The sequence below is a fragment of the Ostrinia furnacalis genome, unplaced genomic scaffold (assembly GCF_004193835.3).
Source record: "Ostrinia furnacalis isolate ACB-3 unplaced genomic scaffold, ASM419383v2 OfSCF3056, whole genome shotgun sequence".
In the NCBI taxonomy this organism is placed as follows: Eukaryota; Metazoa; Arthropoda; class Insecta; order Lepidoptera; family Crambidae; genus Ostrinia; species Ostrinia furnacalis.
The window spans coordinates 920,270-981,217 of record NW_021133295.1 but is presented as its reverse complement, the minus strand read 5'-3'; the positions used below and the strand labels follow the sequence as shown (position 1 = coordinate 981,217).

At 35.2% G+C, this 60,948-nt stretch overlaps 2 protein-coding genes across 13 annotated transcripts; both read left to right on the top strand.

Moving 5' to 3' along the window:
• Positions 1-4,533: 4,533 nt before the first annotated feature.
• LOC114357142 (proton channel OtopLc) lies at positions 4,534-40,036 on the top strand. 12 transcript variants are annotated; one of them, XM_028310629.1, is made up of 16 exons: positions 4,534-4,739; positions 24,750-24,968; positions 26,127-26,290; positions 32,716-32,900; positions 33,043-33,284; positions 33,591-33,674; positions 34,123-34,237; positions 34,325-34,485; positions 34,574-34,739; positions 34,869-35,045; positions 35,156-35,524; positions 35,791-36,007; positions 36,265-36,495; positions 36,874-37,111; positions 37,631-37,798; positions 37,891-40,036. In XM_028310629.1, exons 2-16 carry the CDS (start codon positions 24,777-24,779, stop codon positions 38,029-38,031), a joined length of 2,850 nt encoding a protein of 949 aa, XP_028166430.1. In that variant the 5' UTR covers positions 4,534-4,739; positions 24,750-24,776; the 3' UTR covers positions 38,032-40,036. The 12 variants fall into 12 exon arrangements, with proteins under 12 accessions (XP_028166430.1, XP_028166431.1, XP_028166428.1 ...); XM_028310630.1 differs by having other exon boundaries at positions 36,211-36,495; positions 36,931-37,111; XM_028310627.1 differs by having other exon boundaries at positions 36,211-36,495.
• A 2,693-nt stretch (positions 40,037-42,729) lies between these two features.
• On the top strand, positions 42,730-50,196 carry LOC114357144 (uncharacterized). Its single transcript, XM_028310639.1, has 5 exons — positions 42,730-43,315; positions 44,059-44,230; positions 44,439-45,880; positions 47,191-47,255; positions 47,523-50,196. Exons 1-3 carry the CDS (start codon positions 42,898-42,900, stop codon positions 44,791-44,793), a joined length of 945 nt encoding a protein of 314 aa, XP_028166440.1. The 5' UTR covers positions 42,730-42,897; the 3' UTR covers positions 44,794-45,880; positions 47,191-47,255; positions 47,523-50,196.
• Positions 50,197-60,948: the final 10,752 nt, after the last annotated feature.

Genomic DNA, 60,948 nt, shown 5'->3' with positions numbered 1-60,948 from the left:
TCAAATGACGATTTCATAGAGAGGTTGACATGAAAAAACGGTCTTCCCTCTGCGATGTGCACCGGCGCTGTTCAGAACTTGGTCTCGGGATAAAGCCACTACTCTCCCGAAAGCGTCTTGAAACTTTCGAAACCCAGGACTGGCTTATGTGGCGCTGACGTGCGACAGCCCGCTGGCTGAGCCTTTCTTGCAATAGTGCAACGATTTGTGCTGCTTCTGAAGGTGTAGAATCCCAGGTAAAGTGTCAAAAGAAGCGGAGATGTGTATGAATCAACGTGTGAAAGCAAAAATCTAAAAACGCGTGCTTTTACAGGGGCTAAATAGGCCGCAACTCGCGACGTATCAAACAGTTCATACATGTCTTTTTCGTTACTTCTTCACATCAGCCGGGATATCTTTTTAAATACTGGTGTGATTTAAATGAATTTGGTATCAATTTAAAGATAAAAGTTTAATCTTTAAAATGGTGCCACTTTTTTTGTTACTAACAAATTCGTTAGTACACAAGTTCGCGTGGAAACAACTTCATGTAAGTGATTCCATAGTTTTGCTCGCGAGTGTATTTATATATTTGTGCAAAAGCGATTACTAACGTGTTTGTATACAAGGGCATGGCTTGCACTAATCTGCACTATAATATACATAGAGCTGGGTGTATGTAACATAATTATTTTCCTTCATAAAAGAAGGTCAGGAATATTAAAAAGAACCTCAGTTTTTCCCTTGGCCTGCTAGTTTTGTTGTAAAACTCAATTTTCAATATTTTCATTAGCTTTGAACAGAGACGTCATAGGTTTCTTTACTATACCAAATCTATGGGGTATTTTGCCTTGACAAAGTTTAAGTTCATATTAATTGACAAAAAAAGACTGCCAAGTTGGTAATGGGATAGCATATCGATGTTATTTGAAGTAATGGAAGAAAAAAACTTTTTGTACCTCTATATAAGTGGGTACAGCGATGTCCTACCTACCAGGACCGGCAATGAAAAAGGAATGTAAGAAACATGTAATTTTTCAATGGGGAATATACTGCTTATATGAAGATATACATTTCTCGCTAGAGCCTCGAAAGTAGAAACGGTAGCAATGCAATGTAGAGATAGCGTGTAAATAAAAGGTCACTATGAAAAGGCGTCAAACCACTAGTGGACTGGGAATGAGAACCCGTTAGCATAACTCATATAAATCTCATATCGTTTGTAAGTGTACAACTACAACATCAGCGCTCACGACTCCACAAAGTGTTACATTACTTAAAGTGGAGCACAACATTCTAGTAGATTATTTAAACTCTTTCTTTACCATAACTAAGATTTTGAAAAGATTAGTTATATTTCAGGATAACATATATGAATAACTTTGAAAATTGAAATTAAGTTCTTGTTAACGTCATTACTGACCATGACCAAAACTGTGTAACCCTAATCTCATTTCTCATGGCCTTAGGTCTACTAGCTTAAGTGGCACTAAACTCAAGTAAATAATTACTTACTTAGTCTAAAGCTACTTCCAAAAAACGTACGTGCACTATCCTTAGATTATTATAGGTAACATACTTAGTTCTTCATTGCGATGGCTCCTACGTATACTGGCGTAAGTGAAAAAAATAGATTTTACAGGAGAGCCATTTAAGTGGCCAGAACCATATTTTTGGGTCATATCTTCTGACCTACTGAAACGAATTTAATGAAATTTCACATTTAGCCTTAACATGTAATGCTTTTGCTACTGCTGTTATCAATTTTTATATTTTTCTTATATATTTTGAGATTTTACGCATTGCCCTTTTACGTCGTCAGATTTCTATAATTTCATGTATATTGTTCAACGTAAAGAGACTTAAATGACAACGTAAATATAATATTTTAAGCGATTACTCTCTTTATTTATGCATGTATTTATTTTAATTGTTATCATGTGCTATATCAATAATAAATCAGTTAGAAAAAGTTGTTTAATGTATCGTTATTACGTTTAACGCAAATACGCCCATATACTGTGCTCGAGATTTAGTTAGGCCTTTTCACATAATGTGTCATATTTTTAAAAATTATAAATAACTTGAAAAAATCGAACTGCCTAAGGCGGGAATTGAACCCACGATGCCTTAGGCAGTTCGATTTTTTCAAGTTATTTATAATTTTCAAAGTAGTTTGAGATGCGACTCTTAACGCTAAAAAATAAATAACTATATAATGTGTCATAATTTATAAATAAAACAATTTGCTAAATATTTTCATGGCTTTATTTAAGATTTGGATTATAAAAAATATATATTTATGTAAGCAACTACTCGTATAGATTGACGAATCGTATGATTGGGCTTTATACGTGGCGTAGTTTTGCACATACGCCTATTTGCCTAAAACTTTATTTTGTATCTAATGGAAAAAAAATTTTTTTTTCTTACTGAAGTTATAGATTAGAGCAAAATGAAACCATTGCTTAAATAATTGGAAAAAGGCGTAAGCGGCAGTTTCGCCTTTATACGTAGGAGCCATCGAATTGGGTTTTTTTTTTAAGAATTTGGTATTAGTTATTGTGCAATACAAATTAGTAATAGACTCTTTAACCCTTTGATGTACATACCAAGCCAAATAAACATGTTTGTGTCACGAGTGGATTCCTAACATTAGTTTAGCGGGTTCGAACCGGCAATCCTCGGCTAGTCCGACATCGACATGTCGCTTTTAAACGAAACCTTGAAGCGACAGGATTGAAGTGACCGACTCACACGTAGCTCCTGTTATTAACTTATTATGACAGCTGTCGGTCACGTAAACAGCGTGCCAAGAGAGCACGCGCATGATAGTGTTTGTTTGGATCTACCGACGCTCAATGGGTTTAGCATGGTGTAATGTAATATTCTTAGAAGCTTTCAAAACTTATACAGGGAACAATTTAAACAACGGCTATTAATTTTGGCTTATGGCTTCTTATGAAAATATTTTTCTCGTTAATCTTTAGGGTTGGAATGTTCTAGTTGTTGAACCCTGCTGCCGTCCACCTAAAACAGTTTGTTTTAGTTCAGCTTTATAACTTGTTTAAAATAATAGTATTTTGTACGTAAGAAACTCAAATTACATTTGTCTCCCTTGATTTGACATTTGACCATTATTTTTGTTTGCTGCAAAATTTTAAATGCGTAAACCACGGTGCCGTCGTTCATATGAATGTGTCTTAAATTCTTGCTAAGATATTTTTTTAAACATATGACACACATCAATGACTAGTGTTTATTTATAAAGATCTTTAGCTCTAAAACATGAAAATAAAAACTACATGTGGTATCTGAAAAAATTACGAGTCTACTTTTATTACAGTTCAAAGCGACTGTGAGTCACATCAAAAATAAAATATCCAGATTGAATAAGGAACGATTTCCGGGACAATGACGTAGCGTGTGAGTCGACTCTTATGATGGTGGAATAATAGGAAAGCATGGGACATTCGAGACACTACCCATAGTACTATTCCGTACGCCCCCATCTGCTGTCCATTCAACGTCTGCGATCGATGGCGAGAGGTCATTATGGACATGACGCAGTCAAATGCCATAAATGGTAGATATTTTCTTAGATTGATTGATTTTCTATAGTCTGCAGCCTACTGTACAACTATAAATGTATTATTAAATATTACTAATTCACAATACCTAACTCTGATATTTAGAGATAAGTAAAACAAAAAGTTCATTTGTATTGCTGTACAATGGAACTAAATTATATTTTCAGCCTGAGTTTAAATCGACTTTCCCCCTTATCCAATACAGTAGAAACCGCAAAGTATAATATCTCTCTTTTAAAGTGGTAAAATACCTACTTATTTCGATAAAATTCATTTAATATCTTCCCAGAGTCTCAGAACTGTCATAACAGTGACTTCCCCTTATATGGTTTGTACATTACTGTTTTACAAAACTCATCTCTCGCGAACCTAAGAATAAGAGCCACTTTTCCTCTAAACAAGTTAACCCTTTATAACCCCTATCGGAATGTGCAATCAGGATAACAATGGGGCATTATTAGCGGGGGCGTTTAGAAATGACGTGACAAGGTTAAATATTGTCATCGTAGGTATACATGATACATATTTATTATTATTATAAAATGTTTATTACAAAGACATTATTTTATGTACAGCATTTATTAACATTTGTTTTTTGAAACATCATTTTTGATGGGGCTTTAAAGTGTTATTTATTCTAAAATACCTATCAGTAACATAATTCAATAGTTTTTGTTTGAAACTAAAAGTTTCTATACGTGTGTGGTTTATATTCGTAGTAGAAATAGATATTATAAAAATCTTGATTAAGTGTTTTTTAAAGCCTTAAAGAATATAGGTAGGTATTTCTCAAAAAAATATCGTCCATTCCATACTATCCCAACCTCTGAACTCGACCGCCGATGGCGATGCACGGAGCGAGCCGAACTTCCACGAAAGCTTATGTTGTTTTTCGTCCCGTCTCGCTCTTGCACCGAACAAAAACACCGTGCATCTCAAAACACACAGCTTTTGGATTTATGCTTCCATGGTGCGCGAGTAGTTAAGCTAAGCGAACGTGTTCAAACCTCGCTCGAATATTGTTTATTATTTATTGCACATTGTTGCAATTTGTGTAAGTGAACATAGTAAACAAGCAGGAATTTACGGAACGTTGCTAGTGCCGTGTGAAGTTTAGTTTTAGTGAAGAAAATAGTTCTCCGTTTCGTGCCGGTATTCGAACAGCAAAATGTAAGTTTAATCGGTCGAAAGATCTATAATATTATGCAGCGAGTGAAAAGCATTGTGGCATATCGCACCCTTAATAATGAATCCCACCAAAAACATTCTGTAAAAAACTAGCCAAGTCTCGATGGAGCTGCTTGTTTATCTCTAAAAAGTAATGAAATCTAGACAAAGTTGTGCCAAGTCTATGGTTCCTTACTGCGATTTCTTTATTATTATAGTTAATGTTGTGTGACTTGGCCGTTGAATAAGGTTTTCTGTTATGGATTTGTTCAGGATAATCACTTATTAAAGTCCAACAGCCAGTACCTTGGTATCTTTTTTCCACTATCCTGCTGTCCTGGTGGAAGGAACCGTTCTCCTTGTCCCTTACTATAATCACCCACATTATGTGGGAATCAGTTCAAATGGCTATTGTAAAAAATACAATTTAATACTCAAATTGGGGGAGGCCTTTGTCCAGCAGTGGACGTCATTTGGCTGAAACGAACGAACTCAAATTGGCGTGTGTAATTTTTGAAGGATTTTAGCAACCAATTTTGAACACAAGAATATCTATTCTGGTGTTGTAACATTCCCCAAAAAATATTTTACTACTAAAGCACCTTAGCCATGCTTCAGATTCAATTTGTGTTATATGGTTTACAAATACAGTATTTTATAAGAGCACGGATTTGCAGTCCATCGAAGATAGCTGCTTTTAATTTTTCCGTACTCATCATCATTTTGCTTTTGATCATTTTAGTGATTAGAAAGCTCAATACATATCTTTGGCCCTCCAAATAGAAGCCCTTTACGTCCTGCTTGACTTCAGTATTGCAAAGAGTCTAGGTACACAAGGTTTACGACGATATTGGACACCCAATATTTATTATTTTGTACAATTTTTATCCCAGAGTATGCTTGGTTTGTTATCACAAACTCCGTGATCTTTTTTCTTTGCTTTTGTGTACAATATTTGCCACATATTAATAAAAACTGGTGTTAACACAAGATTACATTACGAACTCACATTTTTAAGACAAAAAGCACTTTAGAACTTAAATTTAGACAAACTGAAAATTTCAAGGTCTAATAGCTGATCAGTAAAATTGTAGTAACTTAATACGTGAAAAGATAATTTTAAAATAAATTCGATGTATCCTCAGTCCTCAGAATCTGAGTGATTAATTAGCATCAATTTATGTGACCGTAATAAATTAAAGAATATAAATATAAATTATAACACTAACATATTAAAGTAATTCACCTTTTGGCTGACTAGTGCGTTTATTCATGAAATAAACAAAGAAAAAAGCCAACCCGAGCCCCGAGCGAACGTTAATAGCCTTAACACGTAGGTATGTCTCTTATTTTATAAATCATTAGTTTATTTGTCGGGAAGTATTTCATAACCACCGCTTTATTTCTTAGCATCGCGATAAAACATTCTATAGGCTCCTAATCAACCAATAGGTATGAAAATTAATACCAAGAAGCAAATTACTTTTATAGGAGAGTTATAAATTTAACTACAAACACCCATCCATGGTCCGCCTAACTAAAGTTAAAGTTATATTTTATAATTTTCTATGATTAACGGGACTTTATCAATGTAATAAAAATGAAAATGTAACATATTATTAGAAATATATGGAATTAATTAGACTTAGCTCACTAACACTTACTTAAAAGTTTGTCACACAAAGGCACAACTACAAATTGGACCACAGTCGCGGGGGCCGGATTCGACAAATATCGGCATGTCTCTGATTCAGCCCTTCTAGCGGGAAGATAGTTGAAATTATGGAAGGGGCACAAAATGTAGAACTCTTTAATCTGATCATTGTTTTCGATTTCTGTAAAAGCCATCTTGTAGAACTGACGAAAATATGCCTCTCTAGTACAAAAAGTAAAAAACCAAAAATTTTGAGTTGTGCCCCTATATTATTAAGGGTGCGATATTGTGTTTGGATTTTATGTGGGACGTCTATAGTTTGAATTTAATTAACATAAAATACAAGTTAGAGAAATGAGGTCAAACTTAGGTACCTATACCTGAATCACATAAACGAAATAAAAAGGAAACAAATAAGTACTTAAATTGAATATCTATTATTTTTTCATTGCATATTTTAATGTTTTTGCTTTTATCTAGGTACCTTATCTAAGTTTGTGCTCGTAGCAACCAGGTTAAATTTTATTACAGGTTTAATAGAGTTTACTTTGAAGATTCTAATTCAATTATTTGATCTTCTTTATTCACTGTTAACTATTTTAGTCACGAATTTAATGGCTGGATAACTATCATTTTATTGACGGTTCGGTTAAATTGACCTACAAAAGAGACCATGAGAAAATACTTGGCGCCAACAAATGGAGCTATTTGGGCCGTAACGACCAGATACGTGACAAGTGGGATTCCGATTGTTGACGTTCGATCAATTGTTATAGAAGGAATTTAGGCTGGGTTGCACCATCTTACTTTAACTTTAACAAACGTCAAAAATCTGTCAAACTACTGTGTACAACTCAACCTAAGGCTGAGATACACCAACTTATTTTATTTTAATTATAACTTTAACAATAACCAGTGCATTTTGTATGGGTTTGACTCAGTTTTGACGTTTGTTAAAGTAAGCTGGTGCAACTCAGCCTAAATATTTGCCATTTAGTACGCGTTTAAAAAGGGAAATTAATTGATTTGTACCTGCCTTATAAACATCAATCACAAGTATTCAATTGGATGTTAATTATATCGATCAATAGTAGGAAGTATAAAAATCAATAAGTCATTAGTACCATTTTATTTTATATGCACGGTGTTTAGTTTGATAAAACTACCGGATGATTTTTTCGTAAGAAAGCAAATTGATATGGCTATAAGTAAGTGAAGTAGCATATTAGTTTTCTAAATTTTAATATATTTACTACCTACATAACATCAATTTGACGTAACCGAATGAAAATTCCCGATCATAATAACATGTCTTGTTAAACTGTAAGTATAATATTAAACTTTTTAAATACTTACATAAATTAATTTTAGTAGAGATTGATCAAAAATAATTATTTTTTACATCCGTTAATGTCCAGCTAAAGGATATTTTAGCCTACTTGATTGAAATAACTGACAAAATTAGTATTTTAGGTAAGCTCTTATACAAACAATGCTTGACATTGCAGTGAAGCAGCAAATTGAACGCACAGCGTTGAATAAAGCTCTGTGATTGGTTCGCGTGTCACCTTGTGTGTCCACGAGCAGTATGAGACCTCATAGTAATGTTTGTGAATACGGGCGTTAGACTTTTAGTAGAAGAACACGTCGTGATGTTAAATTCCTTCCTCAGCACTAAGGCTGGGTTGTACCATCTAATTTTAACTTTGACAAACGTCAAAAATCATCAAACTCCATACAAAAACACCGGTTATTTAAAGTTACCGTCAAAGTTAGGTGGTGCAACCCAGCCTAAGCAGTGCACTTTGTTGCAGGTAGATTTAAGTGACTTTAGAGCACTTAAAATAGACACTAGTGCTAGCTAAAACTTCTATAAGTTCAAAGTTTCTCGAAGCTCCTAGTCAATTTATGCATTTTCTATTCTCTTATAATGTTTAAGAGATTATGAGACATTTATACAAAAGTTTTGGCGCTTCTTTCTGAAGTTTTATAACACTGGCGCTTAATTAAGCATTTAATATGAAAACTGCTATTAGAATGAGAATAATATAATGTCATTTTCTATACTTGTGCTTGTAGCCATGGGTGTAGCAGTGTAGCATTTGTAATACACACCAGTCAAGTATTATCAACTCTCCTGGGTGCCGTAGGCAAACCCTATACCATAAAGCATAAAGAGATCAGACAGCTCAATTTAACCTCCTGGGGCCCGGGAATTATTTTTATCGTGAATTCATATGAAAACTATCCAAATAGTATTAATAATTGATATAATTATCATAAAAAATAAAATAAAAAAAAATATCTGGAAATCGGCAATTTTCTCAATGTCATATATTTACGACATCGGTTCCCAATGTCAACGACTTTTTTATTTCATGTACAGGATGTCCCGTAATAAATTGCACAAAAGTAATTCCTAGTTAAGTTTCTTGACTATCTACAACGAATTTGAATCGATTTTTGAAATATATTGAGATGCCAAAAATTTTTTTGCTATATTTTTAATTTTTTTTCTGCCTGTACTTACTTTTTTCTATGCAGTGGATGCAAATATTGATATTTTTTAAGTACCTTTTCGTTAAAATGTAGCTAGATATATTCTTTATCAAGTTTTATGTCATTTTTGGGCAATAACATTGCATCTCTATTTTTTTTTAAATAGTAGTATTTCAAAATATTGCATTTCATTAGGATGACTCAAATTAAAAAATCCTCGTGATAAAAAAATGCATCACACCAATGTGTAATTAACATTAAATGATGTAGATAAGGTCAATAGCAATAAAAAAAATAAAAAAACAATTTGATTAAGTGCCTTATGAAATTATTTTAATTTCATAAAAAAAAATCAAAGTGACTTGAGGTGTTGATAATACTTCTGGGCCGACTTTACCAGTAAAATCGATTTTTGAGTGTTCTAATATGTTATATTCGCATATATCTACCTAAACAAATAAGAAAATTATATCAGATTGTATGCTATTTAATAGAAAATGTATAATGTCATACAGGTATTACACTGGGCTCTGTCAGTTTACACTAGTAATTGGGACCTCATGTAATACCTGTATGACATTCAGATTTCACCATGGTTTTCGTAGTTTTCATACGTATTTCCACAATCAGTGATACTCAGATAATAAAACAGTTCAAATCCCAAAACGAATAATAACAAAGGCTTATAGAAATCGTTCATATTTTAGTAAAAATTTCATTATTACTAACCACTTGTTCCCGGTCGCGGCGCCGTCGCTAGTTCAATTAAAGATAAAAAAATATAAATGTCACTTCACTAGCCAATCACAGCTAAGAATGATGGACTAATGCACCATCTAACTAACTAACGTAAAAGTTCTGGTAAATTTCAACAGATAGCGTTGATTTATATTTTTTTGTTTTATGTAATAAATATATGACGCCAGGCCCCAGGAGGATAAAGGGAAAATAGACGTCCATTTTTTTAAAAAGATTATTAGCAATTTGTATTGCACAAATTAGCTAAGTAAGTTTGTGTTACGAGTGGGCTCATCACAATATAGTCGAGCGGTGGGATTCGAACCCGCGTTGCTCGGATCTCGAGTCGTTTCTATCGAGAGTGAGCATTTAGGTGTTGACTAAGAATAAAGTGTGTGCACATTATTCAAAATAGACCCTTTGTGAAACGATGCAATTATAAAAATCGTATATTGCAATTTGAAAAGTATGATAGAGATAATGTTTAGAGGGATACATTACAGTATTAATTGCCCTATTAAAAAATATTACCCCAAGATCGTACAAAACATATTTTATAACGCCCGGTATCAGTAATTCCAACATTAAAGTTAGAATTTTAAGCGTCTCAATAATGGGATCGAGTGATGGGATAACTGTTTAGTCTGTCACATGGCTCTACTAAATGCATTACACGGTATCGGGGGCGGCCATTACTGGGAACCCGATTGTTTGCGGGCTGCTTCATGTTGACATTAGCTCGTCAGTTGTTTTACAAATGGAAACATCTTTCACAGACACATTCTGAACGAAACAGATGTTATAAATAATAATAAAAATATATAGAAAGTACATGCACATTGCACATTCTCGTTTGGTTCCGAACGGTACATACGTAATTAGAAACAAGCTGCAAGCGGTCAGGAAACTTCTTAGTTTTAGGTAGGTAAGTACGTCCCTATTCTAATAAATTAACGACCAGCCCCGACCTCTCCACACGAGTGCAATTTAAGTAATAAGCTTAAATTACTTCTATTGATGAAGTGCGTTGAGTATTTTAGAAGTTCTAAATTACAGATAGAAGGAACGATTTTGTTTATATTATGTAGAGATCTAAAATGAATACCGATGCTTCTGAAACTTTTGCAAAACAAATGAAAAGTGCACAATAGTATTGTACTCGCAGCAATGTCAAAGTTAAACTGTGAGCAATCGCCAAAAGTTATCAAAAGCGGTCTGTGCAAACATCACCGTGCAATATTCGGTGCACCGCGCAACGGGAGATTGTGCAACCGCTGTAAACTGTTTTTTGTGCGCACGAACGCACTCATCTCAGTGTAGTGCGAGCAACAGTCCGCTGAAAGGCGCGCGCTCATCTCGCTTGAATAGCGGCCCAGCCCTCGCTCGCTATTTGCAGCACAAAGCAGGCTTGATGTGCGCACGCCGGCGGGAAAGCGCGGGAGGGAAAAAGACGGTGTTGCCAGTTTATGAACTGATTTTTTGCTTGGGAAAACTGATCGGTTTTGGGGAAAGCTGTGGACGGTGATAGTCGAAGGAAAAACGATTCGAAATCAGAGAATTTGTGAAGTGTATGACTTGCAGGTCATAGGACAGTGACGTGGTCATTGACATTTCTGCGAAGTGTGTGTGAGTGTAAAAAGTTAATTAATAAAGTAAAAAATTCAGCTTGAAATACGTGAAACAGTACATGGAACAGTTAACTTTTGCCAAAAGCTTCGCTGCAAAAACCTAGGAACATATTATTTTGCGAAGAATCTCAACAAACTGGGGAAATTTGGGAAAGCTCATCTGGCAACCCTGGAAAACGCGCGAATCGCTCAGTCTCGGGCCGCGAGCGCGACCGGCCGCGCGCGATCCCCCGCGACGCCTGCGCACTGGCGCACGCCGGCACGCGCCGCGCTCGCCGCGGCGTTACGTTTTCCGAATCGACCGCGGACAGCGATTCTACCACCGTGACTGAAATTCAGTGTCAAAAGGTTGGTGAACCCACACAGTGCATTTAAAACACCACCCAAATGCAACGAGCCCATAGTTCTTTTTACTTCCACGGGAGATCCGACTTCTGTCACGTTTCCCCTCGGCCCTTCCTCGTGTGTCGTAATGTCAAACGTACTACAAGGGGTAGTATCCCGTGGTATCTTTCGGATTATTTTGACCTAACTGTAGCTGTTATCTGATGGTATTGTACTTCGAATAAGATTTTCTGAGTACGTTAGCCTTTTATTAAAATAATCGTGTTTTTAAATTAAAATAATTAACACAACAATAAGGTCATTAGTAATTGGTAATACATACTTTATTCTCAGTCCCATCTGCTTATAACAATAGAGATCGTAAAAATAGAGCTTTCAGTACCCACTGAAAATATTTTCCCCATTGAAAACCATGACTCAACACAGTTCCGAACAGGTGCTTATCGTAAGAATCATAAGCTTACCCCTTCAAAGATAACAATAGTGTCTGACGAAATTTTTCCCGTGCCCTATTTTCAGAAACAAAGAAACTACAGTTTTCCATTTAATTGGATTTATTGCTCAACCCCACATCCCACTAAACAGTAGTTTGCAATCTGGCGCTGACATAAAGTGAAATTGTGACCTACATTACGGTCTTAAACTGAATTAGATTGTGGGTTTGTTCACTAGAACTTTAGTAGTAGTACGAAATTACGCCAAGGAAAATGTCATCATACCCCAGAAATAATCGGGTTGAACGCCACAAATGCGTATTGATGAGATCATCGAATGCAAATGACATAAGTCTTGACCCCTTTAGTTTGACGTTTATAGACGATGGGATAGGAATCGTAAAGTAAATAAATTTTAATAGTAGCACAATTTCATTGCCTGTTGCCTAAACATTTATCGGTTGCCTCATTTATCCAAATAGTACGAGTAGGTACTTCTTTCTTATACCAATACACTATTTTCCATTTTCATTGTGTACACAAATATCATAGTTACTTCTGCCATCATGTCATTAAAAATATCTTAATACTTGGCTACATAATCATCGATGCGCTTACGAGTAGGTATATTATTGTGATGTTCATTTGACCGTTATTGTATAATAACTAAAATTAATGTATAGTATACGTTGACGACTTCCTACTTAACAAAACGGTTTTAACATACACTTTCATCTAGTACATAATTGCGAACCGCAAAGAGCGGCCAGTAATTTTCTCATTCCGAAATGATTGCACTTACTTTAATTGATGTAAAACGGTGGCTAGAGTTGACCGATTTGTTTTAATCAAAGCACATCCTGTGTTGAGTTCTCAGGCGTATGTGAAAAATGGCACTTAAGGCTTATGTCACATGGGTGTACAACAGGGATCTTTGTACAGCCCTTTTACGATGTAGTTACAGAGATTAATTATTACGATACAATGAGTGGTGCTTCGTGCCTTATAATAAAATAATCTTTACTCAAGTAGCGTGCTGTGATGTGATTTGATAGCTCTATAATGTAATCGAAGTAACCAGACAACATGTAGAGTTTTGCTATGTATAGACTCGTTGAGTAGCCTTACTGACACTTAAATGGTTTTTAAAACTCTTTGCCTAACTTAAAATAAAAAGTTACTTGTTGAGTTTGTTATGCAGTCGAGCGGTCAAGATTTATCCGTAAAGTGTATAACTTTAAATTCAACCTAATCTTTATTTACTTCCAGCTGATTAGTGGTTTGTAATACGGTATGTAGGTACAACTACAAAATGTATCCAGTTTTTACCAAATATCACCACTAAAGTATAACAACATTATTTCAGCCAAATGGTAGTCCAATTCTAGATCTAATTCTCCCCAAGGAGTGTTAAAAATCACAATCACATTTCCATCTTCCATAAGTTGTTTAGTAGTAATCTTGTAATATCACTGTATTACAAAACTTATGTAATCTATACGCCGAATATGACTGGCTTTAACGTCAATAACCCGATGGTGTTCAGGTGTAAATTGCTCAGTCAGCCTATCTAGACAGGGTGGGAAATTAGCACCAAGCGATTAGCTGACGGCAGGTACAGATGCGATTAGGAGAGGGCGGCGGGAAACTAACAAACTGTATTTACGTGATTTTAGATCAATTTAACATTGGATTTTCTTACCAATAACAATGGTAAGAAAATCCATTGGGCGTGAAAAAAACGCCCTTATATGAACTTGCGAAAAATATGTTTACGTCAATCATTTTAGCTACTTAACCCCCAGTTTCTGATTGACATTTTAAGCTTGGTAATGCTCATTCTATAAGAACTTACGCCTATTTTCGTTTTAAAATTGTTTCGAACTAAACTCTTCACGAAGTAAAACACTACGGAACCCTAAAGAGCACTCTCAGGCTAAGAATCTCAATTCAGAAACAGGGTATAAGTCATATTTTTCAAATTCAAATACTTTTTTGCTATTCCACACGTTTATCGCCATGAGAGTCATCGTAAAATATTTGCAGAAGCTTTAGGAAATATTAACTTTTGATCGTACCCAGCCTATAGAAATGACATTCTCACATCACATTATATTCACCTTATCATGTATGAAAAGGGTAGTGATTACGAGCCGGAAAATTAGGTCTCGAGCGAAACCTCATTTGCGGCGCCTAACGAGTACCTAACGAGCGAGCGGCCAGCTGAGGGCTAGCCATCCTTGATGCTTGTGGTATTTTTAGTCTGGACCAATCTGATATCACCTCTATGTATAGGTAGAAGTCAGCCGTTGTCCCTATTTCCAGTAGTTTTGTCTAATTGTGTTACTAGAACGACTGGATTTTTTACCCTAACTCGTGGAACCCTAACTGGTCCAATTAGACCGTGATTGATTTCTATTGTGACTCGATTCGCTATAGTCCATTCAGCGTAAGATGGTGATTATGACTGTTCTATTTAGTGAGGCGCTTCTTATAAACCTAATCGATATTTTTTAGAATCGAGAATATTTTCTATAGAAATCTAATCGCCTTATTTCTTTGATTTTTAATCCTGATCAAAATTATATCTAAGAATTTGAACTATCTGGAAATGGAATAAACGTGAATATTCTTAGTGGTACAAAATAAATCACAAAGAATTAAATATATGCATTTTTTCAATAAAACATCAAAATAACAATAACAATCAATACGTGGAGAAATCGCATAAAACAAAACCGTCATCAAAGGCAAACGCTCACGTACTGACTTAGCTTTGACCTGCCTGAGATAATAATCGTGATTCGATGGAAAGATGACCACCATACCGATTACTGATTTATTTCGATTGTTTATGTCCCATCCCTATGAGCAAAAGTTCCGACTAACGCAGAAGCATATCTTTTAATATTTTTTCTCAATTTTTTCTAAATAATAATCATCAACAGCCCTTTACAGTCCACTGCTGGACTATGAGCCTCCTCCACTATAGTGGAGGGTTTTGCCATAATCTCCACGCTAGGCAGGCGGGTTGGAGATCGCAGTTTAAAAGATTGATGTTTTTCAGAGAGCGCTGCTGCCCATTCTCTGTTTGATGTGTAGTCCCTAAGTCGCCTCTTAGTCTAAATAATAAACTAATAAATAATTAGAAATTCTTGTTTAGGTCAATTAAGAAAGATTAGTGATTGATATTTTGGAAGGATGAAAACACACAAAAGTAATTGTTTTTTACAACTCAATATTTTTATTCGTAGAAAATTATAAATCATAAAACAAAACGTTTTATCTGTCAAAATCACCATCATAAGTTGAATGAACTATAGTAAGTACTAATAGGTATTTTTAACCACTAACATAGTCAATGAAACTGAAATAAATATTAAATACAACTTAAATACATACTTGTATTAAATACTTAAAAAAAGTACAAAATGTGAAAATAGAAAAAAACCAATTGAACATCGAATAAGTAAACATATCGAGCGCTCATTTGTTTATCCAAGCTGTTTAACTTGCGTTTCCGTGTTTGTAATGTCAAATTTGATTTCTGACGTTTATCGTATGTTATCTCTGGTATAAAAACATTACGTCACAATATAATAGTGATGTGAACTAGGCTGCCTATCTCCGTTCAGTCAGGAGCGATTAGCGCGATGGTTATTGGGCGGAAAATTAAGCTCGAAGCTATAAACCACTCACGCTTCGCTCGTAACATAACGCGAATATGCGGTTGAATGGAATTAGTGCGTAGCTAATGTTTAGGTTTATTGTCTGTTTAATGCCTAGAGCTGTTTGCAACACATTTGGAAAACTACGAGTTTATAACCAATCAAGATTAGGCTACTAGTTCTGATTCTTGAAATTAACATGCATAATAAATATAATGTAACCAAAGAAAAGTGACAAGTTAGTCTGTTTTATTGGTGCTGATTTTACATTACATTTTCTGTCAAATTGATATATGGCGAAAAATTTGCCCTATGCTTATGATTTACTTAATTTTTAATTGTTACTTTTTATTTTTGTGCGGATTTACTTAAAGGATAGAGATTTTACTCTTAATGATTTTGACGTAATATTAGTATCAAAGCGGTAATAAGATGTCATTTGAAAGTGCATAATGCAGCTCTCATCGTATTCAAATGACATCAGAGTCTGTAAATAAATATCTAATCATCATTGTTGACAGTAATCTCTATAAATATTTTGTGTCTCATTCAGTAGGTAAATGTTGTCCGTGATGAAACCATACCTATCTAAAAGTCATTTTTATAGATTGTTGTATTTAAAATGTGGCATTTTTACTAGTTTGTGTCCATATATTTATTAATATGAGCATACACCAGAAACAGAATTAATTACCTTAAAAACTTATATTAAAATAGTAAGACACGGGTCTTAACGCGACGTTTATTAATGAGTTACATTATGTACTCACGGCTTGACGTTTCGGCTGCGATGCTCTACTATCGTTCACCACAACTTGCCTCTCTGTAAAAATATATTTTACAATCTGCATACTAACAGAATAAACACGTATAAAGCAACGTGTATAAGCGTATAATCGTGTATACACGAAGCTATCCGTATATAGCTGAATGACCCCTTTGATGTAATGCGTTTACGGCACACCGTAGCAGGGGTATCTTTTAACCGTCTATTTTTACTGCCCGATAAAAAAGGTTAGTAGAAGGTATTTTAAAATTTCCTTACAGTGAAAGCAAGCTACATGAAATTTTCATTAAAAACAAAACGGCTCTAAGTATCGAAAAAAATCGTAACATGTTGATAAAAAAGCTCTCGTAAAAGCTTATATTAAATTCAATTTTATACGAGCCTTATTACTAGTTTTTTGCCGCAATTGAAAAGCTCAATCAAACACATTTTGCTTGTTTCTTGTGGATATTTTTTTGAATTTATAGTTTTAATATTATCTATGGGTTTGAATAATCGTTTATAATCACGCGAACCGTATATTGAACAAATCATATTATGTAATTAGGCTTATTATGTACTTGTTTTTAAATACGTGTAGTATCATTGGATTGTAATTACGATTACCTATAAGCCCATGCATGTTATTTTTAATTAATTTAAAACTTGGCTGTTTACAGTGACTTTCCACTTTATTTTTCTATCGCTCATCAATGAATACCAAGATGGCGGCACCAAAAATAAATGAAAACAGGTGGCCAATGTTACAAAAGCCTCTATAAAAGTCGTAACTGTGATTTTTGTACAGCCATCAGATTATACGAGCGTGAAGTAGGTAATAGAATGGAGGTTAACTATTATGGGCCAGAAAATAATATCCTACTCATAAACAAATAACTTTTGATAGGCATGTTTGCATGGTTAGTAAATTCTTCGTCGGTAGTGAGTGATGTTAGTTATGCCTCATTGTATGAAAAGTCCTACTATTCACTATATCAACTTTGTTTTCATGTACTTCTTACCATTTTATGACGGCTGAAGTACCTTCTGTGCCCTCCACTCTGCCCGGTGAAGCTGGAAAAGCTCCTAAAGTGACCAGCGCGCGTCTCTGCAAGGAAATAAAATCATCAATATGGGATTTGCTTAATTTAAAATATTGAGTAACACTCAAACTTCACCATTTCAATTGAATTACGACCAACAAAACCATAGAATAATAAATCAAAAGGACTGTAAAGTATATTCTAGTACTCGTAAACTCTGAATGACCAATCTTAACTGTTAGCTGCAATTTATTCTTCTTGGTATTACCATTTCTCATTTCTAACGAGCCTGAACTTTATGGGATTCATAATCGATACTAATAAATCGATTATATCATTATCTGATTCCAGTTACGACGAAATAAAGTCCGTAATAATCGACCACGTGAATATAATATTTTTTCTAAACAAGGCTTTTTACATTGGGTTTATCATGACAATGATAGCGAATTTTCTTTGCATGGCCTGCGATTCCTGCTAACAATTAATGTGGCTTTTAGTAGTTAGATTTGTAGAATGCAGTGATAAAACTAATGTCTTACCTACACTCATAGTAATACCAAACAGGCTCATGCACTCTATGCGCCCAACTTTGGTTACCATTCAAATCTTTTGAAATTACTACTCCGCGCTTTTCTTTACCTACCTAAGAACATAAATACCAAACCTACTTGCAGAACTTGTGTTCAAGATTCCCTGTCAAAGTGAATACCTTACATCAAACTCCGTATTAATTTCCTAGCATGGCGTCGGAAACTTCGTATGTGCCTTTGTTGCGTCAGGCAACATCTGAACAGACCTAGTTCAGTTTCCTTTAGCTTTGTTCTATTTGCGGTCTGATTGGAGTATTAACGGGTAAACAGAAAATATAGGGCGGGTTTCAGATGCGCGGATACGATAAAACATGTGGGAGGGACGCCATCTTTGAAATGAGTTTTGAATCGGATGAAAACTGTCTACGTTGTTAGAAAATATTGAGGAATGGTTTTCTGTTTATTTACACATGTCTTTGTGAAATTGGAGCAATTTAAATAGGTCGTTGTCAACTTGTTAATTAGTTGATTGCATTAGCAACCCTCGCATGCGATTGGGGTGGAGTTCGTTTTTAATTTGAATACAATTTTTAGTAGAGGAATTAGTAGGCCGAACGTTTTAAAAATATTCAAAAAAAGTGTAAAGTAATTTTGTAAACAAAACACGCACAGATAAGAATATTACCTACCTATAATAGAAGACCTTATTGAAAGCTTAAAACAATGAAAATATGTCTGCGATACAAGCTTTCTTGCTTAGTGCAGAGACCGCCAGAATAAATTGTACAATGTGACATCTTTTAGAAATAAATACATTTTTACTTTTTACTTTTACTTTTACTTAGGCTAAATAAATGTGATATAGGAATAAGGTTAACCTGCTTATTGAAAATACATTTATTTGTTTTCTACACCAGAGTAGGACAATCGACATTACCACACCTCGGCCATTAGCAGGGACGTGTGTTTATGTTATGGTGAACCGTATGGTTTTACTGAAATACATTCAACATCTTTCCTTCACGGTTGACCTACTTTTTCTTATTGTTTTCTCATAACACAAACTCTTTAATGATCCGGCATTCTTAAAGAATTTGCCATAAAATGACTGAGAAACTGGTAGCGTCATAACTACGTATAGTGTTAGTCGTTAAAATAACTATGACATACGTCGCCGTTGTTCATATTATAGTCAGACAACAAAAAATACGCTCTATTAAGACACTTTTTTATCTACTTTCTAGTTAGACTTAATAATTACGCGTGGACCCTGTTTTACCTCCTTATTGATGGAGTTTCATAAAATCCGTTCTTAACGAATGTCTTCACCCTTTATGGAACCTATCTGCCAAATTTCAAGATTGTAGGTGTTATAGTTTCCGAGATTTCACGATTAATAAGTGTTTTTCGCTTTTAAAAATATATGTAAGATAATACTCGTAGTTTTGAAATTCATTTATTGTAATTTCTAGTTCTCTTTACTTTTACGGCAACTGCAGGTTTATTATTATTCAATGCTTACGGGTGATTTATTTTCGTAGACGTATTTATAAACGAGAACTTAGGCGTATTACGATACTCAACTAATTGGATTCGCCTGACGTAACTTCCGCGACGGAAACACAATGAAAAAACATACTTACTCGTAGTTCCAAATGAAGGTAGTTATGGTGTAAGTCACAAAAAGCTGAGCTTTTTATTATTGTTAATACCTCTGATTATAAAGGTTTAATATACTGCCTCCATGGTCCAGTAATTACAGAGCGGGCTTTCTTCTTTACTCCGAAGTCTGAAGTCGTGGATTCGATACACTTGAGGGACACACATAATATAATGTATGTATGAAATTCTGAGCTTTAACACTAATGGTGCCATTCTAGACGCCTATGATGTTAAGACTCTTAAGTTATAACCCATTATTATAAAATGGGAATTTTTTTATGAAGACGGACGAATAGCCAATTATGATTTCTGTGTACATCTCTGGACTCATAAACCAATTATGATAGACTCAGGAAGTACCAAAAATCATAAAAAAGAGCAATCAATTGGCACGTATGGAAACCTTTTTCCTGGGATTAGGTAACAAACCTGAAAAATCGAATGCTGAAACTCCCGGCCTTCAAAAATTAAATACTCATTGAAACATCCGTTAATTGTGGTGATTAATTAATGAAAACAGACGTCAATTTCAGACATCGCGGCTGTTGTTTAATTAACACGATCTGCCGGATTCGCAAGGCCAGGATTTGTTTGCGGTAGCTTAAACTTAATCAAGCTTTGTCAAAGGGTAATAATTTTCCAATTTTCTAACAAGATAAATCATATTAGACAGTTATTTAATGTATTATATTCAATTACAGCCATAACTACCTATTAGATACTAGCTTTGTAAGGACTATCGGCTATCGCACGTGCGTTCCCCTTTCAATAACCGAGATAAAAATTTCCCAGTCTTAATTTAACTCTACTTTTGCCAAATTTAACTAAAATCGGAGCCCGATATTCAGTTTGCAGAAAATGTATGTTTATTTAGATAATAAAGTAGCTATACGAGTAAGTACCAAAGTTTGAATGGAATAAGTAACCATGCCTTTAATGCGATGTAATATTTAAAGTAATTACTAAACACCAAACAAGTATTTAGTTACAGGTGATGATTGACTAAGAAATGCTAATTTATTGCAAACTAAAAGCTGAAAACACATTAACCATCCTTAAGTTTAACTTTAACAACGATATTGGCAGCCGCGTGCATCTTTTGTTTTAAATTCACAAAGATCGCATTTCAGCGATGATGGATGTCAGTTTGCATTCAACCAGTCAGCGCAAATGCTGTATTATATTGCACGTCGAGTCAGTGACCCGATGCCCCCATTCAGTTGAATCGATTGTTGTCCTCACTACAGTAGTTAAGTTGTTGCTTGCCAGTTACCAATTAGCAGGAAAACTTTTAAAGTAGATGCAATTTTCTTTTGTTTAGCCTTTTCAGAATTGTGTACTTAGTGGAATTGATCAACTTCAGTAATCGCTTGTTGTAATGTGTATATAGAACTCAATTGATGTTTCTATTTAGGCTTTTTTTGTACAAAGTTTGAGATTAAAATTGGCATACCCATTGTAGAGCCTACGTACTTACTGTCTTGGGTAACTTGCCTACCTGCACTTTACATATTGTTTATTGGATTGTTCAGCAAGTTTTCTCAATGAAATATACGAGTATTAACAAATAATGGCTGATATAAACCAAAGATTGCTTCCACATGGCGCTCCAACTTTCAAGAAAAAAAAATGGTGACTACATTGTACGAGTATGGTCCTCTTTTTACTCTCAATGCATCTGTGACAGTGAATCGGCCAGTTATGGGCAGGCTACCCACATAGAGCCGGACGGGAGAGCTAGTATTTTCTCCTCCCCATAATAAATACGTTTCACTTTGCAAAAAACGTTCTGCTTCCAGTGGCTTTCCGGAGTAAGGCGAACTTGGAATAAATTCCCATAGCTGGACAACTGACTGGTAACCTCAATTTTACGGAGTAATATCCAAAGAAGGGAAATTTAAGCTTTAAATCTAGATCATAGAGGTTACTGTAGCATAATTGCATGGCAAGGGAAAGTGCAAATGTTTTTTTATAGGCTAATTACTATTCAAAACATAAATATTAACATAAATCATGTAGATTTTCCTTTAAATTTCTATTTCTTGACAAGCATCCGGAGCAACAACACTGATGTTGATAAATACCGTTTCCTTAGATTTCCCTATAATTTTAAAAAATCCATATAATTGGTCTTAACAGTTCTTTTTTAATGTTAAATACCTATTAACCTTGGCTTGGATCGCCATTTAAAAACTTAAGAAATTACAAGAGCAACTTGTTCTCCAAAACATTTTAACGTTCTACAAAACAACCTTTCCACAACATTAAATACTACCCGCCGCAAAACCAGTGGTATACATACATTAAAGTAAAGAGCACATCAAACTATACATTTTCGTTGTTAAATAGTCTCTATTACAACTGCATAAGACCCCACAGTGATAAGCTTGATGTGCCGTCTGTGTTCTCCATACAAAAGCAAGGCTCGTGAATCTTTCCAAGTGGGTCAAGGCCATTAAGAATTGATACCGCTCGGGCTTCTCAAAACAATAAGCGCACCTGGATTCGTTTTGGGGAATCAGGTAAGGCCTTAATTTGGTAATAAACAAAGGTTACACAAATTTTCGCAAGATTAGAGGAAGGGAAATCTTTTAATGTTGGTACGTGCTTGTAGGCATGTAAGTTTTCTTTCTTCTTCCTCTTACGAGTATCTATCTCGATTATGAGATTCTTTTATTAGAAAAGTAAAATTATTTTATCAAAAGTTCTGAAATAAATATGAACATTTTTAATTACCTACAACTTAGGATTTAAAACAAAAACACTCCATTTGCTCATTGAATCTCCAAAATGTTATCTGTATTCAATGAAAATACACAGAGAAACAAAGAATATTGAGCTTTTCGAATATTCTGCAGAACCTAATGCAGAACCTTAAGTAAGTCACATTTTTTCCACCACTTACCTCTAGCATTATTGGATTCCTCTGTGTTCCTAAAATTGAGTGAGTGAATATTCGTATCTTGATTTTGTGTCAATCCGTTTTGTAACGTTATTTCTCTGAAAGCTACGGAACGCGGGCGCGGATTTGTACAGCCAATCGGATAAAATCTAATATTTGTTTCTACGGCTGTTTTCCTCGCAATTTGCTTCAATTTACGAACCAGCTTTTAGTTGTATCTAGGTATTTATGGGAAGGAATTGTGTGTGCAAAGTCCTTGCTTATAATCCTACATTATCAACCTATTGCCAACCTACGAGTACATAGTTCTACATGTACATACGAGTACCTACGAATAACATGAAAAAAAGTATCATTCATTCTCACAGCCCTCACAGAAAATAACGCAAGTTTTAAAAGCTCATGGTTAGGTTAGTAAGTTGGGTTCCTAAAATAATAATGTTTTACTGTTACTCAAATGTGAGAATGAATACACTAGGACTTCGATGGAACGTAGATGTTAAGCTAATTAACTGACTTCATCGATATCAAAATCTAGGAATATTAAACATTATTTTCAATATTTTTGAAGCTCATCGAAGTTTATTGAATACAACATTTTTCATATGGCATTAGGAGCTTTCTTCGTAGTTAGTTACTTTTGTAGATATCATCAACATTGGCGTTTCTACAGTCTGTTAGCGAGAACTCGTTTGGCAGCCGCCTCGCTATTCGCTATTGACATTGACGGCTGCGCCGGAGTCATTCAATGCAAACACCATCTACGAATGCCAATATCGTCCTAGAATGTGTCTGATAAAAGAAAGGGGGGCAATAGCACACACATATTGTTTGTTTTATTACTTAGACAATCCCTATCTAGCTTTAGAATCGCGATTATTTATCTGACAGCTTTGACTAAACGTCCACCACAGATGATTTTGGTCTATCATAGATATAGCCTATGTCAATTAGGAATACAATAAAAGGAGGAGGAGTAAAGTCGTTAAATCCGGAAGGTAGGTATTAATTGAAAAAAAAAAAAAAAAAACTGCTACTAGGCATAATTTTTTCAATATGGTGGCGCCCGCAGCGACGATAAGAGGTCGCAAAGTTGAAATTGGTAAAAAGCACATCGAAATCTATACTATAGATACCAATTTTCATTACTTCCGGAAAACTTTCCAAGTAAAACTACCAAATGAGTGGACTATTACTAGAGGTGGGTGTTGTAAAAACTATATTAGACAAAAACAGCTAGTTTATGGATACAAAATAATAATAAATAAATAAATAATAAATAAATATATCCTTGGACATTTTACACTGCGCCTCTAGTCCCAAACTAAGCAAAGCTTGTACTATGGGTACTAGACGACGGGATAAACATACTTAAATACTTTTTTTTTTGTAAATACATACATATTATACATAGAAAACACCCAGACCCGTCACAGAAATTAAAATTCATCATTTCAATTTCTGCCCGGCCGGGAATCGAACCCGGGGCCTCTCGGCATAGTAGTCCGTTCTGAACCACTACACCAAACGGCCGACGTGACGAAATGACAAAAAATTTGTGAATGTGGAATGCCAAATAATCAAGTATCTAGTAGTAGCTGTTTGGTTCGTATTTGTATTTTATGGGCTTGCGTCATTTCGGTCGGAAATCCTTGGGGGTCCATTCAACCTTTGTTATGTCATGCCACACACGTCCTTTCTAGGTGCCATATATGAACACCCCTATTTGGGACCACTGCCTTACTGACAAGGGACTCTATTATTTTCATATCGGTATTGGCTGCGGTCGCATGACGTGTGTTGCGGCGTATTTTTGGTCAGAACAAATTGGGTTTGGGTTTTCCTGGTTGTTTGGATGACGGCACATCAAGCTAAATATGAGTACATCGTAACCATATAGTTTTAATTTAATATGCCCTTTGCATCATAGATCAGTAGACTGAAAACTCTCCTGCCATTGCCTTTTGATTTTACTGCTACGGATCCCACTCACTCACTTAGGTAGAGTTTATAACCTGGCATAGAGCGAATCCCCGATTTCCCTCTGATAAATTAGAGAGGGTCATGCTCTTGCAATAGAAACTAAATGACCTAATGAAGATGATGATGAAACATTAAAGGATTAATTTTTATATCTCCAGGTGCGCGTTCGCGAGTTCTACATCGCGATGCAGCGTTGCCCCTACATCCACGAGATGAAGGAGCGACTGCTGGGCGCGCCGGTGGAAGGAGCTGACCCGCGGCCGTCGGACCCGCGAGAGGTGCCCGACCCACGAGACGGGCCGTATCTACGAGACGGGCCATACCCAAGAGAACCACTGCGCGACCTCGCGGATTCGCAGGTCGGCACTATCGTCAAAGTAAGAATCATTTGTCATTGCGTTTTTGAATATTTGGACTTGTTTCACCTCAGTTTGTAGAGATAAAGCTCGCCAATAAAGAATGTACCTATTTGGAGATCTAAAATTATATTATAGGCTTTAGAGACTAATGCATCAACCTAATAAATGAATGTGAATGAGAGAAGAAATATTGCACATTATCAGTAAAATTTTGTACCTAGTAAACCTTTGGCAATTACCCTGTATTGTGGCATTCTTTGACATTATTATGTAGTTCTTTGTGTAATTAAATATACGAGTTAACTTAGAAAAGATTAGTAAGAGAGAAAAATATTACCAAACTGGTATTTTCCTGTAAAGTATACATAATGTAGAGGTGAAACAGTCCTATTTTTTGACTGTCAGAATAATGACTATGTATTGTAATCTATTTTTAGTCTGAGGCATTGACCCCGACACCAGGATTGAAGTCCTGGGTGAGAGTTTGCTAGATATAGATTTTCCATCGTAATTCTGCATTTTCCATATCCCTTAAGTTTTGTAAGATGCACTTCACGGAACATTCTAGAGCTTGAGGTAGATGTGCAATGAATAGATTTGATGTATTAGAGATAGACTAGTAGACTTACTTATTTAGATTTTATGACTCAAATTTTTGTCGTACTATGTGTTAGTGTTTTAATTTTTCGTGAACAGACATTGCTAGGTGGAGCTTCGCTTTCGAAAGTTTTATTATTATAATGATATCCACTATAATCACTGGCTTGACTGACCCTGCAAAACTTATCTTCCTTCCTTGCATGTACAAAACTTTGTTTGATAAGTTAAGTCAGTAATATGCCATTTTACCTGCAAGATGATTGGAAGATTCTTTGTACCTGTTGCAAATGTCAAATTACTGACTAATTATAAAAGTCTTCAAAATTTCATTGATTCAATTCGATCCAATCGCATCACGTAGATTGGACAACGTAAATGGAATTTAATTTCGATGTACTGCTAGAAAGAACTGTTTATTAGTATTATTATATTCGCTAATCTCATTCTGCAGCTCAACATCATATATCTGAAAGGCTCTCTTCAATTTAACTATCGAGGCTCCAGCTTTTGCACGTCTAGTGATGTCTGTTTGTCGATATTTCTTGCTCGAAATTACAATAACATTTGGTATTCCAGCTGAATTCCGACGGGTATGGGTCGCATACGTCGCCGGCGCGCGCGCCGCTCGTCACGGACGAGTGCGATGCGCCGGCCGACGAGATGGACGCCCTGAGTCCCACCGATGCGGTGCTGAGGTACCGGGCTTGCTGCCAACCTGACACGACCCCTAAGAACGCCAAGTAAGTGTCACTGATGATACAAAACCGTCTAGTGTAGCACTAGTGTAACATTGGGTAGTTCATTTTAGACGCATTATTTTGACTAACAGGTAAAATACTAAACGTGTTTTGGTATTTTGGATGCTGTATTTAAAAGTCGGAGAGGTATCGTTGTTTTTATTTACTGATCTGAGATTTCAAAATCGAATCGTTGAGTTCAAGGTCTTGTCTCGTTTAATGTAATTATGTAGACTTTATATTAAAACCTAAAAAATATTTATGGTTTTTACAGTTAGTTGCCTAAAGATTAAAATATACCGTAAAAACACAGTTTTGTAGACTTGTTGATATGAGTAACTGTCCTCTCTATAGGTTGTCCGGAAGAGATCGCTTCATAGCGATAAGACCGCCTAATTGTACCTTATGAGTTCCTTTTCTTTCTGTTTCTTTTTATGTGGTGTACAATAAAGAGTATTTATTATTATTATTATTATATGCTAGGTATTGCTAATACCGTTAGTTGAATAATTTGACTATTTTAATGATGCGTTCAGAAATACTATGTCTCCTACAAAACGGTTCCAGTAGTAGTACATGAATAAATGTACGAGATGGAATCGAGATCCGTCAATGAATTATTTATTCCTCTCTGAACCCTCAATAAATCAAAGTAAAGGAAACAAACGGGAAGCTATTTTTTGTTTTATGTATGTGCATGAAATCAAAATTTTCATTAAACTTTATTGAGAATGTTAATTTCCGAATTCATATTTATGAATGTCAGTTAACTTTAATTCATCTTAAGTGATGTGCTATCCTCCACATTCATCGAAATAATGTTTGAAAAATAATTAATCATGTCAGATTTCATATTAACGCCCGTATTTACAAACATTACTATGAAGTCTCACAGTGCGTGTGGAGGTGGACGCACAGGGTGACACACGTACCAATCACAAAGCTCTATTCAATGCTGTGCGTTCCATTTGCTGCTTCACTTAAACAAGCATCGTTTGTGAATATGGGCGTTAGTATGTTACAAAAGTCACCAAGCTAAATAACGGTAGAAGTCTCTACATCCTAATCTATCTATCTATCTATCTATCTATCTATCTATCTATCTATCTATATAAATAAAAATGAATTGATGTTCGTTAGTCTGATTAAAACTCGAGAACGGCTGGGCCGATTGAGCTGATTTTGGTTTTAAAATGATTGTCGTAGTCCAGGGTAGGTCTAAACGGTGAGCAAATACGCGCGCGATATTGTTTTTCTGTGACAGACAAAATTCCACGCAGGCGAAGCCGCGGGCGGAAAGCTAGTACCTAATAATGCTATTACTAAGATTAGTGCAAATACATCGTATATTATTTCTTTCATGAATTTCATTCTCCAGTTTCCTAGTTTTAATGCATTACAAAACGGCCTACTTACCAACTTAACAATATAAATCTGTCGCGTATGCCATAAAGCTAGGACGAACAATTTAAAAATAAATAAAGGGGAGGAAGCTGTAATCAAAGCATTTCCACGTCGCATGGATGGACAATGGATTAAACGGTTCCGTCTAAATATGGACATGTAGGGTTCCGAAAAAGGTATCGATAGTTAAAAATCGACACGACGTGTGTTGAAAATCAATTTTTACATTATTTTTATGTTGTATTCTATGTCAAGATGATTAATTTAGCATTAGTTAGAGTTTTCTTACTTTGGTAGTGACAGAAAAATGCATCTCTTTCACCCGTATTAGTGAATAAATCAATTGTTTGTATATTTTTATTTAAGTCTACTACTTTTGCTTTGCAGGTAATTTGTAAGGTCTCGGTCTCTATTTCCAAAGCAGTGTGGACTCGGTAGCTTTTCGACTAACCTAAATACAAAATTATTATAAATCTATCGATAGCTTCTTTTACTGGTGTCGCTCGCCCCGTCCTTAACCACGTAGTTATCAGGCGCTAAATTAGATCGTAATATGTGATGTATTGGGCTGAAAATCGTATGGTGTCCATGGTGCCTCCATGTTCACTGTACCTTTATGACCGTTCAGGAGGCGTTCGACCATTGTGCTCCGAAGTGTCGGTCTGCTGGCAAGGGATCCCGTTAACGCAGGAACTTGGCTATAATATATGCATATTATATCCTCGCCAAATGCATAAATTATAACATGCCAGAGTCAACTTAACGATGAAGACAATAAAACGTCGGAATTTTTTTCTCTAGTGACATATTTTGAAATAAAAGGTGCGTATATCATTCTTGTATAATAGCAATTACTACGAGTACTAGGATTAATGGTAAAAATGACAAAAAGTCAGTCTAACTCACTAAACTTGTTCGTAATCAATTAGTGAAAGCCTTCCTGAAAATTTGGAAATCATTGTAAACCCTCTAATATACCTACCGCTTCCTGTCTCAATAATTTATGTTTTGTGTGTTTCATGAAAATAGTAATGATTTTATCCAAACAATAGTAGTATCAATTTATGTATTTTAAATGCCTCATATTTCTTACTTAAGAATTGAACTAATTACAGCTGGACTTTTTATGCTCTCTCGTCCAGAATGCTTTCAATGGCATCCGCAGGATGTCGACTATGAACCGCAGCGATTTATCTCTAACAAAAACATCCGAGTGAGCAATAAACTTAATATTTATAGAGACGATCAATCTACGAACCTATTTAGCCGTTTCGCTAATCCTGACGTCTGGGGCAGACGACCATAAAGTTATGTAAGTGTGCATTGTCTGCGGCCTGTATTTACAAGGTCGGTAATAATGCGAATGCAGTAGGCTTGGATATGTATTAGTCGACCTAAACCGGTTTATTATGCCTATTATTATGTATTATGTAACGTAAGGCACCTATTATTAAACAGATAATAAGAATCCTTGAAATACGTAGCCTGTATTTAAATCATAATTTTTTTATTCATGTAGGTACTTATTTCGACTGTTGACCAAAATCTCAAATCGATTAAATCCAACTAACCATTTAATTTAATTACTCGTATGGTGAAATAAATGATTAGTTGTCTAGCACTCTACGTTCCTAGCATTGTAATAGATAACATAGTATTCTAACTTTGTCGCTATTTGCCTTGAAAACGAGCCTTACCTATAAATAATTATAACACATCGTATGCTTATCATATACCACCTATGGTCTGGTAATAAACATGTGTGTTTAAGAATGCGCCAGACAGATTACGGAATGGATGATGTCATCATCCATATAGGGATCCCTGTTTCAAAGCTACCTATAGACAAATTTATTACAAGGGTGCGTGTCCAAACACCAGTAGGGCTACTACAAACAATGTTATTCAAGGATTCATTTGTTTCCATCCCTCTCACGCAAAGCGAAATGTCAGCATGAGCGATAGTGGCAGAGAGACCCGAAAATATAAAACGTTCTTAGGAAGTAACCCTGCTGGACCCTTAACTTTGGGCAAAAAGGGGTATTCGACGAGTTAGAAAATCTGGGCAAATAAATCTTCAGCATTATAATCTCCTAAGTACGTACAAAAACAGATTTTGCGGTAAGTTGAGAAAATATTTGCGTAAAATCGCCCGCATATTTGAAACAGATGTTATTGGGCAAACTTTCAAGGGATTTATTTGATCCCTTCAAAGGATTTAAATTGCTTTAACTTGAATTATTTCAGATTCAAATGAATTCTGGTTTTGTAACTAGTTATCAACTAAGTTAGTAGTTAACTAAGTAAATATCTACAATTCCCGCAGTTTTTCCAGCCACACCAAAAGTAAAAAAATACTTGAGTCTGATTACAAATCATATCTATTTAAATGAATTACTCGTACAAGTAGGTACAAGTACAACTAAATTATAACTTTAAATTCACTAATAATAATTGGTGAAGTTCAATTATTGACGTCCTGTGGCTGAAATGATGATGATGATGATGATGATGATGATGATAAGTATAAGTATAACCTCAATGAGTTAAAAGTACATCAATGATTAAATACCTAATGTTGCTTTCGCCCATACATCACTAATTAGTTGGTTTCACTTTTAGCCACATTTAGTCCTTGTGTTAGGCAACCAACTAATTAGGGCAAGCGTGATCGTTAAACGAAGTGTCGTCGCAGTCATCCACTAATGGATTTCTTAACACCGCACTGACAGTGCTAAGGCGATTACGTAGAGGGTGCAAGAATTAGAGACTAAAGATGTGCGTAACTTTCATGTGGCCTTTTAGGGTGATTGCCCAGTGGCTCTTTGTCGGTGGGTTTAGCATTTTTGTATCATACTATGTAAATTAGTTACGTGGAGATTGCTCTATATCTATTGAGATATGATGCACGCTTTATCGATAGTAACGATTGCATAAAGATGCACTTTTGGAGAGTTATGACTCTTTAGCAGTTAGAAATTGGACTAATCAATAAATTATAGATTTACACACCGACAATTCAGTGTGAACTTTATTATTATTTTTATTTATTTATTTGGTTTACCAATAATTATACCTATTCAATGGGTGTTAACACAGATCACAGATGGTAGTTAACTAAAATTGCGCGCTACATTGTTTCTCAACTCTGATACGATTTTGTACCAGAAGCGGTGATTGCTTGTTGAATTTTTACTGAAGTAATCCGAGGATGGAGAGTGGAATGGATTTCACTTATAAAATTCATGAAATGATTGGCTTCAGAATCCTTAGAGTAGGTGGTTTATTAAATTAAACCAATTACCTTCAGCGATTGAAAATTAATACTTATTACTTTCGATATTCTTAGGAAATATTGATAACGGTTACTAGGCGATATCCATTATGTAAGACAAACATCACCCCGGTGTCTTATAAATTGGCACTGGATAGAAAGTTCAAAGACCTAGCGCAGAAACCTAAGCCCACTGGGCATGCGCGGACGGGCAAGTAATAAAAATGCGTAGTAACAAACTTCTTTCATAAACCCGTGTATTGTCTGCTACGGTGTTCACCATGAAATGCACCGTGCAATTAGGGTTGTCACAAGGGTGGCTCGGATGCGCTCGGTGGGTGAGGCTGGGCCGGGTCAGTGGGTCGCTCGCGCAGTCTCCCAAAGCTCTCCGGGAGAGACGCGCCTCTATCGACCGCGGGACGCCGATTCGCAGGGCTGCCAAAAATAGTTTACCAATTATAAAATGTCTTGAGATTTAATATAACTAGTATTCATTAATCTTAAACACGGCCCAAAACTAATTACAAAGGATTTTGGATGATATTGTAATAGATATCAAAAAGTAATTCATACCTCCTAATCGAAACAAAACATGCAACATAATCCGAGTCGCCCCAAACCGGAATGCATTCCGAATTCGTTCCCTCTCCGTAACTCAAAATTACGACCCTCTCGCCATTAAGAGTGCAATTTAAACGGAATAGGGTGCGGAGGGTGCCGCCCCTGATATAGCGCGCAGCATCCCGTATTGCGCAACTCGGCCGGCACTCAACCCGGAGGCACGGTCTCGCTGTGCACTTCCGGAGGTTTTCCCTCGAAAGAGCTTACCTTGGCCTAACCGTGAACTATGGGCCTGTGAGATAGTGCAGTGATGGGGAAGGACAAGCATCAGGCGTCAGCCGCCGAGGCTGAGGTGAAGGTGGCGACGGTGGACTTGGAGGCGGTGGACAATATGGCGACGCTCCCGGTAGGGCAGCACCGTCAGCAGGGCAGCGACATCGCTATAGCCGAGAAGCACAACACCGCGAACAAAGAGATGGAGCTGAAGTGCGTTCAGCCGAAACCGTCGAAAAAGTACGTTTGCTGATAATTGAATTGGCTCTAGATAATGAAGTCGTAATTCATAAATCAATTATGTTTTTTTTAATTCATAGATAATAATAATAAATAATAAAATTTAATAAAAGTATCTTGGTGAAACTTGAAAGCTAAAATTAGATATCGTTACAAAATAATAAAATTTATGTTATAAATAAATTAATTTAGTTTTTTAGTTATTAAGTGCGATTTTAATAATAATGGTGCGCAATATCGTAACTGCGTAGTTAGACCATTTTTGAATGAACTTTACTTAAAAAACTAAATAAAACTGAATCTCGTGCAGCTAGATGCAAGCTACTAATTAGCATACGTAATGTCGGATGACCCAATTTTGTATGCGACGCATGATGACTGCGAGCCAAATGAATAAGTAGTTAGTTAAATTATTATTTAGGTAGAATAGGAAATAATGGCATTTAGGTTCTGCTTCTTGTACCTACCCAAACCTTTAATTTAATAGTAAACACTTCCGTAAAAGTGCACCACAATACCTCTCCCGGCAACATATAAACACTCCTAATAATCGTATCGAATGCATTGACATGAATTGTACCTATTTCTTTATACAATGTATACCGATCAAAAGAGTTCAATGATAAAAGTAGCCACAACGAAGACCGCAATACAAATAACAATGTTTCTATTACAGAACGTCGCTGTTCATCATATCGAGTTTCATCTACGCGAAGCTTTTAGTAGTGGTATGCATTGCTTACGTCATCAGCGACGTCATCACACACAACCTGCCCCTGTACTACTACGAAGGCTTCTTCACCTACCTGTATGGCATGAGCATATTGTTTTTGTTGTACGTCTTCTGCTTCCTGCTTCAAGGTCAGTATACCCTTGATTGAGTAAGTAAGATCCTATAGATCCTGGCAAAGATATCCTCAATTACTTAAATTGCAATAGAGAAGTTTAGAATCCGAACTAGCTATTTCAATAACTTGTAAAAAAATACATTTTGTTATCCTAGAAAGTGCATGCTGCAGCGGTAGTCCACCAAAACCCAAGCCACCGCCGAAAGAGAAGAAACCCAAGAAGGAAAAGGAAAAGAAAACCAAAGACAAAGAAGGGAAAGAAGCTAAAGATGCAAAGGAAGGAAAGGATGGCAAGAAAGACGCGAAAAAAGATGGCAAGAAAAAAGATAAGGAAAAGGAAAAAGACGCTGGCAAAGAAAAACCTACCAAAGAATCGAAGAAGCAGAGCCAGTTCCAGGTGAGTGGAGGAGTATTTCGTACAACACACATCATACACAGCACATCCAACACAATGTATTTAACATTTAATGTTACACTCTTTTTGCGCTTTCACGTGTCGTCCTGTGTTAGATAACCTCACGTTAGTGTTTATTAATTTTGATTTCAACGTTTTAATTCAAAATTATGTTTTTGCTCACATTCGTTATTTTTGTTGGCCTCCCACGAAATTATTATCATAAAGCTTTGTCAGAATGTAACAAGCTGCATGACCCCTTTTGTTTACGCTGCCAACTTTTTTGTTTTTTCCATATCATTTGGGCAGGAGGTGTATCCCCGTAAGATGCGTGATAAAGTTCGTCAACAGCAATTGCAAATACAAATGGCGCAATTATATGCGACCGAACAGGTGAGGTATACATTGACGCATCTCGCTTGTTCATTTTGTGTATCATAACTTCAGAGAGCTTTGGATGTGCTGTTGTAGTACTTTTTTGCGATAGTGCTTGTGTTTTTTCTGCTACCGTATCATCTCGCTTCCTCACACTGGGCTTGTGTGTAAGTAATCAATCAGTAATCATCACTTTAATAAAGAGTCACGTTAAAAGCTTCGATAGTGTGTAGCGTCTGCGTCTGAAGAAACGTTGACGGTATTAACAAAATACATCTTTGCCACCTCATTATGTAGATAGACTAATAAGAGCTAGTAAGTTCTGAGTATACACTTCTCCGCAAATCGTTACTTCAAAAAATATTCCGAAAAATCCACACTACTCGTATGTTTTGCTTTCTTCCAGAGAGGTAGGTAAATTCACATTTTTTCCTGGCAAATAATTAACTTTTTATTTTTTGAATAGCAACAAGACATCGTGGAGTTGGAGGCTGGACCAGTTGCTAGACCAATCCGAAGACGGAAGACTTCGCAAAATGACCACAGCCATGGAAGTTTCTTCCTTAGAATTGGAGCTATCGGTAAGTAAATTTTTCAACTACAACAGTAGAGTCATTGCCGTTTTACTTAGAGGAGCTCATTTATACAGTATTTATTTTGATTTTCAGCTTTCGGCCTGGGTACTATGATTTATAACGGTTTGGAGTTCGGAACATTCTTCGAGCTACCACAGGTGTCTCCCTGCTATCTTATTTTGAAAGGCATCAATCCTGTCTTGCAGATGGTCTTTACTTTCATGCAAATGTATTTCATTTTCATGAATTCTCGAGTAAGTTTCGAAATTATGTACTTACTTATTTATGTATTATATGTATTTTGTACAACGTTATCCATTCATCTAAACAATTATTTTACAGCTGAACATCCACCGTTTCAAAGTGATTGCTCGGTTCGGTCTGATGCACGTCGTTGCTACTAACATCTGTGTTTGGATTAGAACATTGGTTCTTGAATCCCTGAAGGAGATCACAGACTACCACGTGAAAAATCCTCTGGGTGTCCCAGGCGAAGGTGTTCTCGGGAGTAAGTATTCATGTCATGAGATTTTTTTATACACTTGCACCAGTTTATTAAAGAGTCTGCCTAGCTACACAAATTTAATCAGCATGTGAAGCACTAAGTGTACTAACATTAGAATATTTACGTCTTCAGAAGTCATCCGCAAGCATACTCTCAGGCACTCTGGTAAAGTTTACGGTATCACTACAGCAGCGACTACGGCTGCTTCCACAGTAATGAATACCGTGAAATCTGCTGGTGAGCAAATCCTGAACGTTGTAACATCCACAACTGCTGAGCCTACCACTACGTCAACAATGTCCACCACAAGTTAGTAATGTTACCACATTAACTCATACTAATCTCTTAACACATTTCCCTGTGGCAAGTTAACTTGTGCATGCGTGTGTCATTAAAATGAGTTTGAACTAATTTTTCAGCGACTACTCCTTCACCGTACTTTAATATGGGTGGTGGGTTCGGTACTAAATCGAAAATAATCGACACTATAAAAAGTACTATCGGTTACAACAATGGGATGGGATTCCCTCGCGAATCCAAAGATGCGTGGCCAAACGATAATCCTTTCACTACTACCTCCACTGTAGCCACACCATTAACAACTGAGGGTGATAAAGTGTCTCAAAATCCGACAGCCATGCTGGAGGTTTTCCAGTGGCTTTCTTCTACTTTCAAACCGATTGTAAGCACCATGTCAACACCCTCTACTGGATCCTACGTAACTGATAATGATGAATGGGCCAATAGTGTCGAAACGTATCGCGTAGATGAACCACCACACGTGCCAGGTTTGTCGGAGTGTCGTTTTGAGTCCACATGTCCATACTACGCATTGCACTTTTATTTTGCGGTTTGTCTGACGTCTTTTATGTTCGTTCATGTCATTTGTTTGTTAGGATCGTGCACATACCTTTTATGTTTTAATTTTAATTTTTTGTGTTTAACTTTCTCGCATGACTCACATTTTAGTTTTTATTAATTTTGTGACGTTAATGAATAGCACTAAGAACATTTATTAGATTCGTTGATAATAATTAATATTTTGTCTTTTCAGCTAACAACTCGACCGAGATTTTTGAATCTTTTGATAATCTGAACCCAGCTGCATTGATTGCCAACATTGATAATACCACCGTATGCGGGAGAGACCCAATTATGGGCACTATAGTATCTGACTCGGCTCCTTATCTCTACCCCTTCATCATCGAGTATTCTCTCATCGGAGCCGCCGTGATCTACGTCATGTGGAAGCATATTGGTCGCTATCCCAGGTAATTATTAACTTTTCTTCAAAATTTTTAAACCAAGTAGATTAACATCCTTTTGTAACTCACCTGACATGCAACCATCCGCTAATCTCGATTTAGTATTCATATTAGTAACAAGGCAGACCTTAGTTGATTTAACCCAATAGTGCACGATTAGAGTTGATGAGAGCGTCATGTAACTGACGTAAGTACGCGTTTGGTTGCAGTGTGGCCAACGATGAAGATCTGGAAAGACGTCTGGAGGCTGTTCTCTCCCGCAGGGCGGCAGCACTAGCGGCGGCTCAGCGCGGCAATCGGGTGGACTGCGCTGGCGCATCCAAAGGCCTCTTCTGTGGACTCTTGCTTCTGGTCGCCTCGTTGATCTGCTTGATCCTCTTCTTCGTCCTTATCAGACACCAAGATTTGAAACGCCTCTCGATTTACTTGGCAGATGTATCGCACTGTGCTCTGATGATTCTATCAATATTGGCGATTCTGATTGGATTTATACGGTAAGACAAAAATTGATTGGTTGCCTTTTAAAGTTGCCTAACTAAATTATTTTCATTTGTGACTTAGTTGTTTGTTAATCAATAACGTTAGATGGCACTAGACCACTAACTTTATCACATTTTATTGTCGTTTTAGATTATTTTAGTTTCCTTTTTGTTTTTTTCTGTTAGTGATCTTTATTTGTTTTTGTTTTCCTCATCCTTTGTCCCTAACACCTATTATCCTCTGTTGGCTCCACGCATTAATTTATGCACATAACCTGTGCTGCACAACCCACCACTGTTTCATATTTTTACGTTTCATTTATTTTATTTACATTTCGAACATTGCGTTTCCCCATCCTTTCACCGTTTTGGTTACATCTAATGATCGACCAGTGGTCGTGTATTGAAATGGAGCTCTAGTCCCCCCTCCTGTACCGAGCCTCTTCGCAGGGTGCAATCTCTGAAGTTCCGTTCGGAGGAGCAGTCGGATCTGAATGACATTCTGCTACGCGTGTCGGCCTTCGGACTCTTCGTGTATGCTGTCTTTAGCGTGATCGCTGGTGGAATGGGCGCCTTCACTCATGAACCGAACCTGCTCGTTATGATCACTGGATGTCTGAGCGTGCTTCAGGTAATTACTTTATATTTTCACAACATCATTTTATATTTTTATAATTTTAATAAATTTAGAAATAAGCTTAAGTCTTTGTTATTGAAGTAATGTTATTATTGTATTGAGGATTATTTAAATGATAAAAAGTAAAGATCTCATTTTGTTAAGCTGTGTTGTATAATTTGTGATTTTATATCGGTTGATGTTTTTTAATTTTTCATGTTTTTTGTAATATTTCCAATACGATAATGTTATTGTTTATGGAATAAATGACTATGACTATAAAAACAAAGTTGAGTTTGTAAATGAATCTTTAAAATGTTTTATAAACACGCCTGTTTTTCTCAGAAGATTTTGTGTGGCGATAACTTGACGACCTTGTTGTCTTGTTCACTCTTCTGAGAAATTAAAGATCTAATCGCCTTTATTATACTTACTCGTATTTAGCCGCGCTCATTGTTTTGCTGTTTCGATAATTAATTATTTAATATTATTCTTCGCTTGGTTAATTATTCACTCGACTGATAAACATTCCAGGTGGTCCTTCAACTGCTGTTCATCGCTGACGTATCCCGGCGTCGTGTCCACCTCCCGGAGCAAGAGCGCAGCAAGCCCGCTCGCCAGGCCGTTACCTTCCTCCTCATCTGCAATGTTACCATGTGGCTCATCTACACCTTCGAGGCACAAAAAGTTCTCGCTAACCCTGTAAGTATTCGAAAATATCTCTTCTTAAATCCCAAGTGCCTACACATTATTTTCTATATCTCTTATTAATGTCATTCTTGCTCCTCTTTCAGGTGCAACTGGACTTCTACGGCTTCGTCGCCTGGTCTCTCGTTCAGCGCTTCACTCTGCCACTTTGCATTTTCCATCGCTTCCACTCAGCTGTGACCCTAGCTGAAATATGGAAGACCAGCTACAAAGCGCGTCTGGAGTGAGCGCATACAGGATGTTTTGGATAACAATCCAACCGTCAACTCTGACTTCGTCCTACGTTGACCATTGAGGATATGCTACCGATTTCGTCCTAATCCGGGGCAGCAATATTGTAGTTAGAAAGGTAAAATTTGTTGCTAGTTCCAAAAACATCTTGCTGTTTCATAAAGTGTTTAGAATAGGATCGTGTGACGAATTTAGAGCGATAACTGTCTATTTAGGATGAGTAAGCTATCCCGGTCAAATATAGCTGTAACGTATTGTTCCCGGATAGACCCTGCAAATCATTATGTTGGTTATGATTTTCTCAAGTTGATTCACTATCTTTTCCTATCACATTCCATAATACTTTACTTACTTTTTACAGTTTCGTATAATCTAGGTTTCTTGGAAGACTGACTGTGGAGACTAACGTGACCAAACAAACATATTTTTCAACTCATTTTCTTTATAGATACGTAAACATCATTGCTCATGTTTCGGATTTCTATACTTTGTGAATATTTTGATTGAGAGAATTTTATGGCAATTTGACCTAACGAAAAAAGATAATAGAAGTAATCCCCAGTTGTGAAGAGTTCCCTCCTTTGTTAGGAATAATTTGTGTGCCATGGTTTTAGAGTTAAGGCTTAATTCGACAATATTTTACATTTCTTTTATCAATTCGAATTTTAAGTAAAAATTGTTCGCTCCTTGTTAAAGATGAGTGTAAATCGTGAAAAATATTTATTAACGAAGGGATATTTAAAATTGACAGAGGTTGGAAGGACTTGCATAATTTGTTTTATGGATTGATAAAATTATAATTATTATCTCATGCATGATAATGAAGGTACGACCTTTTGCGACCTTTTTAAATCGTAACATATTTTAGAGATAAAAATAAAGTTAAATAATATTTAAAGTTTCAGAAGATTTATTAGCCAACATTTTGAGATAAGCTGTAGAATTATATTGGAATATTAATATTATGCTAATCGTAAGATCGTAGATAAAGTGTCGAAAATACCTACATCTAATTACATAAATGTACTTAACGTTAGAAGGATACAAACAAGAGTAGCGATGCTTGGGCAGCGATGCAGAAATTGCTTGATGTGAAGGATTATTAATATTTGAGTTTAAGACATTTCATTGCAAGGGGCCATAAAAATCGAAGTTTTGTATCAACCGTTGCACATTTTTATAGCTCTTTTAGCTATTTGTGAATGCAAAATAGATAGATTGCGCATTAATTACTTAAATGTGCACAATTTAGTGACTAAAATTTACGTAATTTTCTATGCCAGCTGACGTTGCTCTTCTCAAGCTTTGCTTGATTTTGTCACTTAATAACACAGTGAATGTTGAATTTTCAATTACGTTTTTGCCTTGGAAAGTTTTTGAATGTATTTTCCTAACATCTTTTGTGCAATCTATTTTTATAAGAGAACTTATTCTACTTAGAATGGATGTCACTTAGCAATACAACCGGGATATGTGGCGTGATATTATCATTTTGATGTTGAAGATTTTTTGTATAAAATAGTGAGTACTCAATTATTTATAGCATATTTATTAATTTGTAAATTAACTTTTAAGATACATTCTTAACTTATTGCTCTAGGGTTTGAGAGTATGCTTATAATGTGAGATTTTGAGTGAATGATAGGTAGTTAGTTTTTGACTGGTTTATAATTTTAACGTTAAATAAAATAGTGATTTACGAATACCGAACAGTAAGTTCTATTTGCAAGTAAATTGCTAGCTGCTAACATCTAATCTGATAAGTAAAAAACAACCAGCGTGTTTGACATTATTTATCACTGCCCGTATTTTTAACTACAGTAATTATTATAACTAGTAAGTCCTTTGATAAAACTATACTATTTCTAACTTGTTCAATTTTGTAGGTGATATTTACTGTGTACCTTAAATGTTTGGAACAAAATGTACCGATGTTTGTAACATTAGGTTAAAAATTATCATCATTATTGTGGATACTCAATCAGTGTTAAAATAATAGAGATACCAAAAATTAAAAATTTGGAAATTCTACTTTAAAGTATATGATTAATATATGTAAATGTCTATTTGAATAAATCGAATAAAACATCTATGTGATTGGTTGTTTCATTTTTTAAGTTCCTAGTCCCCTTTAGGGCTTCCTCTAACCTAACTTCATACAAGCGGTTCTAACATAATTCGTGCATCCGTTTGTTCGACCAACTGAGACATTCTTTCATGAATTATTTAAATAATTTAGTTCGAAGTTAGTAATATTCATACCCCTTACTAATAAAAATTACAAACGTGTTAAAACCACGGTTAAAACAGTAAGGTACTTGATACAAATAAGGCCTACCTAACTTTAAATGCTTATATTTCAATAAATATTAACGCCAGTCAACAAAAACAAGGTTAATTAACTTCTTCCATCCTTTAATTTTAGCAATATTACAAAAAATAACACAATTTTTAACTAAATCTATTCAAAATAAGCAAATTACGAAACCACTGATTTTGGCTTTATTAAATCACCTACACGGAATAAGGCCTATATGATTCAAATGCCTGTAGACCTTAAAATTGAGGTTGTATTAAACAAAATGCGGTCTTATAACATTAAACACGTCGATTTGTTTGCGTTATCAAAATTTTACATACCAAGTAAACAGAAATATACTGTATATCTCTAGATAAACTTAAATTCCACTTATTAAGAATAATACATAAATTATAGATAAAATTAAATATTCATAGTAACAAAGTAATGATTCCTTACTTAAATTATCAAAAAAAATATCAAAAACAAACAATATTATTTTTTTGTATAGGGCTTATTAAAACACCGTGTTCGAATAAGGCCTACACATAAAACCTTTTAAATAAATCAGTTTAGGAACATCATTTAGTCTTGATTTTTTGTAAACAAAATGAGATCTCAATTTTTGTTAGAACCAGGGCATAAAAAGGCTTCTGAATCATCTTTACGAACTCCTACACAATCTTTATGATACCACCAAAAGCAGTCCTTTATGGTAGCATATCTGCTACATTGTCTTCGAGACAGGCATGATAATATCAGCTTTAATCCTTTAGAATTATACATACGGCTTTTTTTTCTTATTTTTTATTGGTTTTGTATTTTGTTTCTTTTTTTTACAGGTTTAGTAATTTTTTTTTACTCTGTTTTCTTTTTATTTTCTGTGCTGTTAGTAACATTCTTATTAAATAAATATTTAGTTACTCTTTGACTCATTTAGTTTAATGAATTTGTCCGTAATCAGGTGTTGACATAAGTATCCAATATGGCCTACCATGCTGAAATAAGGCCTAGGCCTTATTAGATATTTCGCTCTTGTTGTCTTTAAAAATTTACAAATAATGCATCTATAGCCAGTAGTACAAATTAAGGTAATTATTAGCTAGTAAGAAATATTTAGAAACGATTACTAAGAAAAGCTTAATCTAAAACAGCGTTATTTTACCGAAAATTTAAGATGAAATCGCCAGATTTTTATAAGAGAGCACGAAATCACCCACCACCTTAGAAGAACGCGTGCCAATTGGTGCTGGGATCGTGGATCGGGACGCTCTTGCACTCTACCGGGTTGTAGGGCATATGAGTACGTGTCCTTGAAGTATTATCCCGGTTGGATTTGTTTATCTGTGTTTTCTGATGTATAGGCCTTATTAGAACGTAGGCCTTATTTGTATCAAGTACCTTATTTTAAAGTGACGTCTGGTATGGAAATATCCTTACACGCGTGTAAGTTTTGACAATCACGAACACGTCTTCATGGTTATTAATCCACAATTACTACATACACTCAACATCAAATAAACCGCACCTTCCGCGACCCGAACTTTAAAGATTTTCTTCTGACACAATCATGGTGCCCCAACAATATTGGTGTTACTTGAAAGCCCAATAAATTATATCCTTTAAGAAAAACACATTTAATTTCTTAATACATGATTACAATATACCATAAATGTGACTTGAAAGAATACATCACTTTGGGCTCATCTATGGGATCAAGTAGACCAATTTTTATGGTTATAAAACCAAATAATGATCTCACGTGTCCTCTTTAACAGATGGATAGCGTTTAATTCCAACTTAACAGTTTTATAGCCATAAAAGTTGGCTCAAGCGTAACTACCTATTTTTTTATTAAGTGACTCTGGATCCTTCTCAAGACACATTTTTGGGGTAAAAACCTTTCCTTATATGAAATGAAGTTTAGAACTAGGCTTTTAAATGGTAGCAATATTGGTGGGAAGTCGGGATGCATACGTTTGAAAGTGCTTGTCGCGGGAGGTGCGATTTATTTGATGTCGAGTGTATTTATAATCGTATATACCTAATACTAGAAAATAATAAAACAAAACTGCTTCACTTTCCCGCCATGAAATCAAAGTTTTTTGAAAAAGCGCGCTCTTTTATGATAAATGTTTTTCTAAAGCACAGGCATAATTACGTTATACAGCCAACTCTGTAACTGCAAGGATTATGATTGATATTTTGTTGAATTATAGCGCTGAAGTGGTGCAAAATTACTTTTCCATGTTTTCCTTATTATTCAAAAGCTTGTGCTTGAGAATGGTTCTAGTATTTCAATCAGAATCAGAATTTTTATTTTCGTAATTTTGGTAACTAAACGCATACCTATATTTTTTTTAGTGGCAGCCGTCAATGTCAATGTCAATTTGTTGTCTTGTCATTAATTAGTGTCAAATTTATTTACGCGAATTTCTTGGTTTTCCTCTTGAGATCTTCACAAATCCCATCGAAAAACAAGTAAATCAGTTTCAAATTAGAAGATTTATTAATCGGCCTATATGTATTGGATTAAAGTGTGTGGGAATAGTGAGTTTTCAAAATGTTAGTTGCGTGCGGGCTGATGTTATTGTTGAGTTCAGTGCGGTGTGGGAACATCGAGAGCAATGGTTTGATTTTGGGCAAAGGGTTTGATGGGAGCGTGTCTTATTCGTACTGGCCATCAATGCTGCACGCGACGAATATGATGAGGATACGTAAAAGGGAGTTGCAGACAGAAGGAGGAAGCGTAAAGGTTGAAGCGCCGCCACCTGCTGAAAGCGCTGCCCAGCCCGCTGCTTCTGATTCAGTGCCTGCGGCTCCTCAATCCGTAGCTTCTGATCAAGCGCCTAATTCACAACCAGAGCATGCAGCGCCTTCACCACAGATACCAGACACAAAGCCTAAAAAAGATGACCAACCTCCTGCTAAGCCTGACGAAGTGAAAAACAATGACACACCTAAAGTAGACAATCCCAACGGTGAGTGATAAGTGACAAATAAGTAATTTATTGATAATAGTGATAATGTCAAGTTAAAAATACAACAATCAGAATCAGGGTTCGAGGATATATATCAAGGGATATATATCAAGATATATATCGGATATATATCCGATATATATCAAGCCGGTTTTGATGATATATATCAACTTTTAAAATTTGTTACTGTATTTGTACTTTTTGACATAAGATTTTTTTTTTTTTTTGTAAATTTTGCCGGATTTAAAAGAAATTTTATGTTTTTGCTTTATTTGTCTGATTTTAAGTTTTAAAAACATTAAAAACATGTTTATGTCACACATATGCAATAGTATTCATGAATAATACAATAAAATAATACTATGGCTTTCATACAAAATTGATATATATCAAAGTTGATATATATCGGATATATATCATAAATATCCGATATTTTGATATTTATAATAAATATCGGATATTTTCGAACCCTGATCAGAATGCTAGTCAATAAGGAAAATATTGCTTTGAGTTTGCATGCAATTAAATCAGACTACTCATACTTACTGACTGGTAACATTTAATGTTAGTTTTCATTTAATAAACTATTTGAAATGCCAGAGAAGAAATCTTAAATGAAATAGTTTTTCACTTATATTTGTTAATATTTTATTTACTATTTACTTAGTAGATTACCTTTACTGACTGAAACATGCAGCAACTGTATTAAATGAGTTCTAATCTTTTGTATTACACATTTTCAGATCATACCCTTGTAAATAGTTCTTCCACAGCTGAAACAAGTATAGAAACAGCAAAAAATAAATCTTCCTCAAATGAAGATAAGGTAGAATTAGGCCCCGGTTTTGTGAAGCGAGGAGTCATCGTTTTTGGGGGCTTCGCACTCCTAGCTGTAGCATATTTCATATTTTATAGGTAAGCTTATGAATTTTGACATTGTGTGTATTTATGCAAACATTGTAATTAAGATGTGAATTTGATCTAATATTTTAAAAAAAATTGTTCCTTTTTAATCAATTACATAGAATGTCCACTGCACGACTTTCCAGATTGGCTGGTCGGGAGTGACTTGCAACCCGTTTCTATTGAACTGTTCAAAAATGGTATATTTAAATGTTTTCAGGAGAAAAAGCAGTAAAAACGAATCGAACAACTCGCACAACGCTATTGATGCCAACCAATTCCGCTATGGTGTACTCCAATCAGAAGATCGGAGAGACAACCTAGAACTATCTCGAATACCTTTAACTATGGAATCTGACGAAGACGACGATGACTATTTAGAAATATTTGACTTAGAACAGAAGAAAAAGTCTATGTCCTATGTTAATTTGCAAGTAAACGATGAAGAGGTCGTGAATGGACCTAAAGATAATGCAGATGGTAACGATAGAGATAACCTCTTATTAGACATAGAAGATTCTAATTACGATCCACTGATTAACTGGTCAGGTAATGGTAACAAGTCAATATTATAATTTATTTGAATCTACCCAGAAGTAACGATTCCGGTTGTTTAATTCTAACATTAAAATTAACAAAGCTGGGCTTTGGCATTTTATAGTTTTTTATGTGTAGCTGCTTTTTTTTTTTATTACAAAATTGATAAAGATGAATTAATTTAAAAAGCTCATACCTATATCGTTTTTCATTTGCAAGTACATTTCATTAATATTTTATATTTCATCATATTATTTTCTAGCTTAACTTGACTGACAAATTATAGATTTGCTTTGATTTATTTTCTTATGTTTTTTCCTATACATATTTACTATTTTTTTAGCTGACTAAACAAAGTTGATTACTTATTCCAATTCCATTTTCCAAAATAACATTTATTTTAAATATAATTTAATTATATTTTAAGGTCTTTTCTGTAGGCATTACCATAGATTAAATGGAGCTTGTGATAAAGGAAAGAGGCTTAGTTTTAAGAAGTTATTATGCCAGATAATACTAAACAGTCTTACTAAATATTAAAATTCGGCTACGCCGCTGTCTGAAATAACTACAATATTTTCCAAATTAAAAGCATTTTTAAATAAATATTAGGTGATTATTCTGATAATTTGATATTATTTACTTTCAACATGCATTTATTTAGTATTCTGAAGACTTAAAATTATGTTGTTAGATGCATTGATGTTAGTTGAGAAACTTGCATCACTACATTATAATGCAATAATTAATTTAGAATGTAGCGACTCACTGCTCAACTGTCTTGTTCGGGAATTAACGAGAACTCAATTAGAGCGCGAAAAGTATTTATTACGGTATTTGGAATAACATGACAGTAACAATGTAGCGGCACAGTGAAAAAATAATGCCTTGTTTTGTTCTTGGGAAGCTTGTAACTAAATGTTTGCAGAAGTAACACAAAATCTACTGAAGTGCAGTTCGCATCAAAAGTATTTATTCTATTATTTGTACTTACTATCGACTTTTTTAATAGTATACTCAACTGAAAATCAAGTGTAACAGTTGCATTGCAAAAGTTGCTGGTACTTTTTATGCTGACTCTACCTTTGTAGACTAGGCAGAAAAAACAGCACTTCCAATAAAGTAATTGAGAATGTTACTAGGTATGCAAAATCACTTGAAACCTATGTTACAGTTAAGCTTTTACATTTACAAATACATTAGTTTTTATTTCATTCAAAAATACCCAGTAGTTATGATTTTATAGGCATTCAATGTTCGCTTAAATATTGAGTCCCGCCGACGGTCACGTGACCCCGTGTGACGTACATTCACAGCGTCCGCTCCCTAGAAAACGGATATAAACATACTTAAATATTTTTTTTTTGTAAATACAAACTTATTATACATATTAACACCCAGACCCATCACAGAAATTAAAATTGAACCAAACCCAAACTTGATGCGATTGTGTCGTTTTATTGCGAATTACCTTCCAGCTCCATCATTAGACCCCGATTACTATACAGGGTGTCCCAAAAACAATGGATAACCCTGTAACTATCGATAGGCCTCGCCATGGTCTCCCTAACGTCCAATTTTGACCCCAGTAAAAATATCACCGTTTTCAAGATTTTTAAGTTTTTGTGCATTTTTAGAAAATTGCCACCTGCGATTACTTTTTCTCATGCCATTTCTACAAATGAGGATACTTTTCAATCTAGTTTTTTTCCTTATCACAAGGGATAGTTGGGCTATCAAAAGAAAAGATTAAAATTTAACAAACTAGTTTAAAAGTACGAAAATTTTAAGAAATTGCAGAGAAGAAGGAAAAATTAATTCATTGTCTTGCACTTTTGATCAGCCATCGTGTAAAAAAATGTAGGAAGACCATCGTGCCCATTACCTTAAAAACTTCATTGGTTAATTGAGATTCTGAAAAGGTATCACAAGCTTATGTATTCTGTATTATTTTTATCTTATGGCTACTTGAATAGCAACTAGTATGAAAACTGCAAAAATGAGTTTTTCTCGTAATAGTTAAACTAGGACTGCATAGTGGCATTAAATACAAATGGATAATTTTTAGCGTAGGAATTTTAATAAAGCAACATTTTATCATCATCATCATCATCATAGCTCCATCATCAGATCAGCTCCATGTCATCATAATATTGCATGGTCATCCAAATCACATGTGTTTGCGAAATTTCAGCTTAATCGGTTGCCTGGAAGTGGGTCTTAATTCAGTTTGCAAGATTCCACCCATACAAATATGAGCCAGTCGATGTAATATGACGTCACGCGCATAAAATGGCGGGCCGGCCGCCGCCCGCACTTTTAAAATTCAATATCTTGGAAACTAATTAACGTATCGAAATAATTCTTTCACGTGTATTTTTTATTTTTAACAGAGAATACAGAAAGCTAAAAAACATAATTAGTGAACATTCTTCATTATGTATTGTATAATTAATAAGTTTGTTGCAATATTCATGAATTTTATTGGTAATTTCAGTACTACAGGGTGTTAGGTAAATGGGTATATGAGCCGACACTAGCCCATGTTAACATGGTCATATAAATGGTATGGTGAAGTCAGAAATCTGATATCATCATTTTATTTTTTTTTATTTTCATACAAAAATAAATGTTATAAAATCCGATTTGTATGAAAATTAAAATAATTTAAATGAAGATATCAATTTTCTGACTTCACCATACCATTTATATGACCATGTTAACATGGGCTAGTGTCGGCTCATATACCCATTTACCTAACACCCTGTATAATGTCATAACTTGAAATCAGTATACATTACAATTTAATCCGAAAGAACAACTTAGTGTAGAAAAAGAGCATTTTCTACTTAATAAGGCTGTTTGAACTTGTTTTTTTTAAATAATTTATGAAGACTAACAATACTTAAGTATGTTTTCAGTACCTAACATATATCAATCGTTTTGTGTACTTATTATAATTTTCTGTAATTATTTTTGTTATGCCTACCTACTTACAATATTCAAAGTCGCTTTACTTAAAAATAATGATGTACTTTCTTCAAATACCTATTTAGTATTTTTTTAGTTTTGTACAAAATTACTAAAATTGTTATAGTAAAGCGTGTGCCATTTTTCCTTTTTGCTTTTATTTGCACCTGGGACTTAAAAGGGTTCAATTCCTTTACGTTTAAAGGCAAAAATAGCTTATTAACAAAGTAGTCACTATTGGCTAAGTTTTCTCTCTTATATTAAAATATTCGCATCTAAGTAATTGCATTGGCATTTTGTTTATTTATATTTTTATTTCGCATTATTACCTAATATTGGTGGCGCAACAATAATTGAGGCATGTCATACTCACACTGATGTAATATTTGTATAGAACACACAAAACGCAAGAATACGCAAGATGTCAGCACCAAAAGCATATTATACAAAATTTTGCTTGTGTGATGGCCTCAACTTTCTTTGCGCGACAAATAACCGATATAGAGTAAAAATAGTAGGTTATTACTATAAAATATAGCCTAAGATTATCCCTCATTGACGGAAAATCTGTTTAACTCTTTGCTTTAAGGGGATTAAACTTGTGGCATATTTTGATGAATGGTTCAAAAGAAATAAAAATATTTTTTCTAGTTCATATTTTATTTTGATGATGTTTCATTATCTTGGGTATTGTCAGTAGATTTTTGGAACTAACCAGTCAAAACAAAAGTTTATTGGTAGATCGTTAGTTCCAAAAATATCCGCTAGCAGCGCCACTCCAAAGTGCATTTATATATTTTTGAATTTTGTCTGTACATTATTGTATTCAATGACATATCAATATGTAGTACGAAATTTAAATCAGGCATATAAGTAGAAATTCTATAAAAATTAAAATGTCGCGATGTGTTTGTTTGTTGTAGCAGTACCAATAGAAACTGTCAATTTTGTTAAAGATTAATATTTACATAACACAACTTTGAAATCAAAGATAAGTTTGCTCTAATCACTAGATACATACATAGACAGATACCTATCAAGGTTAATGGCTTTATTTGATAGAAAAAAAAAACATTTTCTATTGGCACGGACATACTTCAATCCACATTCAAATCCACATCATATTGTTCTGATCTGATATGAATTTCCCCTAAGCCTCTGCTAAACAGCGAGCATGAGCATGGTGAAATATAAAATGTCAAATGTATGAATAACACGCTATGATCATGCCCACTGTCCTGCCAGAAGCGTTAGTAAATAAGTTAGTTAAAAACTTTAGTCATAGTAACTAGTATTTCTAATCATTCTGCCTAATAATTTTCATAATATTAACACGTTCACTTGCCTCGTATTCCAACGTAGAATTATAGGAAAATTTTCAGAAATTTTGTTCTGTAGACTGGCTAATTTGTTACTGTTGAACGAAAATTTTGTTAAATTATGTATTACATAATGTTTTATTTTACCTATTATGAGCTCAGCGACACTACATAATATGTGCAAACATGCAGCTCTAATCTAAAGCAATAAAAATAATGTTGATACTGCAAGATAAGCCTAAAAATGTGACCTAAGAACACATAAAACTTATTTGCCCAATGGATTTGGTTGTAGCCTGTATTAGAGCTGTGTGTATGCAATCGTGTAAATAAGACCGTGTTATTGCACTTGATAAGATAATTAATTTTGCAAAACTGAGGTGTTCCCCGCAGACTAAAGACTTTTAGTCGGTAGTTGGGCCAGCTTCCAATTTGTATGAAGAATCAGCAGATACCAAATCGGTGTATTGTGCGCACTTCCTTACATGTTCATATTGATAAACAGCATGACCCATCAATCGGCCGACTGAGTCTGCAGGGTGTCTAACACTGAAAACAAAGATACGTAACGCACACATACGTAAGTGATGCGTGTACGCCGAGTTTTGAGGTAGTTTTACTTCCATTGTAATTACATAGATTGTATGTGCAGTTGACAGCACTTCAAGGCATACATTTTTGTTGCAATAGCAACTGTTAAAATACGTAAAATGTCACAGTGTGACTTGATGTGCCGTCAAACGTACCGTTAAAGCCAAGGACTTAGCTGTAAGTTCGTTTTAAATATGACCATTAAAAGATTTCTGCACATAGCAATAAATATGATTCTAGGCCTCGTGTATCTACAGGTTAATTTCATTTGTAAATGCCTGTTCGTAGACGAAGCTAGATCATCTAAAGATAAGAACACTTTGGTTTCATTATCACAACATAAGCTTTGGACTGTGATAATAGGAGATGTGTAGGTAAATTGTTATATAAATAATATTTTTTGGAAGGTTCATATTGTTTGCGAATTGTGAAGTATAGTATTCGCTCTCTGTCACTTACTATACTGTCTGTTACTTATTAAAATAGCTAGTAGAAAGTTTGTCGATTTGCAAGCAGTTAAAATGTTAACTGTAGTATCTAAACTACCAATTTATGTAAAGGGATCCAAAAACGACACAATACACGTTAACATTTTTCTCATTCTGTATGTAAATTGCAAATTTTGTACTAGATGCCTAGCGTTAAGGTTGTTTCAAATTGAATAAAGATATAATTTATAAAAATATGCTTTGACTCAATTTTTATACCACATAGATCAAACATTACACCAACTAACTTGGTGGTAGCATAATTAATTTTAGATGCTCATAACATTGTAATATTATGCCTTATGCAATCAAAAAATCGTAAATTTTGTCTGAATTTTATGACATACTAGTTTTAGCCCGCGGCTTCACCCGCGTGAAATTTAGTGTCATAGATCGGCATAAATAATAGACTATATTATGTTAATCTGGGTTACAAACAATAATACTGTAAAGTTTCAACAAAATCCGTTCAGTAGTTTTTGCGTGAAAGAGTAACAAACATCCAGACATCCAAACTTTCGCATTTATAATTATTAGGATCATAAGGTTAGGTAAAATTCGACTTTTTATGTTTGCAAAATTACTAACGGGCACGAAAGATTGCCCTAAAGAACCTACCTAGGAGCGGTTTTGCACTTAAGTATACGTCTAATCCTAAAAAAAAATCCGGCGTAGGTAGTTGTAAAACTATTTATTTGTATTTTGTATTATCTAGAACCCATCTCTCTATTCAGCTTTCTAGATCAGGGTGCTTACCATGAGTTTACGTTAGGTGTGCTCGCTAGCGACTGCGTTAAAAAAATGACATTATAATTTAATGTATGACATATTGTGCAGCGCCCCTAGCGGCTACTTTCAAGAAATAAAATCTTCATAGATTTTACTGACGTACTCGCTAGCGAGCACACCTAACGTAACTCATGGTATTATAAGCACACAGGTCGATGAAGTAGTGTGAATCTTATGTGTAATGTGAATGAGTTTGAGCGTGCACATTTTCTACTCAATCCTATTTTAACACTTCTTAAGTAAAAGGTGAGCACGCTGAAGCTAATATCTATGTTCTATGTTTTATCTTTGAGTTCTCACATGCGCTAGTTTTATTTCAGTCTCGTACGTAATCTGCTCGGCACGTAGTAGTTCCACGTGTCCAATATTGAGACAAACGATCCCGAACATTGGGTGGACCGGGTCGGTTAGAAAGGCTGATATTAACAATGGTATACCTACAGTCTTGTTTCAGCAAAGGTTTGTTTATGCTTCGTTTTAAACTGGTAGTTCTTTGAAACGGGCCAGGTCATAGTCGTACCAATTTTTTTGTTAATTTTTTAACTGTATTTACAGATTTTTAGAAATGATACTAGTAGATTCAGCAAGAAAATCAACTACTTATTAAAACAAAATTCTTGTTTTCGATATTTATGTTGAAGTGTTATTTTTATACAAATGTAGGAATGGGAAGTTTTTCATGATTATCGGTCAACTATTTTTATCTTAGGACCTCCTTTTACTGAAAGATTTTCTCTCCTTTTTCTGAAAGGTTTATCTACCCTACTGTAAATAGATATACCCACTTACTTACCAACTGCTAAATGTAAAAAAAGTAATCTAAACTTGCCCTACGTAAAATTGCAAAAGGACATAATATTCATATTGAAACGTCCTTTCCTAAAGAGTAAAAAAAGAACCTGACAAAGTCACAAATAAATAACCACATGATGAAAACGAGGACGTTTGCAATTTACACCACGCTGTTGCATTATGGGTACAGCGGGTTTCGCGTATTCCCCTTTTCAGGGATCCCTATTTTAAACCGCGGTGTGTAGAGTCGCGGGTAGCAACAAGCATAGCGATTATGAAAACGCCCCGCGGTAGTCTGGCAGTGTCGCAGTTTTTATGCAAACAATAAAACCCTAATAAATACTTGCAATAGGTATTAGATTTTCAATGATTGATGAATTAACTAAATTACTTAGTAGGAATGTTTTCTGTAAATTAGGTAAAACGTGCAATTTTATACAGATCTTCGTATCTGGCCCCGGTTGTTCCGTACCGCTTACAAAAATTGGCACTTGTCAAGTATAGGATAACGAATGTTGTTATTTTGGATCTAAATTAAATTCTGCCTATCAAGATTATCATTAGTACTTAGGTATTATTCTAGGTTGTAGATGTGTTTCTCGACACTTCATTAACCGAGCTTTCCAATATTTTTTAGTCTTTAATTTTTATCCTAGTTTCATAACGTTGACTTTTCTATTTTTTAAAGTTTTTTTAAATGTCAAACCGCCATATTCATGTAAAACCACGTCCCGACCACCAGCGGGTGCTCGAATCATCTAGCGTTCCAGAATGACTTGCACATCGGGGGATGCGTCAGACGCGTGTAACTGAAAGGAAGTAATCATAAATAATGGAAGAAGTTTGGAGATAGGTACGGTATTAACGTAATGTAAGAGGTGTAATTTTTGCTGTAACATCGTTTTGTATTAAGGGTGTAGGTATTATGAGGGGTTATTGACATTACAGGTCGTAATACTTAAACGTGCTAAATAAGGTTCGCCTTTAGGTAGGTTAGGAAGTGTAGGGACTTGACTCTACTTACATACTTATTCCATTCGCGGAATGAGTTTACAATTCATTAAGCACCTACTTACTTACTTACCTACTCATTTGTCTTAAGTTTTAACTTATTTTATTTATGTACTAGGAATTACCTACTTGCCTAGACCGACAATGTTTGTTATTCCAATATAATACAAGTTCTTATTTTTTCCGGGTTTAGGTAAATAAGTTAGGTTTTAAATGTAAATTCGCAACTACTTACTTAGTTAACTTTCATGATCCGACATTAGCATTTTAAGTTACAGCCGGTAAGTACCTAGCACCTACGTACTGAGGTGCCCATTACAATATCCCTCTATTATTGTTAGTTTTATAACCAACCTAAATCCAAGGATAATGTGGCCTTTGTGTGAGATTTCCATGAAGGGCTCACAAGCTGGTGAATGACTTGGATGTATCTTGTTTGTCCGACTTGGCCTGTAATAAGCTTTTCTCTGAAAACGACCGAATTTCTCAACCAAATAATACAAGCCTAAGTTTGCTCTTCATAAAATAGTTCTTAATTTTCCTAGTATAATAGGCTATTTCCACTTAGTCATCTAGGTATTTATTAGAAGTTCCTTTCAGTGAGTTTGTGAAATTTTACTGAAAAATGCTCCAACATTTTAAAATGTTCCTTAGATTTATAAGCTGCAAAATTATTCAGCGTGCACATTACAGCCCATCGTTTAGAGACTAAACAAAAATAAAAAGGCGTCTTAATGAAAGAGGAAGAAGAATTTTAATTTGCACGTTCGCTTTGTACTTAGGTGTCTCGTATTTACGGCTAATTAAAAATATTATTCCGGCCCATTCCACACGGACATGGCTCTTCAGTCAGCTTCGTTGCACTGACGTTACGGTCTCGGTTCAATTTTGGAGAGAATCGCGTTTGAGAACCAATGTTAACATGATAATAATATCGGACTATTTTTTTCCTTGTAAAATCATACTTACGTATTCTAACATAATATACCACAAATTGATTTAATTTTAACTTCATTCCAAAATAATAATCCTTTGCCTCCTGTCACATAAAAAAAATAGGTATAAAGATTTTGCGAAAATAAATGCCACAGTGTTGAGCTTAGGGCCTTGCCACACTGGCGGAACGTAAGCGGCGAGGTAAGTTTTACCTGAAAAGTAATTACAATATTGTAATTTAAGTAGGTAATTTAGTTTTAAAATTATCTGACGATGAAAAATTGGCTATAATTATGTTAAGGATGGACTGCATCATCTTACAACTATAACAAACGTCAAAAGCCTAGGGTTACGGTTAAAGTTGGTACAGCGTAGCCATGAACTTTTACCTTAATCGGTAAATGCCATTAGAAAATGAAGTTTAATTTTAATTTTAAAACTGTTATTTTCATAACAAATTTACCTATCTACTATATTATCAATTGCCAGTCAAATAGAACCACTGACACGCTCATAACTCGAACTGAGCCCTGGTGCCGCGGAGGCCCCGGGCCGGCCGCTTGGGGCGGAAATGAAAAATAAACACGTCCGGACGCTGGGCGGCGCGCCCTCGGAAAATGAAGGGCGCCGCGACCTGTCAGTCGGAGTTCGGACTCACGTCGGCAAAGAATTGAGCTGTTGCTGGAATATTTCGCACATGATGATAAACTGTTTATTATTGAAGTATGGAGATGGCGGTTTAACTAAAAAAAATAAGACGATACTGTCTGCTGGTCACCCTGGCATGGGTTCACTACTCCATTTCGAAAAACTTCTCGTCGACAGACTGCGGGATCTAAAGATTAATTCATTCTCACCACTGCAAATTTTAAGTAGGTACCTACTACAAATTGGGTTCCAATAAAACATATTATTTAATTAATTACTCGACATAAAGACACCAGAATAACTACACCATTCGATTACTACTACACATAATTAATATAATTGTTTTAAATTAGCAATAACGGTACCTAATTAAGCAAATTGTGACTTAAACGTGTTCATGTGGTTTTCATAAGCAAACAAGAAAATATTTTGTTATGTGCGTGTTCGTGTAAATTACCTATAGGCAATAGGTATATTTCCTATGTAAACAGTCTTAAATAACATAAGTAATTGATCAAACACCTAATTACGGCTATCATGCATGCATGTCACGTCCAGCCAGCTAATTAGTGAGAATATTAATCACTTATTTAGCTCTAATATCGATAACTTTAATTACAGGGTCATCAAAGTTGGCACGGCGGGCTTGTATGGCGTCGAATCAAATTAATTATAACAATTAGTCGATTGATTAGGGCGCGGCATGTAACTGATCTAATATTAATTACACCTTTCGATAACGTTGTCTGTCTGTCAGTTGTGTGAGGACCGTCTAGCCTACTCCTAATGGATGAAATTTCATACTCGTATCTATCTAAAATATCTTTACAATTAAGGCGGGCCACACACAAAGGGATTAATTACATACTCTACTGAAAATTTATTTAGGCATGCTACACCTGTAATTATCTCCTACCTAATGTATTGTGAAAATATAATATTTAAAACGACATGTTCTAAGATGACTATCTAGGAATAAAACAAACAGATTTTGCCGCCATTGTCGAAACTTCTTCCTGCAATCTTCGTTACGACGGCAAAATATAGTAGAAGTAGAGCATTCCAGAATTAATAGAACTTAGGTACCATATTTTAAGATCTAAAATCTGCACGGTCAGAACAGCGGGAAACAGTAAGGCTGAGTTGCACCATCTTACTTTTTTAACGTTAAAAACGTCTATCGTCTAACTCCATACAAAAAACACCGGTTATTGTTACGGTTGAAATTTCAACGCAAATAAAGGAAAAGTTGCTCATCAAATAAGCGAATTTCGTTATTGATGATTCCGTTTGAAGCTCACCTGCTCTGTTTGCGGAGGTGAGTTCAACTCTTCCAGTTTGTATTGTCGGCAACTTTGATTGGAACTCTCTTTATTCTGGCGGATTGGCGAAACTTTACAATTGCTTTTCTTCTAGTTTTGCTTGTCTGTATCCCGCACATTAATTATGTTAACGCGGTGAATTCTGCTTTTGTTGTTGTTTTGTTTGAGTTTGGCTTTATTTTTATAACCGAGGCCCGCCTCAACACGCTTTCAAATAAATGTTGTGTGGATACGTTGTTTTCATAGAGGCGAATTTCGTGCAAATAGAGACAAAAAATCATCTATCGTAACATAACACAAAACTTCTAACAAATTCTCAAATTCAACAACATTTTGATTAAAACCTCGATTAGTACACAGCTGTACGTCAAAGTATTGTATAATCCCACATTTTCAAAACAACTATTTACGAGCAAATCAAAGTTATTTTAGTTAATCCCAACTAAGAATTAAAGTAAAAGGCCCAAACCACGTCACGCGTCAACTGTCCCAAACTAGAATGCTTCCAACCCAACTCTATTCACAACGAATTATTGCCACTTCAAATAGATATACTGAAAAGATTCTGCTCGAACAAATTGGCCAAAACTACTATGTTTAAGGCAGGTTCCACCACACAGGACAAAGTTAAACGACGGTTAAGCAGGTCCGTATTCAGGATGAGTCTCTTGCTTACAACGTAAGAGGTTTAAGGGGCCAGCAAAATGGAAAAGTTAATTTTAATGCGCCGTTCACGACTATCTCGTTATCCGGCCCTGGTGGAGCTCAATGCGCATTTTCTAAAGGGATTGGCCAAGCTCTTTGGCTACCTGCTCGGAGGTGTGGAAGAGGCTTTATTAAGAGAACATGTTAGTGAATACAAAGATGTAATTTTAATTAATTTATGAAGTAATTGGGAAATTAATTCCTCCTTCTGGCGCAATCAGGTAAATGTAATATTAAAAAATAATTTTCCAACACAAACTTATCGGAAATTAATAAGTTGCGATCCCTTCTGTATATTTGTGTGTGGTATATTCTCCATGATTGGAGAATATACCACCACCCATCACCCACCACTCACCGATGAGCCTCGAACAATAAAACTATTGTGTCTGGCGTCTTAATAATCCATTTAACAAATAACAAAAAAAATAATGCTTCTACGCAGTAACATTATGGATTTACATAAAAGGAGCACATAATTATTACATTTAATGTAGGTTACCTACATTACCGAAGAGAAGATCCGGAAAATTTACTACTCGGATGCACGTTATTAAAAATATATCGACTATTTTTCATCATCATCATCATCATCTCAGCCACAGGACGTCCACTGCTGAACGAACATAGGCCTCCCCCAATGCTTTCCACGTTGATCGATTCGTAGCGGCCGATGGGGCAGCAAGGTTCTGGAATGGAGGCCGCGTACCGGAAAACGCAGCGTGGGACGTCCACCTACATGGTGGACCGACGATATCTTAAAGGTAGCAGGGAAGCGCTGGACGCAGACTATTTTTATTGTGTTGCAAATAGGTAACTAAGTTGGGTAGTTATGCAAGTCCCTAACTCAACAAATTAATGAAAACACAATTTATTAATTTAGCTAGAGAGACTCCATACTTGCCTAGCCCTGCTGAAGAACGCAATGCTAATCCTTGCTGCTATTATTTCCTCATTGTGAATCGTTTTTACTTATTTCTCTCTCGCATATCGTCGGATAATTAAAATGCCTGCGAGAGCAAACAGCGGATTAGTGATGCTCCGGACGGATAACGAATAACGTAATATTGTACGACTTTTCTGCTAATATTAATGTGAAAATGTCTTTTAGTAGAGCGAAACAGTTTGACGTAAATTCTTTTAATACTCCTTGACTCCGCTACCAACCGGCCATTGTGGAAATCATTGAGGTTAGGGAGGTCTATGTTCAGCAGCGGACATCCTATTGCTGAAATGATGATGATGATGATGACTCCTTGACTTTAATACTTATTCGAAATTGGATTTGGAGATGCATGAAACATTACAACATAGGATTACTTAATATTATACTCTTGGTTACTTATCGTCATTTTCCTTACCTATTTAGAGTAAGAGTCCGGTACTAATAATAGTGTTGTATCAAATACAACATCAAACTTCTGTAGGTAGGATGATGTATAGTTGTAGGTATGACAGTTTTAAGGATTAGAGTATTTAGTCCTACTATCCTACTAATATTATAAAGGCGAAAGTTTGGATGTCTGGATGTCATGATGTCTGGATGTTTGTTACTCTTTCACGCAAAAACTGCTGAACGGATTTTGTTGAAACTTTACAGTATTATTGTTTATAACCCAGATTAACATATAGGCTAACTTATAACAATATGTGACAAATAAATTTTAATAAAAAAAATAAGACGTGTCTAAAAAGCGCCATCTACCTATCGTCATTGGTTAAAATCTACAGTGCTGGACAAACTACTGTATGACGTTCGTAAATATTCATTCGGGGGAAACCGTGAAACGCCATCTATCAACATGATATCTAACGGGGATAAAACGAGGTCCACGCGAACGAAGTCGCGGGCGGCCGCTAGTGGTTAATAAAAGTTCAAGATTTGTGATGCCAAAAAATTATTCATGAATTTTCAGGAAAAAACCATCGTGGAAACGTCGAATACAATATTTTGTTTGAATAATGAACATTATTCAGTGAATATTTGCGAATAACATTTTGCATTCACTACAGCACTATGATGCAAAGTGCTGCATTGTTTGTCCTGGCCAACATTTTATTCGGATCGCTTTTTAATTTAGGATCCTCCTTGCAGGGTTTTAGGTCTCAAAAGAAGTAAGTACCACCTATGTATTTGTTTTTTACATTCTGTGTCTCACCCTTGTACCAGCTAAAGAATTCATTAAAACTTTTAGGTTACATTGTGGTATATTTAATTTAACTAAGGTACCTATTTGGCAAAGCAAAAACAGCAAGATAAATTACACCAACTTAATGAAATGACACAAAATAACCTAATTTCACATAACGGTTAACTTAATGCTATTTATGTAATTTTATCCCAGACATTTTTTGGTTAATCTGAATTTCGTGCAGTGCGTGCACATTTGGGTGAAAATTATTAGTAGTTTAAAAACATTAACCACCATCTATTGGAAAAGTCTGAAGACTTTAAAAGCAGCGTGGCTTGTTAACAGTTAGGTACATAGAACTTACCACCAATTTTAGTTCGGCTGCTAAGTTTTGCGAAAGTTTGGTTAAGAAAAATAGTAGGATTCGCTCCATTTCACCCCGGCGCGATTGTTACGAACAAGATCTACTCAAATGAAGATCAGAAGCCTCGAATTATTAAAGAGTTTTTTTTACGAGTACGAAAGTAGTACGCTTATTTAGCTAAAAGTCAAGTTTTACCTACAAGTCGTTGCCGCCGAATCCAAGCCGCCGGTCTTGGTGTGTAGAGTTCTTAAATCCTATTTTACAGTTAATTGAGACTGACAGGGTATACAGGAACATAATTTTATATTCTTTTAGAAAGCTGTGTCTTGAAGTTCTTGAAAATATCATAAAGTTTCTTCGAGCGGCTTCGAGCTTGCTTTACAAGCTATTTTTTGCAGTGGACCTACCATCTCCTTCTGATCTACGTCACTGGGGTTGGTTGTTTTGCTTAATAAAACAGGTGTTTCGTTTAAATAGTACGGTCGGTTTTTGCAGTCTGATGTCTTAATTGTAGTATTTAACGTTCTGGAAAACGTCCAGAACTTTCCTCCGTTCGTAATTACTAAATATTTATTCGCACTTGACTGTAATACTTGTATTGTTTTATAACACAACCTTTATTAATTCTATTAAATTCCTATTTATATGTGAAGAAATACCTACTAAAAGAGTAAATTATTATTTTATTTAAAAATTACATAAAATAAAAGGAAGCTCTATAATAAGGAAACAAAACCTTTTTCAGAGCTAGATTAAAGCAAACACAGATACAAAGTTTTGAGTCAATGTTTGGACTAACATTGACTCAAAACTTTGTATCTGTAACTTTACCTTATTGGTAAAATACAACCTATTGAACTACGTATACCTGAAGTCAATATCTTTTTTACCCACAGAACATAAACAACTACATTTATTATGCAAAACAAGGCAGGTATTTGACCGCAATCGCACCTGCATGCAGTCTAGGATGGTACATATCTGCCCTTTAAGTAACTAACTAAACAACTGTTCTTCACTATATTAACCAACTTTTCCCCGACGAACGCCCGCAACACACTGAAGCACATATTTTTTCAGACAACATGCTGCTATTTACCCGGCCAGGTAAAAACGTAAATAATGACCGAGTTCCGTGGCAATTTATTTACTCCCTCCACTACCCAGAGTAATGGGGAAATGATTACTCATTTGCCCCGGGATAAGTTACGTGTAGGAAAAAGATTTCAAAGTGAACTCTCGTTGGGAATTCGCTGCTTATGAGAGAGGCAATTATTACTGCGGCTTCTGATTAATGTTCGGAAAGAATAAAATACTCGTTAAGATAACGAATGTGTATAATGAATAAGACTTATCTATTTCTTTGAGTGCTACTGAGTAATGAGTAAGAAATTAGAAATAAAAATAGCTTATTGTTTGTTGAATGGTCAAGAGCATTCTTTCCCAAAGTGGGCGATAACGCCCCCTTGTGGGCGCTGCAGGCTTAAAGAGGGGCGGTAAGAGACCCAGAAAAAAAATCTGGACGATGTGTAGAGGCTTGGGAGGCGTCATTTACTAGGAGTCTGAGCACTCGACTCTCGACTACAAATGGGGGCGCTAAAAAGAATTTATTCTCAAAGTGGGCAGTAGACAAAATAAGTTTGGGAACCGCTGGTCAAGAGCCAGTGATGTTTAACTTTCAGTAGCAGACTGATGACAGAAATTAAATTAAAATGGGGAGTTGACACCAGCAAACTAATAACGCACTCTTAATAACCTGTCAATTCGCTATTTATCTACGAGTATAGTCCATAGAAATGACTTAGTATCACTAACTCAAATTCTACACTAATTGAATAATAATATTGCAGTTTAAGGCATGCAATAATTTTTCGGTTTATGTAATCAAATACAAACTCTATTTTAGGACCTGTCTTTTCATATAAAAGCGTCTATTGAAGCTAACTGAATTCAAACTTGTATGATTCTAAAAGATTTTATTATCTTGTTTGCGAAAGAACTTTTGTTTGAAGGGGCATCAATGTCTGAAGTTCAGAACATAAAGTAAGCCAGTGTCTAATAATGTAATATCCATTTTCTGAGCTTTCATCGAAAGCCCTAGAAGTGTTGCTTCAACGTACTGGCAC

Bases quoted from the DNA above. Each gene is read 5' to 3' on its own strand.
- LOC114357142 (XM_028310627.1), top strand. From the start codon at position 24,777: ATGCAGCGTTGCCCCTACATCCACGAGATGAAGGAGCGACTGCTGGGC. The intron at 36,496-36,873 runs GTAAGACAAAAA...ATGATCGACCAG, and splicing joins ATTCTGATTGGATTTATACG to TGGTCGTGTATTGAAATGGA. The intron at 37,112-37,630 runs GTAATTACTTTA...TAAACATTCCAG, and splicing joins GATGTCTGAGCGTGCTTCAG to GTGGTCCTTCAACTGCTGTT.
- LOC114357144 (XM_028310639.1), top strand. From the start codon at position 42,898: ATGTTAGTTGCGTGCGGGCTGATGTTATTGTTGAGTTCAGTGCGGTGT. The intron at 43,316-44,058 runs GTGAGTGATAAG...ACACATTTTCAG, and splicing joins TAAAGTAGACAATCCCAACG to ATCATACCCTTGTAAATAGT. The intron at 44,231-44,438 runs GTAAGCTTATGA...AAATGTTTTCAG, and splicing joins GCATATTTCATATTTTATAG to GAGAAAAAGCAGTAAAAACG.